This window comes from Chiloscyllium punctatum, chromosome 34 (genome assembly GCF_047496795.1).
Source record: "Chiloscyllium punctatum isolate Juve2018m chromosome 34, sChiPun1.3, whole genome shotgun sequence".
In the NCBI taxonomy this organism is placed as follows: Eukaryota; Metazoa; Chordata; class Chondrichthyes; order Orectolobiformes; family Hemiscylliidae; genus Chiloscyllium; species Chiloscyllium punctatum.
In genome coordinates this window covers 45,026,926-45,097,721 of record NC_092772.1, presented here as the reverse complement: position 1 = coordinate 45,097,721, position 70,796 = coordinate 45,026,926, and positions in this window count along the sequence as shown.

Sequence of the window (70,796 nt, the reverse complement as noted above, 5' to 3'; positions counted from 1 at the left end):
AACCAAATTAACAGATGACTCTAACTCAGGTGAGAAATTGTAATGAAAACGGAAGAAGTTAGTAAATATATATGGATAGGTTGGGGCAACATTTGACAGAAGAAACTGAACAACGAAAAGTATGAGGCTATCCGTTTGGATCAGTGCAGCAGAAAGGCAAATTATTATCCAAATGGAGAGAGACTTCAGATTGATTAGGTACAGAGGGATCTGGCTGTCCGCGTCCATACTACAGAATACTCCGATGTAGGTACAGCAGATAATGAGAAAGGCAAGTGCAACTTTGGCATTTATTTCTAAAACAATGGATTATAAAGGGAGGGAGGTGTAAAATCGTAACTGAGTACTGTGTGCAGTCTTGGTGTCCTGACTGTCGGAGGGATGTATTTGCCATGGAGGCAGTTCAGAAGTGGTTGACTCGATTTACTTCAGAGATGAGGAGTTTGCCCTCTGAAGAGAGATTGAGCAGTTCAGGCCAACTCTGCCTGGAGTACAGAAAAATGAGAGGAGATTTCGGAGGTCTGGACGATGTTAAAGGTGATTGACAATGTAGATGTGAAGTGGATATTTCCTCATGTGGGACAATCTCGAACGATCCTGAAACCATAGTTTTAGGATGAGGTGGGGGAGAAGTGAAACAGGGGTGAGGAGAACATACTTCTGTCACATGGTTGGGAATCTGTGTCATTCACTGCCCCAGAGTGCAGTAGGTGCTGGGATATTGAGTAAGTGAAGGAATATGGAGATCGTACAGGAATGTGGAACTGAAGCCGCAATGACATCAGCTATTATTGTATTCAATGTCGGAAGAGGCCTGAGGGGCTGAATTGCTGAACTGATGCTCCTCATTCTTTTCAGCACTTTGAATGTGTTACACATAAATGGGGGAGGACTGGTTATCAGACGGGAAGCAGGCACTCTGGATAAATCAGCCTTAGTCAGTTTGACAGAACGTCACCAGTGACCAGTGCTAGGTCCACAGCACTTTACAATCTGTATCAATGATCAGGAGGAGTGGAACAAATGTACTGTAACTATGTATGCCGATTGAACTAAGATAAACAGGAAACTAAATTATCAAGGGAAGGTGGAGAGTCTGTAATTGGATATGGACAGGTGAAGTCAATGGATAAAAGTTTAGCAAATGGGATTTAAGATAATATATAGTGTGTCATTTTCTATAGGAAGAATGGTATGTTACCGAAGAATGGTATGTTACTGAAGAATGGTATGTTACTGAAACGGAAAAATACTACAGGACTTAGTGATGCAGTGTGTACTGGAGGGTTCATTCTGACCTAATCAGACATGGGAAATGTTGCTCCATCTTCCTGATGTTCCCAGGGACCCCATTGCTCTCAACCACCATATATATCCTCCGTCTCCAAATGGTGATGTTGACGTCGGCATACTGGGAGATGATGGATCTGTCACCCATTCCTGCCTGGAAAATTCGGAATCATAGATGCTGAGTGAAACAGTGACCCCGGCAGCACCGTCCTCCCCCTGGTTTGAAGATGCAGGTCGTGTTGAAGGAAGTGACACCACTCTGTGACCAGCTCCTCGTTCAATCGGGGTCCCCTCACACTCTGCTCCTGAGTTAAATGTAACTTGGGAAGCTGTTCCTGGAAAACCCGGTGTGGATACAGCAGATCCCTTTCCCCAAGGACACTAACTCCGTGGTTTCAGATCATCCTCTCTGTGCAGGCTCTGCTCCATTTGGTGTTCATCTTATAGATGCAGGTGTTGTAACTACAGTCCCCATGGTCTATCCAGAGTTGGGTCACCAAATCCTCAGGTCTCCCTGAATGTCTGAGGCAGCTCACAGCACAACCTCTAGCAAACCATCCCCAGCACCTCCACTAAATTTTCAATAACAGGAGTCAGTCAGAAGCCCCTCAGCTACAAGTGAGGTGCCTGCTCTTTTACAATAATAATCTAGAGGTTTCCTCGTGTTACTAACTACACAATCATCTGAGAGGGACAAGTACAGGTGTTCAGTGGACATGCACAGACCAAGGTTCAAAGACATGCCGAAAGCTGCTGGAACGCCTGTCCAACATGGGGCACCACATGGGGCACACCGGGAAGTGAACAATAGCCCAGCACACACACACACACCCCTGTGCAATGATCACCACCTGGGGCACACCGGGAAGTGAACAATAGCCCAGCACACACACACCTCCCTGTCAATGGATCAGCACATGGAGCACACCGGGAAGTGAACAATAGCCCAGCACACACACACCTCCCTGTCCATGGAGTACCACATGGGGCACACCGGGAAGTGAACAATAGCCCAGCACACACACACACCTCCCTGTCCATGGAGTACCACATGGGGCACACCGGGAAGTGAACAATAGCCCAGCACACACCTCCCGGTCCATGGATCACCACATGGGGCACACCGGCAAGTGAACAACAGCCCAGCACAGACACCCCTGTCTATGGAGCACCACATGGAACACACGGGAAGTGAACAGAAGCCTGACACATACCATTTCATTGTTTCTGAGCTTCACAATGCCAGCTCTCGATACACTAGGGATCCAAATGGGACCCACAGCCGGGACGTACAGGAGACCACGAGCCACACGTTTTGCACATTGTTTCTGAGCTTCGTAATGATTTCCCCGGGATTCCAGGGGTATGAGCACCAACGGCCAGGTTAAGGTACAGAAGGATGGATATTCATGTTATAATTGGATGATTACTTGATCGACGAGTTCAGTAAACGTGGGTCTTCTCAGACAAATGGGATAAACTGGATGAATAGTACTTTCTTAGGTCCAATAACAAAAATAAGAATATAAAGTAAATGTGCTGACAAATCAGCTGAAATCCACGTCACAGAATCAGACACCATAATCCAGATGATATATCTGTGCAGCATGTAGCAGTGTTCAGACCAGGCTAGTGTACTGCTCAATACAACCCAGCAATCTGTGCAGACCACACCAGTCCATGAACTGCCTCTCCAGCACTGGGAGCTATGCAGTGAACAGCAGAGAATTGTCATGTAAACCAGGAGCATTTACCCTCCCAGCATGTAGAGCAGTGTACACCACACCAATGCATTGATCTGTAAACCAGGAGCAGTGACCCCCCCAGCATGTAGGACTGTGTACCCCACCCCTGTGTATTGATCTGTAAACCAGGAGCATTTACCCTCCCAGCATGTACAGCAGTGTACACCACCCCAGGGCATGGATCTGTAAACAGGAGCAGTTACCCTCCCAGCATGTAGAGCAGTGTACGCCACCCCAAGGCATGGATCTGTAAACCAGGAGCAGTTACGCTCCCAGCATGTACAGCTGTGTACACTGCCCCAGTGCATTGTTCAGTAACACTGTGTTAGGTCACTGCCCAGCGTGGGGAAACCTGCAGCCCATGCTGGAAGTGACAGGATGTGCAGCTCCAATCCATTTGCAGCTCCATATCTCCATTGTATCAATGGATGTAGAATATCTCAAGAGGAAGGAGGAAAATGACTTAGGGTTAAGTAGGCAAAGATCAGACAAGGCTCTAGAGGGTTACAAGGTCGTCAGGAAGGAAGTGAAGAATAATCTCAGGAGGGCGAGAAGCGGGCATGAAAAAGACTTGGTGAGTAGGATTAAGGTAAAACTTAAGATGTTCTATACTTTTGTGAGGAACAAGATGATGGCTTTAGTGAGGGTAGGGCTCATCAGGATAGTGGAGGGAACTTGCACCAGGAGTCGGAAGAGATAGGGGAACATAGAACATAGAACACTACAACGCAGTACAGGCCCTTCGGCCCTCGATGTTGCGCCAACCTGTCATACCAATCTGAAGTCTATCTAACTTACACTGTTCCATTACATCCATATGCTTGTCCAATGACAACTTAAATGTGCTTAAAGTTGGCGAATCTACTACTGTTGCAGGCAAAGCATTCCAAAGCTCTCTCTTTAGGTCTTTCCTGGCTACCTTGGAAACCTCAAGTGCCCTAACTGAGCCTTCACATCCCATCCTAACAAGTCACCGTCTTCCTCTTGACCAGAGATTCCACTTCCTTCGTAAACCACTGTTCCCGCACTCTACAGCTTCCTCCCTGCCTGACAGGTGCATACATATCAAGGACACACAGTAGCTTTTCCTTGAATAAGCTCCACAATTCTAATGTGCCCATCCCCAACAGTTTCCTTCCCCATCATATGCTTCCTAAATCTTGCCTAATGGCAACGTAATTACCTTTCTCCCAGCTGTAAATCTTACCCAGTGGTACACACCTCTCCCGTTCTATCACTAAAGTAAACGTAACAGATTTGTGATCACTATCACCAAAGTGCTCACCTACTTCAAAGTCTAACACCTGACCAGGCTCATTACCCAGTATCAAAACTAATGTGGCTTTGCCCCTTGTTGGCCTGTCTATATACTGTGTCAGGAAGACCTCCTGCACTCACTGGACAAAATCTGACCCCTCTATAGTACTCGTACTATAGTGTTCCCGTTCAATATTTCAAAATTTGAAGTTCCCCATTACATCTAACCTGTCTCTGTCACTCCTATCGAGAATCATCTTTGCTATCCTTTCCTCTATATCTCTGGAACTATTCGGAGGCCTATAGAAAACTCCCAACGGGGTGACCTCTCCTTTCCTGTTTCTAACTTCAACCCATACCACCTCAGTTGACGAGCCCTCAAATATCCTTTCTGCAACTGGAATACTGTCCTTGACCAACAATGTAACAAATCGCCGTCTTTTACCATTTTCTCTGTTCTTACTGAAACATCTAAATCCTGGAACCTGCAACAACTATTCCTGTCACTGCTCTAACCATGTCTCCAAAATGGCCACAACATTGAAGTCCCAGGTACCAACCATTGCTGCAAGTTCACCCACCTTATTCCGGATGCTCCTGGCATTGAAGTAGACACACTTCAAACCAACTCCTTGCTTGCCGGTGCCATCTTGCGTCCCTGAAACTTGATTTTAGACCTCCCTACTCTCAACCCTTTCTGTACTCGAACTACAATTTTGGTTCGCATCCCACTGCTGGATTAGTTTAAACCCACCCCAATTGAGTTAGCGAATTCCCCCCCCCCCCCCGCCCCCAGGATATTGGTACCCCTCTAGTTCAGATGAAGCCCATCCTGCTTGTAGAGGTCCCACCTACATCAGAAAGAGCCCCAATTATCCAAAATTCCAAAACCCTCCCTCCTGCACCATCCCTGCAGCAACGTGTTCACATTCTCTCTCTCCTTATTCCTTGCCTCACTAGCACGTGGCACCGGCAAGAAACCAGAGCCAACAATTCTGTTCGTCCTAGCTCTAAGCTTCCATCCTAGCTCCCTGAATTTCTGCCTTTAATCCCCATCTCTCTTCCTACCTATGTCGTTGGTGCCTATGTGGACCACGACTTGGGGCTGCTTCCTCTCCCCCTTAAGGATCCGGAAAACAAGATCAGTGACATCACGAGCTCTGGCATCTGGGAGGCAACACACCAACCGTGCACGTGCATCAGTGTATTGGCATTTCTCTCTGTGTGCTTTAGTATTTGTGTGGCTGCACCAAACTATCTGTCCCCCAAACTATGGGGTCCCCAATGACTATTGCTCTGCTCCACATGCCCTTTCCCTTCTGAGCAGCAGGGACAGACGTTTTGCCGGATCCCTCTACCCCACTGCTTTCCCCTGGTAATTCCCCCCCATAGTATCCAAACTGGTATATTTATTGTTGAGGTGAATGGCCACAGGGGATCCCTGCACTGCCTGCTGGTTCCCTTTCCGTCCCCTGACTGTAACCCATTTGCCTTTTTCTTGTACCTTAGGACTGACGAACACCCTGTAACTCCTCTCAATAACCCCCGCTGCCTCACGAATGATCCGAAGTTCTCGCAGCTCCAGCTCCAGTTCCCTAACGCAGTTTTCAAGGAGGTGGAGTCAGGTGCACTGACAGCAGACGTAGTCAGCAGGGACACTGGTGGTGATCCTTACCTCCCACAATCTGCAGGAGGAACATTCAACTGCCCTCACCTCCATTCCCACTAGTCTAAATTCCCAAAGAGACTTTTGAAAAAAGTGTGTTACATTGACAGAGTGGGGTCAGTCTGCTCTTCCCTGGTTTTGTTACATTGACAGAGTGGGGTCAGTCTGCTCTTCCCTGGCTATGTTACATTGACAGAGTGGGGTCAGTCTGCTCTTCCCTATTTGTGTTACATTGACAGAGTGGTGTCAGTCTGATCTTCCCTGGGTGTGTTACATTGACAGAGTGGGAACAGTCTGCTCTTCCCTGGGTATGTTACATTGACAGAGTGGGGTCAGTCTGCTCTTCCCTGGGTATTTTACATTGACAGAGTGGGGTCAGTCTGCTCTTCCTTGTGTGTGTTACATAGACAGAGTTGGGGTGAGTCAGCTCTTCCCTGGGTGTGTTCCATTGACAGTTTGGGGGTAAGTCTGACATTCCCTGAGTGCATAATAATGACAGATGGAAGTCAGTCTGCTCTTCCCTGGCTGTGTTACATTGACAGAATGGGGTCAGTCTGCTCTTCCCTGGGTGTGTTCCATTGACAGAGAGGGGTCAGTCTGCTCTTCCCTGGGTGTGTTTCACAGACAGAGTGGGGTCAGTCTGCTCTTCCCTGTTTGTGTTACATTGACAGAGTGGTGTCAGTCTGATCTTCCCTGGGAGTGTTACATTGACAGAGTGGGAACAGTCTGCTCTTCCCTGGGTGTGTTCCATTGACAGAGAGCGGTCAGTCTGCTCTTCCCTGGGTGTGTTACATTGACAGAGTGGCTTCAGTCGGCTCTTCCCAGCGTGGGTTAAATTGACAGAGTGGGTCAGTCTGCTCTTCCCTGGGTGGGTTTCATTGAGAGAGTGGGGTCAGTCTGCTGTTCCCTGGGTGGGTAACATTGACAGAGTGGGGTCAGTCTATTCTTCCCTGTGTGGATTAAATTGAATGAGTGAGGTCAGTATGCTCTTCCCTGGGTGTATTACATTGACAGAGGGGGGTCATTCATCTCTTCCCTGGGTGTGTTGCATTGACAGTTTGTGGTCAGTCTGTTCTTCCCTGGGTGTGTTACATTGACAGAGTGGGGTCTGTCTGCTCTTCCATGGGTGTGTTACTTTCAGAGAGTGGGGTCAGTCTGCTCTTCGTTGGGTGTGTTACATTGACAGTGTGCGGTCAGTCTGCTCTTCCCTGCGTGTGTTACATTGACAGTGTGGGGTCAGTCTGCTCTTCACTGAGTGTGTTACATTGACAGAGTGGGGTCAGTCTGCTCTTCCCTGGGTGTGTTACACTGTCAGAGTGGGGTCATTCTGCTCCTTCCTGGGTGTGTAACATTGACAGAGTGGGGTCAGTCTGCTCTTCCCTGTATGTGTTACATTGACAGAGTGCGGTCAGTCTGCTCTTCCCTGGGTGTGTTGCATTGACTGTGTGGGGTCAGTCTTCTCTTCCCTGGGTGAGTTACATTAACAGAGTGGGGAAACTCTGCTCTTCCCTGGGTGGGTTACATTGACAGAGTGGGGTCAGTCAGCTCTTCCCTGGGTGTGTTACATTGAGAGAGTGGGGTCAGTCTGCTCTTCCCTGGGTGTGTTACATTGACAGAGTGTGGTCAGTCTGGTCTTCCCTGTGAATGTTACATAGACGGAGTGGGGTCATTCTGCTCTTCCCTGGGTGTGTTACATTGACAGACTTTGGTCATTGTGCTCTTCGCTGGGTGTATTCCTTTAACAGACTGGGTCAGTCTGTTCTTACATGTGTGTGTTATATTGAAAGTGTGGGGTCAGTCTGCTCTTTCCTGGTTGCGTTACATTGACAGAGGGTGGTCAGTCTGCTCTTCCCTGGGTGTGTTACATTGACAGAGTGGGGTCATTCAGCTCATTCCTTGGTGTGTTACATTGACAGTGTGGGGTCAGTCTGCTCTTCCCTGGGTGTGTTAAATTGACAGGGTGGGGTCATTCTGCTCCTTCCTGGGTGTGTTACATTGACAGAGTGGGGTCAGTCTGCTCTTCCCTGTGTGTGTTACATTCACAGAGTGGGGTCATTCTGCTCTTCACTGGGTGTGTTACATTGACAGACTGTGGCCAGTCTGCTCTTCACTGGGTGTTGTACATTGATCGAGTGCGGTCAGTTACATTGACAGTGTGGGGTTAGTTTGCCCTTCCCTAGGTCTGTTACATTGACAGAGTGGAGTCGGTCTGCTCTTCCTTGGGTGAGTTACATTGTCAGAGTGGGTTCAGTCTGCTCATCCCTGGGTGTTTTACATTGACAGAGTGCGGTCAGTCTGTTCTTCCCTGGGTGTGTTACATTGGCAGAGTGAGTTCAGTCTGCTCTTCCCTGGGTGTTTTACAGTGACAGAGTGGGGTCTGTCTGCTCTTCCCTGGGTGTGTTACATTGACAGAGTGGGGTCATTCTGCTCTTCCCTGGGTGTTTTACATTGACAGAGTGGGGTAAGTCTGCACTTCCCTGGGTGAGTTACATTGACAGAGTGTGGTCAGTCTCCTCTTCCCTTGGTGTGTTACATTGATACTTTGCAGTCAGTCTACTCTTCCCATTGTGTGTTACATTGACAGACTTTGGTCAGTGTGCTCTTCGCTGGGTGTATTCCTTTGGCAGACTGGGGTCAGTCTGCTCTTCCCTGTGTGTGTTATATTGAAAGTGTGGGGTCAGTCTGCTCTTCCCTGGGTGTGTTACATTGACAGTGTGGGGTCAGTCTGCTCTTCCCTGCTAGCGGTACAGTGTCAGACTTGGGTCAGCCTTCTCTTCCCTGGGTGTGTAACAGTGACAGAGTGTGGTCAGTCTGCTCTTCCCGGGGTGAGTTACTTTGAGAGAGTGGGGTCAGTCTGCGCTTCCGTGTGTGTGTGATATTGACAGAGTGGGGACAGTCTGCTCTTCCCTGGGTGGGTTACATTGACAGAGTGGGGTCGGTCTGTTCTTCCCTGGGTGAGTTCCATTGACAGAGTGTGGTCAATCTGCTCCTCCCTGTGAGTGTTACATAGGCAGAGCGGGGTCAGTCTGCTCCTCCCTGGGTCTGTTACTTTGACAGAGTAGGGTCAGTCTGCACTTCCCTGGGTATGTTACATTGAAAGAGTGGGTTCAGACTGCTCTTCCCTGTTTGTGTTACATTGACAGAGTGGTGTCAGTCTGATCTTCCCTGTGTGTGTGACATTGACAGAGTGGGGACTGTCTGCTCAATCCTTGGTGTGTTACATTGACAGTGTGGGGTCAGTCTGCTCTTCCCTGGGTGTGTTACATTGACAGAGTGGGGTCAGTCTGCTCTTCCCTGGGTGTGTTACACTGTCAGAGTGGGGTCATTCTGCTCCTTCCAGGGTGTGTTACATTCACAGAGTGGGGTCATTCTGCTCTTCACTGGGTGTGTTACATTGATCGAGTGCAGTCAGTTACATTGAGAGAGTGGGGTTAGTTTGCCCTTCCCTAGGTCTGTTACATTGACAGAGTGGGGTCCGTCTGCTCTTCCGTGGGTGTGTTACATTGTCAGAGTGGGGTCAGTCTGCTCTTCCCTGGGTGGTTTACAGTGACAGTGTGGGGTCAGTCTGCTCTTCCTGGGTGTGTTACATTGATAGAGTGCGGTCAGTTACATTGACAGAGTGGGGTCAGTTTGCCCTTCCCGAGGTCTGTTACATTGACAGAGTGGGGTCCGTCTTCTCTTCCTTGGGTGAGTTACATTGTCAGAGTGGGTTCAGTCTGCTCATCCCTGGGTGTTTTACATTGACAGAGTGCGGTCAGTCTGTTCTTCCCTGGGTGTGTTACAGTGACAGAGTGGGGTCTGTCTGCTCTTCCCTGGGTGTGTTACATTGACAGAGTGAGGTCAGTCTGCTCTTCCCTGGGTGTGTTACAGTGACAGAGTGGGGTCTGTCTGCTCTTCCCTGGGTGTGTTACATTGACAGAGTGGGGTCATTCTGCTCTTCCCTGGGTGTTTTACATTGACAGAGTGGGGTAAGTCTGCACTTCCCTGGGTGAGTTTCACTGACAGAGTGTGGTCAGTCTCCTCTTCCCTTGGTGTGTGACATTGATACTGTGCAGTCAGTCTGCTCTTCCCATCGTGTGTTACATTGACAGACTTTGGTCAGTGTGCTCTTCGCTTGGTGTATTCCTTTGGCAGACTGGGGTCAGTCTGCTCTTCCCTGTGTGTGTTATATTGAAAGTTTGGGGTCAGTCTGCTCTTCCCTGGGTGTGTTACATTGACAGTGTGGGGTCAGTCTGCTCTTCCCTGCCAGCGGTACAGTGTCAGACTTGGGTCAGCCTTCTCTTCCCTGGGTGTGTAACAGTGTCAGAGTGTGGTCAGTCTGCTCTTCCCGGGGTGAGTTACTTTGAGAGAGTTGGGTCAGTCTGCTCTTTCCTGAGTGTGTTACATTGACAGAGTGTGGTCTATCTGCTCTTCCCTGTGAGTGTTACATAGGCAGAGCTGGGTCAGTCTGCTCATCCCTGGGTCTGTTACTTTGACAGAGTAGGATCAGTCTGCACTTCCCTGGGTATATTACAATGACAGAGTGGGTTAAGTCTGCTCTTCCCTGCTTGTGTTACATTGACAGAGTGGTGTCAGTCTGATCTTCCCTGTGTGTGTGACATTGACAGTGTGGGGTCAGTCTGCTCTTCCCTGGGTGTGTTACATTGACAGAGTGGGGTCAGTCTGCTCTTTCCTGGGTGTGTTACTTTGACAGAGTAGGGTCAGTCTGCACTTCCCTGGGTATGTTACATTGACAGAGTGGGTTCAGTCTGCTCTTCCCTGTTTGTGTTACATTGACAGAGTGGTGTCAGTCTGATCTTCCCTGTCTGTGTGACATTGACAGAGTGGGGACAGTCTGCTCATTCCTTGGTGTGTTACATTGACAGTGTGGGGTCAGTCTGCTCTTCGCTGGGTGTGTTACATTGACAGAGTGGGGTCAGTATGCACTTTCATGAGTTGGTTACATTGACAGTGTGGGGTCAGTCTGCTCTTCCCTGGGTGTGTTACATTGACAGAGTGGGGTCAGTCTGCTCTTCCCTGGGTGTGTTACACTGTCAGAGTGGGGTCATTCTGCTCCTTCCTGGGTGTGTTACATTGACAGAGTGGGGTCAGTCTGCTCTTCCCTGTGTGTGTTACATTCACAGAGTGGGGTCATTCTGCTCTTCCCTGGGTGTGTTACATTGATCGAGTGCGGTCAGTTACCTTGACAGAGTGGGGTTAGTTTGCCCTTCCCTCGATCTGTTACATTGACAGAGTGGTGTCCGTCTGCTCTTCCGTGGGTGTGTTACATTGTCAGAGTGGGGTCAGTCTGCTCTTCCCTGGGTGGTTTACAGTGACAGTGTGGGGTCAGTCTGCTCTTCCTGGGTGTGTTACATTGATAGAGTGCGGTCAGTTACATTGACAGAGTGGGGTCAGTTTGCCCTTCCCGAGGTCTGTTACATTGACAGAGTGGGGTCCGACTGCTCTTCCTTGGGTGAGTTACATTGTCAGAGTGGGTTCAGTCTGCTCATCCCTGGGTGTTTTACATTGACAGAGTGCGGTCAGTCTGTTCTTCCCTGGGTGTGTTACATTGGCAGAGTGAGGTCAGCCTGCTCTTCCCTGGGTGTTTTACAGTGACAGAGTGGGGTCTGTCTGCTCTTCCCTGGGTGTGTTACATTGACTGAGTGGGGTCAGTCTGTTCTTCCCTGGGTGTATTACATTGACAGAGTGGGGTCAGTCTGCTCTTCCCTGGGTGTTTTACATTGACAGAGTGGGGTAAGTCTGCACTTCCCTGGGTGAGTTTCATTGACAGAGTGTGGTCAGTCTCATCTTCCCTTGGTGTGTTACATTGATACTGTGCAGTCAGTCTGCTCTTCCCATTGTGTGTTACATTGACAGACTTTGGTCAGTGTGCTCTTCGCTTGGTGTATTCCTTTGGCAGACTGGGGTCAGTCTGCTCTTCCCTGTGTGTGTTATATTGAAAGTGTGGGGTCAGTCTGCTCTTCCCTGGGTGTGTTACATTGACAGTGTGGGGTCAGTCTGCTCTTCCCTGCCAGCGGTACAGTGTCAGACTTGGGTCAGCCTTCTCTTCCCTGGGTGTGTAACAGTGACAGAGTGTGGTCAGTCTGCTCTTCCCGGGGTGAGTTACTTTGAGAGAGTTGGGTCAGTCTGCTCTTTCCTGGGTGTGTTACATTGACAGAGTGTGGTCTATCTGCTCTTCCCTGTGAGTGTTACATAGGCAGAGCGGGGTCAGTCTGCTCTTCTCTGGGTCTGTTACTTTGACAGAGTAGGATCAGTCTGCATTTGCCTGGGTATGTTACAATGACAGAGTGGGTTCAGTCTGCTCTTCCCTGTTTGTGTTACATTGACAGAGTGGTGTCAGTCTGATCTTCCCTGTGTGTGTGACATTGACAGAGTGGGGACAGTCTACTCATTCCTTGGTGTGTTACATTGACTGTGTGGGGTCAGTCTGCTCTTCCCTGGGTGTGTTACATTGACAGAGTGGGGTCAGTATGCACTTTCCTGAGTTGGTTACATTGACAGAGTGGGGTCAGTCTGCTCTTCCCTGGGTGTGTTACACTGCCAGAGTGGGGTCATTCTGCTCCTTCCTGGGTGTGTTACATTGACAGAGTGGGGTCAATCTGCTCTTCCCTGTGTGTGTTACATTCACAGAGTGGGGTCATTCTGCTCTTCACTGGGTGTGTTACATTGACAGACTGTGGCCCGTCTGCTCTTCACTGGGTGTGTTACATTGATCGAGTGCGGTCAGTTACATTGACAGAGTGGGGTTAGTTTGCCCTTCCCTAGGTCTTTTACATTGACAGAGTGGGGTCCGTCTGCTCTTCCGTGGGTGTGTTACATTGTCAGAGTGGGGTCAGTCTGCTCATACCTGGGTGTTTTACAGTGACAGCGTGGGGTCAGTCTGCTCTTCTCTGGGTGGTTTACAGTGACAGTGTGGGGTCAGTTTGCTCTTCCCGAGGTCTGTTACATTGACAGAGTGGGGTCCGTCTGCTCTTCCTTGGGTGAGTTACATTGTCAGAGTGGGTTCAGTCTGTTCTTCCCTGGATGTGTTACATTGGCAGAGTGAGGTCAGTCTGCTCTTCCATGGGTGTTTTACAGTGACAGAGTGGGGTCTGTCTGCTCTTCCCTGGGTGTGTTACATTGACAGAGTGGGGTCATTCTGCTCTTCCCTGGGTGTTTTACATTGACAGAGTGGGGTAAGTCTGCACTTCCCTGGGTGAGTTACATTGACAGAGTGTGGTCAGTCTCCTCTTCCCTTGGTGTGTTACATTGATACTGTGCAGTCAGTCTGCTCTTCCCATTGTGTGTTACATTGACAGACTTTGGTCAGTGTGCTCTTCGCTGGGTGTATTCCTTTGGCAGACTGGGGTCAGTCTGCTCTGACATGTGTGTTTTATGTTGAAAGTGTGGGGTCAGTCTGCTCTTCCCTGCTAGCGGTACAGTGTCAGACTTGGGTCAGCCTTCTCTTCCATGGGTGTGTAACAGTGACAGAGTGGGTTCAGTCTGCTCTTCCCTGTTTGTGTTACATTGACAGAGTCGTGTCAGTCTGATCATCACTGTGTGTGTGACATTGACAGAGTGGGGACAGTCTGCTCTTCCCTTGGTGTGTTCCAATGACAGAGTGGGGATGTCTGCTCTTCTCTTGTTATGTTACACTGTAAGAGTGGGGTCATTCTGCACTTCCCTGTGTGTGTGACATTGACAGTGTGCGGTCAGTCTGCTCTTCCCTGGGTGTGTTGCATTGACTGTGTGGGGTCAGTCTGCTCTTCACTGAGTGTGTTACATTGACAGTGTGGGGTCAGTCTGCTCTTCCCTGGGTGTTTTACATTGACAGAGTGGCGTCAGTATGCACTTTCCTGTGTGGGTTACATTGACAGAGTGGGGTCAGTCTGCTCTTCCCTTTGTGTGTTACATTGACAGAGTGGGGTCAGTCTGCTCTTCCCTGGGTGTGTTACATTGACAGATTGTGGTCAGTCTGCTCTTCCCTGGGTGTGTTACATTGACAGAAAGGGGTCAATCTGTTCTTCCCTGGGTGATTTACATTGACAGAGTGGGGTCAGACTGCTCTTCCCTGGGTGTGTTACATTCACAGAGTGGGGTCATTCTGCTCTTCCCTGGGTGTGTTACATTGACAGAAAGGGGTCAATCTGTTCTTCCCTGGGTGATTTACATTGACAGAGTGGGGTCAGACTGCTCTTCCCTGGGTATATTACATTCACAGACTGTGGTCAGTCTGCTCTTCACTGGGTGTGTTACTTTAGCAGAGAGGGGTCAATCTGCTCTTCCCTCTGTGTGTTATATTGACAGTTTGGCGTCAGTCCGCTCTTCCCGGGGTGAGTTAATTTGAGAGAGTGGGGTCAGTCTGCTCTTCCCTGGGTGTTTTACATTGACAGAGTGGGATCACTCTGCTCCTCCCTGGGTGCGTTACATTGACAGAGTGCGGTCAGTCTGAACTTCCCTGGGTGGGTTACATTGACAGAGTGCGGTCATTCTGCTCTTCACTGAGTTTGTTACATTGACAGAGGGGGGTCATTCTGCTCTTCCCTGGGTGTGTTACATTGACAGAGTGGGGTCATTCATCTCTTGCCTGGTTGTGTTACATTGACAGTGTGGGGTCAGTCTGCTCTTCCCTGGGTGTGTTACATTGACAGAGTGGGGTCAGTCTGCACTTTCCTGTGTGGGTTACATTGACAGAGTGTGTTCAGTCTGCTCTTCCCTGGGTGTGTTACATTGACAGAGTGGAGTCAGTCTGCTCTTCCCTGGGTGTGTTCCATTGACAGAATGGGGTCACTCTGCTCTTCCCTGGGTGTTTTACATTGACAGTGTGGGGTCATTCTGCTCTTCCCTGGGTGTGTTACTTTGACAGACTTTGGTCAGTCTGCTCTTCCCTGGGTGTATTCCTTTGACAGACTTGGGTCTGTTTGCTCTTCCCTGTGTGTGTTATATTGACAGTGTGGGGTCAGTCTGATCTTCCCTGGGTGTGTTACATTGACAGATTGGGGTCAGTCTGCTCTTCCCTGCTTGCGGTACAGTGTCAGACTGGGGTCTGCCTGCTCTTCCCGGGGTGAGTTACTTTGAGAGAGTGGGGTCAGTCTGCTCTTCCGTGTGTGTGTGACATTGACAGAGTGGGGACAGTCTGCTCTTCCCTTGGTGTGTTCCATTGACAGAGTGGGGACAGTCTGCTCTTCCCTGGGTGTGTTTCACAGACAGAGTGGGGATGTCTGCTCTTCTCTGGGTATGTTACATAGACAGAGTGGGGTCAGTCTGCTCTTCCCTGGGTGTGTAACATTGACAGAGTGGCTTCAGTCGGTTCTTCCCTGCGTGGGTTACATTCACAGAGTGGGTCAGTCTGCTCTTCTCTGGGTGGGTTACATTGACAGTGTGGGGTCAGTCTGCTGTTCCCTGCGTGGGTAACATTGACAAAGTGGGGTCAGTCTATTCTTCCCTGGGTGTCTTACATTGACAGTGTGGGGTCAGTCTGCTCTTCCCTGGGTGTGTTACATTGAGAGAGTGCGGTCAGTCTTCTCCTCCCTGGGTGTGTTACATTGACAGAGTGGAGTCAGTCTGCACTTCCCTGTGTGTGGTATATTGACAGAGTGCGGTGAGTCTGCTCTTCCCTGGGTGTGTCACTTTCACAGAGTGGGGTCAGTCTGCTCTTCCTGGGTGTGTTCCAATGATAGAGGTGGTCAGTTACATTGACAGAGTGGGGTCAGTTTGCCCTTCCCTCGATCTGTTACATTGACAGAGTGGGGTCCGTCTGCTCTTCCGTGGGTGTGTTCCATTGTCAGAGTGGGGTCAGTCTGCTCATACCTGGGTGTTTTACAGTGACAGTGTGGGGTCAGTCTGCTCTTCATGGGTGTGTTACATTGATAGAGTGCGGTCAGTTACTTTGACAGAGTGGGGTCAGTTTGCCCTTCCCTCGGTCTGTTACATTGACAGAGTGGGGTCCGTCTGCTCTTCCGTGGGTGTGTTACATTGTCAGAGTGGGTTCAGTCTGCTCATCCCTTGGTGTTTTACATTGACAGAGTGGGGTCAGTCTGTTCTTCCCTGGATGTGTTACATTGGCAGAGTGAAGTCAGCCAGCTCTTCCCCGGGTGTGTTACTTTGACAGTGTGGGGTCCGTCTGCTGTTCCCTGGGTCGGTAACATTGACTGTGTGGGTTCAATCTGCTCTTCCCTGGGTGTTTTACATTGACTGAGTGGGGTCAGTCTGCTCTTTCTTGGGTGAGTTACATTTGCAGAGTTGTGTCAGTCTGCTCTTCCCTGGGTGGGTTACATTGACAGAGTGGCGTCAGTCTGCTCTTCCCTGGGTGTGTTGCATTGACAGAGTGGTGTCAGTCTGCTCTTCCCTGGGTGTGTTACATTCACAGAGTGTGGACAGTCTGTTCTTCCCTGGGTGTGTTACAGTGACAGGGTGGTGTCAGCCTGCTCTTCCCTGGGAGAGTTACATTGACAGAGTGCGGTCAGTCTGTTCTTCCCTGGGTGTAATACATTGACAGAGTGGGGCCAGTCTGCACTTCTCTGGGTGTGTTACATTGACAGTGTGGGGTCAGTGTGCTCTTCCCTGGGTGTGTTACATAGCCAAAGTGTGGTCAGTCTGCTCTGACCTGAATTCGTTAAATGGAAAGTGTGGGGTCAGTCTGCTTTCCCTTGGTGAGTTACTTAGACAGAGTGTGGTATGTCTGCTCCTCCCTGGGTGTGTTAGATTGAGAGATTGAGGTCAGTCTGCTCCTCCCTGGGTGTGTTACATTGACAGTGTGGGGTCAGTCTGCTCTTCCTTGGGCGTGTTACATTGACAGAGTTGAGTCAGTCTGCTCTTCCCTGGGTTTGTTGCATTGACAGAGTGAGGTCAGTCTGCTCTTCCCTGGGTGTGTTACATTGGCAGAGTGGGGTCAGTCTGCATTTCCCTGTGTGTGTTATATTGACAGAGTGCGGTGAGTCTGCTCTTCCTTGGATGGTGCCATTGACAGAGTAGGGGGTCAGTCTGATCTTCCCTAGGTGTGTTACACTGACACAGTGGGGCTAGTCTACTCTTCCTTGGGTGTGTTACATTGACAGAATGGGTTCAGTCTGCTCGTCCCTGGGTGGGTGACATTGACAGAGTGGGGTCAGTCTGCTCTTCCCTGGGTGTGTTACACTGTCAGAGTGGGGTCATTCTGCTCCTTCCTGGGGGTGTTACATTGACAGAGTGGGGTCAGTCTGCACTTCCCTGTGTGTGTTACATTCACAGAGTGGGGTCATTCTGCTCTTCACTGGGTGTGTTACATTGACAGACTGTGGCCTGTCTGCTCTTCACTGGGTGTGTTACATTGATCGAGTGCGGTCAGTTACATTGACAGAGTGGGGTTAGTATGCCCTTCCCTAGGTCTGTTACATTGACAGAGTGGGGTCCGTCTGCTCTTCCGTGGGTGTGTTCCATTGTCAGAGTGGGGTCAGTCTGCTCATACCTGGGTGTTTTACAGTGACAGTGTGGGGTCAGTCTGCTCTTCATGGGTGTGTTACATTGATAGAGTGCGGTCAGTTACTTTGACAGAGTGGGGTCAGTTTGCCCTTCCCTCGGTCTGTTACATTGACAGAGTGGGGTCCGTCTGCTCTTCCGTGGGTGTGTTACATTGTCAGAGTGGGTTCAGTCTGCTCATCCCTTGGTGTTTTACATTGACAGAGTGGGGTCAGTCTGTTCTTCCCTGGATGTGTTACATTGGCAGAGTGAAGTCAGCCAGCTCTTCCCCGGGTGTGTTACTTTGACAGTGTGGGGTCCGTCTGCTGTTCCCTGGGTCGGTAACATTGACTGTGTGGGTTCAATCTGCTCTTCCCTGGGTGTTTTACATTGACTGAGTGGGGTCAGTCTGCTCTTTCTTGGGTGAGTTACATTTGCAGAGTTGTGTCAGTCTGCTCTTCCCTGGGTGGGTTACATTGACAGAGTGGCGTCAGTCTGCTCTTCCCTGGGTGTGTTGCATTGACAGAGTGGTGTCAGTCTGCTCTTCCCTGGGTGTGTTACATTCACAGAGTGTGGACAGTCTGTTCTTCCCTGGGTGTGTTACAGTGACAGGGTGGTGTCAGCCTGCTCTTCCCTGGGAGAGTTACATTGACAGAGTGCGGTCAGTCTGTTCTTCCCTGGGTGTAATACATTGACAGAGTGGGGCCAGTCTGCACTTCTCTGGGTGTGTTACATTGACAGTGTGGGGTCAGTGTGCTCTTCCCTGGGTGTGTTACATAGCCAAAGTGTGGTCAGTCTGCTCTGACCTGAATTCGTTAAATGGAAAGTGTGGGGTCAGTCTGCTTTCCCTTGGTGAGTTACTTAGACAGAGTGTGGTATGTCTGCTCCTCCCTGGGTGTGTTAGATTGAGAGATTGAGGTCAGTCTGCTCCTCCCTGGGTGTGTTACATTGACAGTGTGGGGTCAGTCTGCTCTTCCTTGGGCGTGTTACATTGACAGAGTTGAGTCAGTCTGCTCTTCCCTGGGTTTGTTGCATTGACAGAGTGAGGTCAGTCTGCTCTTCCCTGGGTGTGTTACATTGGCAGAGTGGGGTCAGTCTGCATTTCCCTGTGTGTGTTATATTGACAGAGTGCGGTGAGTCTGCTCTTCCTTGGATGGTGCCATTGACAGAGTAGGGGGTCAGTCTGATCTTCCCTAGGTGTGTTACACTGACACAGTGGGGCTAGTCTACTCTTCCTTGGGTGTGTTACATTGACAGAATGGGTTCAGTCTGCTCGTCCCTGGGTGGGTGACATTGACAGAGTGGGGTCAGTCTGCTCTTCCCTGGGTGTGTTACACTGTCAGAGTGGGGTCATTCTGCTCCTTCCTGGGGGTGTTACATTGACAGAGTGGGGTCAGTCTGCCCTTCCCTGTGTGTGTTACATTCACAGAGTGGGGTCATTCTGCTCTTCACTGGGTGTGTTACATTGACAGACTGTGGCCCGTCTGCTCTTCACTGGGTGTGTTACATTGATCGAGTGCGGTCAGTTACATTGACAGAGTGGGGTTAGTATGCCCTTCCCTAGGTCTGTTACATTGACAGAGTGGGGTCCGTCTGCTCTTCCGTGGGTGTGTTCCATTGTCAGAGTGGGGTCAGTCTGCTCATACCTGGGTGTTTTACAGTGACAGAGTGGGGTCAGTCTGCTCTTCCCTGGGTGGTTTACAGTGACAGTGTGGGGTCAGTCTGCTCTTCCAGGGTGTGTTACATTGATAGAGTGCGGTCAGTTACATTGTCAGAGTGGGGTCAGTCTGCTCTTCCCTGGGTGTTTTACAGTGACAGAGTGGGGTCAGTCTGCTCTTCACGGGGTGAGTTACTTTGAGAGAGTGGGGTCAGTCTGCTCTTTCCTGGGTGTGTTACATTGACAGTGTGGGGTCACTCTGCTCTTCCCTGGGTGGGTTACATTGACAGAGTGGGGTCGGTCTGTTCTTCCCTGTGTTTGTTATATTGACAGAGTGTGGTCAGTCTGCTCTTCCCTGTGTGTGTTCCATAGAGAGAGCGGTGTCAGTCTGCTCTTCCCTGGGTGTGTTACATTTACAGAGTGGGGTCAGTCTGCTCTTCTCTGGGGGTGTTACATTTACAGAGTGGGGTCAGTCTGCTCTTCTCTGGGTGTGTTAAATTGACAGAGTGGGTTCAGTCTGCTCTTCCCTGGGTGTGTCACATTCACAGAGTGCGGTCATTCTGCTCTCTCCTGGGTGTGTTCCTTTGACAGACTGGATTCAGTCTGCTCTTCCCTCGGTGTGTTATCTTCACAGAGAGGGGTCAGTCTGCTTATATCTGTGTGGGTTACACTGACAGAGTGGGGTCAGTCTGCTCTTCTCTGGGGGTGTTACATTGACAGAGTGTGGTCAGTCTGCTCTTCCCTGGGTGTATCACATTGACAGAGTATGGTCAGTCTGTTATTCGCTGGGTGTGTTACATTGATAGTGTGTGGTGAGTCTGCTCTTCCCTGTGTGTGTTACATTGACAGAGTGGGGTCAGTCTGCTCTTCCCTGGGTGGATTATATTGACAGAGTGGGGTCAGTCTGCTCTTCCCTGGGTGTGTTATATAGACCTAGTGTGGTCAGTCTGATCTTCCTTGAGTGTGTTACATTCACAGAGTGGGATCACTCTGCTCTTCCCTGGGTGTGTTGTATTGACAGTTTGGGCGTCGGTCTGACACTCCCTGAGTTCATAATAATGACTGATGGAAGTCAGTCTGCTCTTCCTGGGTGTGTTACATTGATAGAGTGGGTTCAGTCAGCTCTGCCCTGGGTGTGTTACATTGACAGACTGGGTTCAGTCTGCTCTTCCCTCGGTGTGTTATCTTCACAGAGAGGGGTCAGTCTGCTTTTATCTGTGTGGGTTACACTGACAGAGTGGGGTCAGTCTGCTCTTCACTGGGGGTGTTACATTGACAGAGTGGGGTCAGTCTGCTCTTCTCTGGGTGTGTTAAATTGACAGAGTGTGGTCAGTCTGCTCTTCCCTGGGTGTATCACATTGACAGAGTATGGTCAGTCTGTTATTCCCTGGGTGTGTTACATTGATAGTGTGTGGTGAGTCTGCTCTTCCCTGTGTGTGTTACATTGACAGAGTGGGGTCAGTCTGCTCTTCCCTGGGTGGATTATATTGACAGAGTGGGGTCAGTCTGCTCTTCCCTGGGTGTGTTATATAGACCTAGTGTGGTCAGTCTGATCTTCCTTGAGTGTGTTACATTCACAGAGTGGGATCACTCTGCTCTTCCCTGGGTGTGTTGTATTGACAGTTTGGGCGTCAGTCCGACACTCCCTGAGTTCATAATAATGACTGATGGAAGTCAGTCTGCTCTTCCTGGGTGTGTTACATTGATAGAGTGGGGTCAGTCAGCTCTGCCCTGGGTGTGTTACATTGACAGAGTGGGGTCAGTCTGCTCTTCCCTTGGTGTGTTACATTGACAGAGTGTGGTCAGTCTATCTTCACTGGGTGTGATACATTGGCAGAGTGGGGTTAGTCTGCTCTTCCCTGGGTGGGTTACATTGACAGAGTGCAGTCAGTCTGCTCTTCCCTGGGTGTGTTACATTGACAGAGTGGGGTTAGTCTGCTGTTCCCTTGGTGGGTTACATTGACAGAGTGGGGTCAGTCTGCTCTTCACTAGGTTTGTTACATTGACAGAGTGGGGTTAGTCTGCTCTTCCCTGGGTGTGTGACATTGACAGAGTGGGGTCAATCTGCTCTTCCCTGGGTGGGTTACATTGACAGAGTGCAGTCAGTCTGCTCTTCCCTGGGTGTGTTACATTGACAGAGTGGCGTCAGTCTGCTCTTCACTAGGTTTGTTACATTGACAGAGTTGGGTCAGTCTGCTCTTCCCTGGGTGTGTTACATTGACAGAGTGGTGTCAGTCTGTTCTTCCCTGTGTGTTACATTGACAAAGTGAGGTCTGTCTGCTCTTCCTTGGTTGTGTTACATAGACAGTTTGGGGTTAGTCTGATCTTCTGTTGGTGTGTTACATTGACAGAGTGGGGTCAGTCTGCTCTTCCCTGTGTGTGTTACATTTACAGAGTGGGTTCAGTCTCTCTTCCTGTGTGTCTTACTTTGAAAGAGTGAGGTCTGTCTAAAATTCCCTGGGTGTGTTACATTGACAGAGTGGGGGTCAGTCTGACATTCCCTGAGTGCGTTACATTGACAGAGTGAGGTCAGTCTGCTCCTCCCTGGGTGTGTTACATTGACAGAGTGTGGTCCGTCTGCTCTTCCCTGGGTCTGTTACATTGACAGAGCGGGGTCAGTCTGTTCTTCCCAATTTATGTTACTTTGATAGAGTGGGGTCCATCTGCGCTTCCCTGGGTGTGTTACATTGACAGAGTGGCGTCAGTCTGCTCTTCACTAGGTTTGTTACATTGTCAGAGTTGGGTCAGTCTGCTCTTCCCTGGGTGTGTTACATTTACAGAGTGGGGTCAGTCTGCTCTACCCTGGGTGGGTTACATTGACAGAGTGGGGTCCATCTGCTCTTCCTTGGGTGTGTTACATTGACAGAGTGGGGTCAGCCTGCTCTTCCCTGGGTGTGTTAAATTGACAGAGTGGGGTCAGTCTGCTCTTCCCTGGTTGTGTTACATTCACAGAGTGCGGTCATTCTGCTCTTTCCTGGGTGTGTTCCTTTGACAGACTGGGTTCAGTCTGCTCTTCCCTCGGTGTGTTATCTTAACAGAGAGGGGTCAGTCTGCTTTTATCTGTGTGGGTTACACTGACAGAGTGTGGTCAGTCTGCTCTTCCCTGGGTGTATTACATTGACAGAGTATGGTCAGTCTGTTATTCCCTGGGTGTGTTACATTGACAGAGTGTGGTCAGTCTGCTCTTCCCTGTGAGTGTTACATAGATAGAGTGGGGTCAGTCTGCTCTTCGCTGCGTGTGTAACATTGACAGAGTGGGTTCAGTCTGCTCGTCCCTGTGTGTGTTACATTGACAGAGTGGGGTCAGTCTGATCTTCCCTGGGTATGTTACATTTCCAGAGTGGAGACAGTCTGCTCTTGCCTGGGTGTGTTACATTGACAGAATGAGGTCAGTCTGCTCTTCCCTGGGTGTGTTACATTGACAGAGTGGGGATAGTCTGCTTTTCCCTGGGTATGTTACATTGACAGAGTAAGGTCAGTCTGCTCTTCCTTGGGTGTGTTACATAGACAGCGTGGGGTTAGTCTGATCTTCTCTGGGTGTGTTGCATTGACAGAGTGGGGTCAGTCTGCTCTTTCCTGTGTGTGTTACATTTACGGAGTGGGCTCAGTCTGCTCTTCCTGTGTATGTTACTTTGACAGAGTGAGGTCTGTCTGAAATTCCCTGGGTGTTTTACATTGACAGAGTGGGGGTCAATCTGACATTCCCTTGGTAGGTTACAGTGACAGATTGAGGTCACTCTGCTCTTCCCTGGGTGGGTTACATTGACATTTTGAGGTCATTCTGCTCTTCCCTGGGTGTGTTACATTGACAGAGCGGGGTCAGTCTGCTCTTCCCTGAGTGTGTTACATTGACAGAGTTGGTTCAGTCTGCTCTTCCCTGGGTGTGTTACATTGACAGAGTGGGGTCAGTCTGCTCTTCCCTGGGTATGTTACATTGACAGAGTTGGTTCAGTCTGCTCTTCCCTAGGTGTGTTTCATTGACAGAGTGGGGTCAGTCTTGTCTTCCGTGGGTGTGTTACATTGACAGAGTGGGGTCCATCTTCTCTTCCCTGGGTGGGATACACTAACAGAGTGGATTCTACAGTGTTGCGTACAGAGCAGTCAGGGAGGGGTAGATTGCAGTGTTGGGTAGGGATCAGTCTGTAAGGGGGTGATTGCAGTGTTGGGTAGGGATCAGTCAGTGAGGGGGGGATTGCAGTGTTGGGTAGGGATCAGTCAGGGAATGGGGTGAGTGCAGTGTTGGGTAGGGATCAGTCAGGGAGGGGGTGATTGCAGTGTTTGTTGGGGATTAGTCAGGGAGGGGGAGATTTCAGTGTTTGGAAGGGATCAGTCAGCGATGGGATGATTGCAGTGTTGGGTACGGAACACTCAGGGAGGGGGATATTGCTGTGTTGGGTAGGGATCAGTCAGGGAGGGGGTGAGTGCAGTGTTGGTTAGGGATCGAGGGAAATCAGGAGGCCAAAAAGGGGACATGAGTTTGCTTTGACAAATAGGGTTAAGGAGAATCCAAAGGATTTTTACAAATGCATAACGGCCAAAGGATTACTGGGGAGAGAATAGGACCCCTCAAAGATCAAGACAGCCTGCACGTGGAGCTGCAGGAGATGGGGGAGAAACTGAACAAGTATTTCCTGTAGAGAAGGACATGGAAGATATAGACTTGAATGATGGTTTGGGATACAGCATTGGGAAATAGATGATGTCGTCTTGGAAAATGTCCATATTACAGAGGAGGAGGTGCTGGATGTCTTGAAATGGTTAAAGGTGGATAAATCCCCAGGACCTGATCAGGTATACTCTCGATCTGTGTGGGAAGCTAGGGAAGTGATTGCTGTGCCCTTTGCTGAAATATTTGTATCATCGATAAACACAGGTGAGGTTCCAGAAGACTGCAGGTTGGGCTAACGTGGTGCCACTGTTTAGGAAGGGTGGTAAGGACAAGCCAGGGAACTACAGACTGGTTCGCCTGTCGTCAGTCGTGGGCACTTTGAAAGACGGATACATGAGGGACAGGAATTACATGCATTTACAAAGGCAATGTCTAATTGGGGATAGTCAGCATTGCTTTGTACGTGGGAAATCATGGCTCAAGATATTGAGTTTTTTGAAGGAACAAAAGGATTGATAAGGGCAGAGCAGTGGATGTGAGTGATATAGACTTCAGTAAGATATTCGAAAAGTTACCACATGGGAGATTGGAGAGCAAGGATAGATCTCATGGAATACAGGGAAAACCAGCCATTTGGATGCAGAACTGGCACGAAGGTAGAAGATGGTTGTGGAGTGTTGCTTTTCAGACTGGAGACCTGTGACCAGTGGAGCGTCACAAGGATCGGTGCTGCGTCCACTCCTTTCCATTAATTATATAAATGATTTGAATGTGAAAATAGCAGGTATAGTTAGTGAGTTTGCAAATGACACCAAAATTGCAGGTGTAGTGGACAGTGAAGAATGTTACATCACATTATAATGGGATGGTGAACTGATGGGCCAATGGGCTGAGGAGTGGCAGATGGAGTTTAATTTAGATTAATGGGAGGTGCTGAATTTTGGAAAAGCAACTCTTCGCAGGACTGATACACTTAATGTTAAGGTCCCAGGGAGTGTTTCTGAACAAAGAGACCTTGGAGTGCAGGTTCATTGTTCCTTGAAAGGAGAATTGTGGGTCGATAGGATAGTGAAGAAGGTGTTTGTTATGCTTGTGTTTACTGATCAGTGCATTGAGTAGAGGAGTTGGGAGGTCATGTTGTGGCTATACAGGATATTGGATAAGTCACTTTTGGAATATTGTGTGCAATTCTTGCCTCCTCCCTATCGGAAGGATGTTGTATAAGTTGAAAGGGTTCAGAAAAGATTTACAAAGATGCTGACAGGATTGGAGGATGTGAGTTACAGAGAGAGGTGAAATGGACTGGGCCTGTTTTCCCGAGAATGTCTGAGGCTGAGGGGCACCCATATGGAGGTTTATAAAACCATGAGACGAATCGATAGGTATAACAGACATGTTCTTTTCCCTGGGATGGGGTAGTCCAGAACTGGAGGGCCCAGGTTGAGGGTGATAGGGGAAAGATATGAAAGGATCGTAAGGGACAACATTTTGATGTGGAGGGTGTTGCGTGTATGGAATGACCTGCCAGATGAAGTGGTGGAGATTGCTACAATTACTGCATTTAAAAGGCATTTGGATGGGTATACGAACAGGAAGGGTTGAGAGGGATTTGGGCCAAGTGCTGGCAAATAAAACGAGATTATGATAGGATATGTTGGTGGCGTGGATGATTTTTTGCTGTGCTGTACATCTCTATGACTGTGAATGTTTTCCACTGTCCATTTCCCAGCCATACACTTCACTGTTTCCCGTGTTTATCTTGGTCAGTTCTCCTCTCAAACACATGTTAATGGCTTTGGTTGTGATTGTAGGGTGTGCTTTATGGTCACTTTAACAATCCATCATCTCACTGAATTTCACTACACTACAATTTCCCAGAGGATATCTCAGTGTGACATTACTCCTTCCCTCAGCGTCATCACCCAATGGTCGATCTGAGATAGTCACTTCCCTGGCCGTTTGCACAACGTCTTATTCAAAGAAACACTGACACAACCAATCAAAGAGGAGTTCGGAGAACATCACTTTTGCCGATGTGACTGTCCCAGATTATCCAAAGACTGAAGTCTCCCAGAATTATCACAGTGCCTTTGTATTACACAGGAATACATTGGAATGTGTAACAGGGTTGAGCATTGAAATGCTGTTTGGTTACCTAAAAACTGTTCTCCTGCGTGTGTTTTTGACAAGTGTTACCCAGAATCTGCATTCAGGCTGATTCAGCTGCATCATCTGAGGCCAAATGCTTTCTCTGTAATGCCTTTGTTACCCATTACTGTCAGGGTCACCCATCCTGAACTCCCTGACACCCCTCAAGGAGGTGGACAATAGAATATTCATGTTCCACCTTTTGTTTTTTTTTAGATTACTTACAGTGTGGAAACAGGCCCTTCGGCCCAACAAGTCCACACCACCCCGATGAAGCGCAACCCACCCATACCCCTACATCTACATCTACCCCTTACCTAACACTACGGGCAATTTAGCATGGCCAATTCACCTGACCTGCACATCTTTGGACTGTGGGAGGAAACCGTAGCACCCGGAGGTAACCCACGCAGACACGGGGAGAACGTGCAAACTCCACACAGTCACCACTAAATCTCATTTATCTCTGTGCCACAGTCCATCCACCTTATTGCAGAGACATTATCTAGTACAAAAAAAAGAATATTACGATTGACTCTTTCCACAATTTCTTGTCACAGTCCAATTCACTGATGTACAGTTTCAGTTAAACTCTGACTCTCCCTGTTCCTTTCTGCTTGTCTTCAGCTACATCACCATTTTCTCTTTGGATTTGGAAAGGTCCTTTCACCTGAACCCTGGCCCTGCATCCTCTCTGTCAGTTTAAAGTCCTGTCCATAAGCTTACCGACATGGTTGGCCAGGACACTGCTCCCAGCAGTGTTATGTTTAATTCACTCATGGGATGTTGCTGTCTCTGGCTGGCCAGCATCGCATGCCCACCCCGAGCTGCCCTTGAGCTGACTGCCTTGCTGGATCATTTCAGGGAGCAGTTGAGAGTCAACCCCATTGCTCTGGGTCTGGATTCATATGTAGGCCAGACCCACTGCCCATAACAGATTTCCTTCCTGAAAGGATATGAGGCAGTTAGATGGGTATACTGTACTCCGGTATTAAAGTTTGGATGAACAGTCGGGTGAGAATAGCACGAGGCCATCACCTGTCCCACTCGTAGTCCAACCGTCAGTGAGTACTGATCCCAATGCAGCATGAATCAAACCCCTTTCACTATGACCATTGTGTGATCCTGATACATTCCTGCACTCTGCTGATGTCACTCAGTCTCTCTCCATGTGATATCCCTCACTGTGTGGGTCTAATTGCTGCCTCTGTCAGTGTCTCTCACTCTTGCAGCTACTCCAGATCCTGAGCTTACAGAATTCTCCACTCCAGAGAGAAGCAACTGCACAGGCCATGGATGGAGACTGGGATTTTCCAGATCTCTGTGGGACTCAGGGCAATTCTCCATGTGTAAACCTCACTGCATCAGCCTAATTTCCCATTCTGTCTGTTTCTCTGTCTCCTGTAGGTACTCAGGATGTTCCTGTCTCAGCCGAATTCCTAACTCCTGTCTCATCCATAACCACATCAAAGACGCTTGGTCAGCCAGAGATAGACGGAGAGGGAGATCTGGAGCCTTCAGTAAATCCTGCAGCCGGTAAGATCACTCACCGTAAACAGCACAGGGAGGAGTTAGTGACCTTCTGTATTCAGACCTGGAAGACAGGACATAGGCACAGAGCTGGGTAAGGAACAGCTACATTCTAGGCTTCATATCTCCCCCCTCTCTCCCCCTCTTTCTCCCAGTCTGTCTCCCCTCTCTCTCCCCACTCTCTCTCAGCCTCCCTCACTCTCCCCCTCACTCTCCCCCCAACTCTCCACCTCTCTCTCCCCCTTTTTCTCCCCAGCTCTCTGCCCCCTCTCTCCTGCACACTCTCCCCCTCTCTCTCCCCACTGTCTTTCCCCCTTCTGTCTCCCCCTCTCCCTCTCTCTCCACCTCTCTCTTTCCTCACTCCCCTTCTCTTGCCTCCTCTCACTCCTCTCTTTTGCCTTTCTCTCTGACCCTCTCTCTGCCCCTCTCTCTCACCTCACTCTGTCACCTCAATTTCCGTCCCTCTCTCACTCCCTCCCTCTCTCCCTTCCACCCTCTCTCACCCTGTCATTCACTATCGTTCCTCTCCCCCACTCACTGCCCCTCTCTCTCCCCTTTCTCAAACACACACTCCCCCGTCTCTTTACTTCTCTCCCTATACCCTCTCTCTCTCCTCTCTCTCCCCTTCAATCTCCCCATCGCTCTCCCCCTCTGTCCCCCTCTCTACCCCTCTCTCCCTCTCTCCTTCTCTCACTGCCTCTTTCCCCATCTCTCTATACTGTCTCTCTCACCCCATCTCTCTACCCCTCAATCTCTCTCCCCTATCTCTTTCTCTTCACTAACTCTCTCCCACACCCTGTCACCTAACTGTCACCCCTCTCTCTCTCTCACTCCCTCCCTCCCTAACCCTCTCCCTCCCCACTCTCTCCCCCCCACTCTCACTGGCCACACTGTCCCCCACTCTCTCTCCACAATCTCTCTCCCCCCACTTTCTCCCCCCACTCTCTCTCCCCATTCTCTTCCCCACTCTCCCCACTCTCTCCCCAACTCTCTCCCCTTCTCTCTCCCCATCTCTCTCCCCATCTCTCTCCCCATCTATCTCCCCATCTATCTCCTCATCTCTCTCCCCACCTCTCTCCCCTTCCCTCTCTCCTCCTCACTCTCTCCCCATCCCTCTCTCCCAACCTCTCTCCCCCTCACTCTCTTCCCCTCACTCTCTCCCCCTCTTTCTCATCCCGTTCTCTGCTCCCTCTCCCACTCTATCTCCCCCCTCTCTCCCCCTCTTTCTCCCAGTCTGTCTCCCCCCTCTCTCACCACACTCTCTCCCCCTCTCTCTCTCACCCCCTCACTCTCCCCTTCTCTCTCACCTCCTCACTCTCCCCTGCTCTCTCACCTCCGCTCTCTCACACCCCTCAATCTCCCCCTCACTCTCCCCATTTCTCTTCCCCCTATTTCTCGCCCGCTCTCTGCCCGCCTCTCCCCCTCTCTCTCTCACCCCCTCACCCTCCCCTTCTCTATCAACCCCTCACTCTCCCCTGCTCTCTCACCTCCGCTCTCTCACACCCCTCACTCTCCCGCTCACTCTCCCCATTTCTCTTCCCCCTCTTTCTCGCCCGCTCTCGCTCCGCCTCTCCCCTCTCTCACTCTCTACTGCCTCTCTATCTCCCCACCTCTCTCTCCCCCTCCCCTCTCCCCTCTCTCTCCCCCTCCCTTGCCCCCTCTCTGTCGTCTGTCTCTCTCTCCCCCTCTCTCTTTGACTCTCTTTCCCCTCTCCCTTGCCCCTTCTCCCTTGCCTCATCTCCATCCGTTCTTTCACCCTCCCTCTCTCGCCTCTCGCCTCTCTCTCTCTGCACCTCTCTCTGTCTTCTCTCTCTCCCCTCACTCTGTCACCTCACTCTGCCTCCCTCTCTCACACCCTCCCTCTCTTCATCCCTCTCTCTCACCCTGTCACTCACGATCCTCTATTTCCCCCACTCACTCCCCTCTCTCTCTCCCCCTCTCTCACACCCACACTCCCCCTCTCCACTTTCTTCCCTCCACCCCCTCTCTTTCTCCCCCTCTCTCCCCCTCTCTCTTCACACTCTCTCCTCCTCTCTCTCCCCCTCTCCCCTCTCCCTATCTCTCTTCCCCAGTATCTATCTCGCTCTACCACCTCTCTCTTCCCCCACTCTCCACGACTCTCTCTCTCATTCCCCGCTCTCTCCTCACCCCTCTCTCGCCCCCTCTCTCACCATCTTTCCCCTCCTCTGTCCCACTCTCTCTCCCTACCGTCTCTTTCTCAACCCCTCTCTCTACACCTCTCGCTCTCTCACCCCCTCTTTACCTCTCACTCTCTCTCTCCCCTCACTCACACCCACACTCCCCCTCTCCACTTCCCTCCTTCCACACCCTCTCTTTCTCCCCCTCTCTCCCACTCACTCTCCCCCTCCCCTCTCCCCATCTCTCTTCCCCAGTCTCTATCTCGGTCTACCTCCTCTCTCTTCCTACTCTCTCCATGACTCGTTCTCGCTCCACCCTCTCTCCACATCCCTCTCTCGCCCTCTCTCTCACCATCTCTCCCCTCCTCTCTCCACTCTCTCTTGCCCCCTCTCTCTCCCTCTCTCTCTACCGTCTCTCTCTCAACCCCCCTCTCTACACCTTTCTCTTCCCCCCTCTCTACCCTCTCTCTCTCTCCTCTCTCTCTCTCCTCTCTCTTCACTAACTCCCTCCCCCACTCTGTCACCTAACTTGCTCCCTCTTTCTCCTTCCCTAACACTCTCCCTCCCCCACTCTCTCCCCCCACTCTCCCCCCACTCTCTCCCCACTCTGTCTCCCCACTCTCCCCACACTCTCTCTCTCCCCCAATCTCACCCCCACTTTCCCCCCACTCTCTCTGCCCCCACTCTCTCTGCACTCACTCTCTCTCACCCTCTCTTTCTCCGCCTCTCCCCTCCTCTCTGTCCACAAACTCTCTCTCCTTCTTTCTCTCCCCCTTTCTCACCCCTTCTCTCCCCTTTCTCTCCCCCCTCTAGCCTCCTCTCTCTCGTCTCTCTCTCTCACCCTATCTCTCCTCCCACATTCTCCCCCTCTCTCCCCTCTTTCTGCCCCCTCCCCCCTCTCTACCCCCCTCTCTCCACCCCCTCCCAACTCTCTCCCCCTCCCCCTCTCTATCCCCACACTCTCCCCCTCTTTCTCCCCTCTCTCTGCCCCCTCTCTCTCCCCCTCTCACCCCCTCTCTCCCTCTCTCCCCTCTCTACACAATCTCTCTCGCCCCCTCTCTCTAGCCCCCTCTTTCTTGCCCCCTCTGATCTCTGTCTCCCCTCTATCTTGCCCCACTCTAACTCTCCTCTCCCGCCCCCTCCTTCGCTCAGCCCCTCTCTCTACCCCCTCTCTCGCCATCTCTCTCTCTTCACTACATCTCTCCCCTTACTCTGTCACCTCTTCTCCATCCCTCTCTCACACCCTCCCCCACTCACTCCCCTCTCTCTCCCAATCTCTCCCCTCTCTCGCGCTCTCCCCCTCTCTCGAAATCTCTGTTGCCCTCTCCTCATCTCTGTTGCCCATCACTCTCATCCCCTCTCTCTCGCCTCCTCTCCCTCACCCTCTCTCTCCACCCATCTCTCTCCACCCATCTCTCTCCACCCATCTCTCTCCACCCATCTCTATCTCCACATCACTCTCCATCCATCTCTCTCTCCCCTCTCTCCCCCGTCTCTAACCCCCTCCCCTCTCTCTCTCTCTCCCCATCCCACGCCCACTACCTTCCCCTCTGTCTCCGCCCATTTTCTCCCCTCCTCTCGCCCCCTCTCTCCCCCTCCCCGTCTCTCTTCCGTCTCTCTGTCTCCCCACCTCTCTCCCTTCCTCTTTCTCCCACCTCTCTTCCCGTCTCTTCCCGACTCCCTCCCCATCTCTCTCCCCATAATTTCCTCCCTCGCCCCCTTTCTAGCTCCATACTCTCTCGCCACTCTCTCCCCACTCACTCTACTCTCTCTCTCTCCCCATCTCTCCCCCTCTCTCCCCCATCTCTCCCCCCTCTCTCCCCCTCTTTCACCTCCTCTCCCCCTTTCTTCCCCCCTCACTCCCCCTCTCTCGCCTCCCTCTCTACCGCCTCTCCCCCTCTTCCCCCTCTCTCCCCCTCTCTCTCCCCCTCTCTCCCCCTCTCTCCCTCCCCCCTCCCTCTCTCTTCCCGCTCTTTCTCCCCCCTCCCTCACCCCCACTCTGTCCTCCTCTGTCTCCCTCTCCCTCCCTCTCTCTCTCCCCCTCTTCCCCCCACGCTCCTGTCTCTCTCCCCCCTCTCCTGTCTTTCTACCGTCTCTCTCTCCCAATTCTCTCTCCCCCTCTCTCCCACCCTCTCTCTCCCCTTGTCTCTCCCCCCTCTCTCCACCCCACTCTCTCCACCGCACTGTCTCCACCCTCTCTCCCTCTTTCTCTCCCCACACTCTCTGTCCCCGCTCCCTCACCCCCGCTCTCTCACCCCCCGCTCTCTCACCCCCACTCTCTCACCCCGCTCTCTCACCCCGCTTTATCAACCCCCCTCTCCCTCTCTCTACCTCTCTCTCTCACCCCCTCACTCTCCCCCTCACTCTCCCCCCTCACTATCCCCCTCACTCTCCCCCTCACTCTCCCCCTCACTCTCCACCCTCTCTCTTCCCCCTTTTTATCCCTCCGCTCTCTGCCCCCTCTCTCTCTACTCCCTCTATCCCCACGATTCTCTATCGATCTCCAGCCACTCTCCCCACACCCCCTCTCTCCCCCTCCCTCTCTCTCTCCCCTTGCCTCCTCTCTCTGTCACCTCTCTCTCTTCCTCTCTCCCCCCTCCCTTGCCTCCTCTCCCTCCCCTCTTTCGCCCTCGCTCTCTAGCCCCTCTCTCTCTACCCCTCACGCTGCCCTCTCTCTCTCTCTTTTCACTCTGTCACCTCACTCTCCCTCCTTCTCACTCCCTCCCGCTATCCCTCCCTTCGTCTCTCACCCTATCACTCACTATCGTCTCTGTCCCCCACTATCCCCTCTCTCTCCCCCACTCTCTACGCCCCTGTCTCACCCCTCTCTCTACCCTCTCTCACTATCCCGCTCACCCCCTCTCTGTACCCCTCAATCTCTCTCCCCCCTCTCTGTTCACTAACTCTCTCCCCACTCTGTCACCTAAATCTCTCGTCTCCCTCTCTCATTTCCTCCCTCTCTCCCCCTCTCACTCTCTCCTCTCTCCAACACTGTCTTTCCCCACTCTCTCCCACACTCTCTTCCCCCATTCTCACCCCCAGTTTTCTCCCCTCTCTCTCTTTCCCCTCTCTCTCCTCTCTCTCCTCCTCCGTCTCTGACCCACTCACTCTCCCCCTCTCTCCCTCCCACTCTCTCCCCACTCTATCCCCCAATCTCACTCACCATCTTTCTCTCCCCATTTCTCTCCCCCCTTTTTCTGCCCTCTCTCTCTCCCCAACCCCCACAATTCCCCCGACCCCTCTCTCACCCCTCTCTCTCACCCCTTTCTCTCTCACCCCGTTCTCTCACCCCCTCTCTCTCACCCCCTATCTCTCACCCCCTCGCTCTCACCCTGTCTCTCCCCTTCTCTCTCACCCCCTCTCTCTCACCCCTCTCCCTCGCCCCACTCTCGCGAGGTCTCTCTATCAACCCCACTCTCTCCCCCTCTCTCACGCCCTCTCTTACACCCTCTCTCTCACATCCTCTGTCTCACCCATCTCCCCCCTCTCTCGCCCGTTACGACAACCTCTCTCTCCCCCACTCTCCCAAACACCCTCTCTCCCTCTCTACCCCCTCTCTCCCCCTCTCTCTTGCCTCTCTCACCACCTCTCTCTGCACCCTCTCTCGACCCCCTCTCTCTCGCCCGCTCTCTCTTGTCCCCCTCTTTCACAGCCTCTGTCTCGCCCCCTGTGTCCCCCTTCTCACCCACTCTCTCGCCTTTTTCTGTCTCTCCCCTTTCCCTGCCCTCTCTTTCTCACCTCCTCTCTCTACCCCTTTCTCTCCATCTCTCTCGCTTCACTAGCTCCCTCCCCTGACTCTGTCACCTCACTCTCCCTCCGGCTCTCACTCCCTCCCTTTCTCCCTCCCTCCCTCTCACTCTCCCCTCTCTCACCCCCACTCACTCCCCTGTCTCACCCCCACTCACTCCCCCCTCTCTCTCTCACTCACTCCCCCTCTCTCTCCCCCTCTCACCTCTCTCCCCCTCTCTCTCGAAACGCCTCCATCACTCCCTCTCTCTACCCTCTCTCCATCCCGCTCACTCCCTCTCTCTACACCTCAATCTCTTTCTCCCCTCTCTCTCTTCACTAACTCTCTCCCCCACTCTGTCACCTAAATCTCTCCCCTCTCTTACCTTCCCTCTCTCACTACCTCCCTCTCTCCCCCTCTTACTCTCCCCTCTCTCCCTGCTGTCTTTCCCCAATCTCTCCCCAATATCTTCGCCCACTCTCACCGCCATCTCACTCCCCTCTCTCCCTCTCCCTCTTTCTCTCTCCCCCTCTTTTTCCCCCTCTCTCCACCCTCTTTCTCCCCCTCCCTCTCTCACCCTCTCACTCTCCATCTCTCTCTCTCAATTGCTCCCCAGTTTCTCCCCCAATCTCACTCCCCCACTTTCTCTCCCCTATCTCTGCCCCTTTCTGTCCCCCTTTCTCTGCCCCAATTCTCTCCCCCACACCCCACTTTTCCCTCCCTCTCTGTCCCCCACTATCTCTTGTCCCCCCTCTCTGCCCCCTCTCGTTCTGTCCCCCCTCCTCTCGGTCCCCCCTTCCTCTCTGTTCCCCCCTTCTATCTGTCCCCCTCTCTCTATCCCCTTCTCTCTGTCCCCCCTCTCTGTCTCCCTCTCTTTGTCCCCCTCTTTCTGTCCCCCTCTGTCCACTCAGTCTCCCTCTCTCTGTTCCTCTCTCTCTGTCCCTTCTCTCTGTCCCTCTCTCTCTCTCTCTGACACCCCTCTCTTTGCCACCTCCCTCTTATTCCCCACCCCCCTCTGTCCCACTCTCTCTGTCCCCTTCTCTCTGTCCCCAATCTTTTACTCCCCCTCTCTCTGTCACTCTCTCCCTGTCCACCCGTCCCCCTCTCTCTTCCCCCCTTCTGTCCCCCTCTCTCTGTCCCCCCTCTCTCTCTGTCCCCCTCTCTGCCTCTCTCTCTGTCCACCCTCCCTATCCCCTGTCACTCAGTCTCCCCCTCGCTCTGTCACCTCCTCACTATGTTACCCCCTCGGTCTGTCCCTCTGGTCTCTGCCCCTCTCCTCTCTATCTCCCAATTCCTCTCTGTTCACCCCTCTCTGTGTCCTCCCTCTTCCTGAACCCCTATGACCCACTCTCTCTGTCCCCGTCTCTCTGTCCCCATCTCTGTCCCTTTATCTCTGTCCCCCTTTTTCTGACCTCCCTCTTACTCTCTCTGTCATCCACTCTCTATCCCTGTCTCTCTCTGTCCCCCCTCTCTGTTCCCCTCTCTCTACCCACCTCCTCTTTCTGTTCTCCTCTTTCTGTCCCCCTCTCTGCCCGCCCTCTATCTGTTCCCTCTCTTTCCCTGTCCCTCTCTCTCTTTCCCCCTCTCTCAGCCCCCTCTCTGTGTCCCGACTCTCTCTGTCCGCCCTCTCTCTTTCCTCCCTCTCCGTGTCCCACTCTCCTTATCCCCTCTCTCTACCCCCCTGTCTCTGTCCCCCCTCTCTCTGTCACCCCTCTCTCTGTCCCTCTCTCTGTCCCTTTCTCTATGTTCCTTTCTCACTGTCCCTTTCTCTCTGTTCCCGCGCTCTCTGTAACCCACTCTCTGTCACCCCTCTGTCTCTCCCCCCCTCTGTCCCCCCTCTCTCTGTCCCCTCTCTCTCTCTGACCCCCCCTCTCTCTGACCCCCCTCTCGCTGACCACCTCTTTCTGTCCCCCCTCTCCCTGAACACCCCTCTCAGCCCCCTATGACCCCCTTTCTCTGTCAGCCGTCTCTCTGTCCCCCATCTCTGTCCCCATCTTGTTCCTTTCTCTCTGTACCCCCTCTCTGTCCCCCCTCTCTGTCCCCCCTGTCTGTTCCCCCCTGTCTGCCCCCACTCTCTCCGTCCCTCACTCTCTGTCCCTGTCTCTCTTGTCCCCCTTCTGTCAACCTTTCAATTTCCCCCTCTCTCTGCCCCCTATCTCTGACCCCCGCCCCCTCTCTATGCCCCCCTCCCACAGTCCACCTCTCTGTACCCCCTCTCTCTGTCCCCCTCTCTCTGTCCCCCTCTCATTGTCCCCCACTCTCTGTACCCCTTCTCTGTCTCACCCCCGCAGTCCCCCACTGTACCACCCCCTCTGTCCCCCTAACTCTGTCCCTTCTCTCTCTGTCCCCCCGTTCCCCTCTCTCTGTCACCCCTCTCTCTGTCCCCCTCTCACTATTCCTGCTCTCTGTCCCCCTCTCTTTGTCCCCCGCTCTGTGTCCCCCCTCTCTATCTCCCCTCTTTCTGTTGCCCCTCTCTTTGTCCGTCTCTCTATTCCTGCTCTCTCTCTTCTCCTCTCTCTGTCCCTCCTCTCTCTGTCCCCCGCTCTCTGTCCCCCTCTCTGTCGCCCCTCTTTCTGTCGCCCCTCCTCTGTCCATCTCTCTGTCCCTCTTTCTCTGTCCCCCTTCTGTCTGCCAACCTCTCTCTGTTCCCCGCTCTCTGTCCGCCCTCTCTGTCGCCCCTCTTTCTGTCTCCCCTCTCTTTGTCCCTCTGTCTATTCCTGCTCTCTCTGTCCTCCTCTCTCTGTCCCTTCTCTCTCTGTCCCTTCTCTCTCTGTCCACCTCTCTCTGTCCCCCTCTCTCTGTCCCCCCTCTTTGTTCCCCCGTCTCTCTGTCCCCCTCTCTATTTCCCCCTCTCTATTTCTCCTTCCATATTTCCCCCTCTCTCTGCCCCTCTCTCGGCCCCCCCTCTCTCTGCACGTATCACACTGTCCCCCTCCTCTCTGTCACCCTGCTCTCTGTCCCCCGCTCTCTGTCCCCTCCTCTCTGACCCCCTCCTCTGACCCCGCTCTGTCCCCCGCTCTATTTCCCCTCTCTATTTCCCCCTCTCTCTGCCCCCTCTCTCTGCCCCACTCACGCTGTCCCCCCCCCCCCCTCTCTATCTGTCCCCCTCCTCTCAGTTCCCCGCTCTCTGTCCCCCGGTCTCTGTCCCCATCTCTCTCTGCCCCTTTCTATATCCCCATCTCTATGTTCCCGCACTCTATGTCCACCCTCTGTCTTTCCCCGTCTCTGTCCCTCCTCTCTCTGTCAATCTCTCTCGGTCCCCCCTCTCTCTGTGCCCCGTCTCTCTATCCCCATCTCTCTGTTCCAGCGCTCTCTGTCCCCCGTTTCTCTGTCCCCCTCTTTGTCTCTCCTCTCTATATCCCCCTCTCTCTGCCCTACTCTCTGCCCCTTTCACTGCCTCTGTCTGCCCCACATCTCTGACCCATCTTTCTGTCACTTCTTTCTGCTCCCTCTTTCTGCACCCTCTTTCTGTCCCCTCTTTCTGCCCCCTCTCTCTGCCCCCCTCTCTCTGTCCCCACTGTCTCTGTCCCTGCGCTCTCTATCTCCCCCCTCTCTATCCCTCTCTCTCTGTCCGCTCTCTCCCTGTCCCCCTCTGTCTCCCACTGTCTCTGTCCCCACCTCTCTGTCTCCCCTCTCTGCCCCCGTCCTCACGTCTCTCTGTCCCCCTAAGTCTGTCCCCTCTCTCTCTGTCATCCCTCTCTCTGTCCCACCCGATCTCTGCCCCCTCGCCCCCTTCCTGTCCCACTGTCTCTCTGTCGCCTCTCTCTTTCCCCCTCGGTACCCCTCTCTCTGTTCCTCTCTCACTGTCCCCTCTCTCTCTGCCCCCCCGCCCCCTCTATCTGTCCCCCCTCCCTGTCCCCTTGTCTCTGTCCTCCCTTCCCTGTCCCCTGACTCTCTGTCACCCCCCTCTCTGCCCCCTCTCTCTGCCCCCCCGCCCCCTCGCTCTGTCCACCCTCGCTGTCCTTCTGTCTCTGTCCTCCCTTCCCTGTCCCCTGACTCTCTGTCACCCCCCTCTCTGCCCCCTATCTCTCTGCCCCCCCGCCCCCTCGCTCTGTCCACCCTCCCTGTCCCCCTGTCTCTCTGTCCCCTCTCGCTCGCTCACCCCTCTCCGTTCCCCCCTCACTCTGTCCCCCCTCTCTCGATCCCCCTCTCTCTGTCCCCACGGTTCTCTGTTCCCCTAGGTCTGTCCCCCTTCTCTCTGTCCCCTTCTCTCTGTCCCCTTCTCTCTGTTCCCTTCTCTCTGTCCCCTGCTCTATGTCCCCTGCTCTCTGTCACGACTCTCTGTCCCTCAGTCTTTGTCACTGTGTCCCTCGGCCCCCTCTCTCTGTCCCCACTCTCTCTGTCCACCTCTCTCTCTGTCCAACTCACTCTCTGCCCACCTCTCTCTCTGTCCCCACTCTCTCTGTCTCCACTCTCCCTGTCCCCCTCTCACTGTCCACCTCTCTCTGTCCCTTCTCTCTCTGTCCCCACTCTCTCTGCCCCCCTCTCTCTGTCCCTGTCTCTCTCTGACCCCTCTCTCTCTGTCCACCTCTCACTCTGCCCACCTCTCTCTGCACCCCCTCTCTGCCCCCTCTCTCTGCCCACCCTCTCTCTGCGCGCCCGCTTTCTGTCCCCCCTCTCTGTTCCCCCGTCTCTCTGTCCCCTTCTCTATTTCCCCCTCTCTATTTCCCCTTCCCTATTTCCCCCTCTCTCTGCCACTCTCTCGGCCCCCCTCTCTCTGCACCTGTCACGCTGTCCCCCTCCTCTCTGTCACCCTGCTCTCTGTCCCCCACTCTCTGTCCCCTACTCTCTGCCCCCCTCCTCTGACCCCCTCTCTGTCCCCCTCTCTATTTCCCCCTCTCTATTTCCCCCTCTCTATTTTCCCCTCTCTCTGCCCCCCTCTCTCTGCCCCACTCACTCTGTCCCCCTCTATCTGTCCCCGTCCTCTCTGTCCCCCGCTCTCTGACCCCCTCTCTCTCTGCCCACCTTTCTATATCCCCATCTCTATGTTCCCGCGCTCTATGTCCACCCTCTGTCTCTCCCCCTCTCTGTCCCTCCTCTCTCTGTCAATCTCTCTCTGTCAATCTCTCTCTGTCCCCTCTCTGTCTGTCCCCCGTCTCTCTATCCCCATCTCTCTGTTCCAGCGCTCTCTGTCCCCCGTTTCTCTGACCCCCTCTTTGTCTCTCCTCTCTATATCCCCCTCTCTCTGCCCCTCTCTCTGCCCCTTTCTCTGCCTCTCTGTCTGCCCCACATCTCTGACCCATCTTTCTGTTCTTCTCTTTCTGCCCCCTCTCTCTGCCCCCTCTCTCTGTCCGCACTCTCTCTGTCCCCTCCACTCTCTGTCCTCCCTCTCTCTGTCCCCGTCTCTCTGTCCCCGTCTCTCTGACCCCTGTCTCTCTGTCTTCCCACTCTCTGTCCCCACTGTCTCTGTCCCTGCGCTCTCTATCTCCCCATCTCTCTATCCCCCTCTCTCTGTCCGTCCTCTCCCTGTCCCCCTCTGTCTCCCACTCTCTCTGTCCCCACCTCTCTGTCTCCCCTCTCTGCCCCCCGTCCTCACGTCTCTCTGTCCCCCTAAGTCTGTCCCCTCTCTCTCTGTCATTCCTCTCTGTCCCACCCGATCTCTGCCCCATCGCTCTGTCCACCCTTCCTGTCCCACTGTCTCTCTGTCGCCTTTCTCTGTCCCCCTCTGTTCCCCTCTCTCTGTTCCTCTCTCACTGTCCCCCGCTCTCTCTGCCCCCCCGCCCCCTCTATCTGTCTCCCCTCCCTGTCCCCTTGTCTCTGTCCTCCCTTCCCTGTCCCCTGACTCTCTGTCACCCCCCTCTCTGCCCCTATCTCTCGCCCCCCCGCCCCCTCGCTCTGTCCACCCTCCCTGTCCCCTTGTCTCTCTGTCCTCTCTCGCTCGCTCACCCCTCGCCATTCCCCCCTCACTCTGTCCCCCCTCTCTCGATCCCCCTCTCCTTGTCCCCACGGTTCTCTGTTCCCCTAGGTCTGTCTACCCTCTCTCTGTCCCCTTCTCTCTGTCCCCTTCTCTCTGTTCCCTTCTCTCTGTCCCTTTCTCTCTGTCCCCTTCTCTCTGTTCCCTTCTCTCTGTCCCCTGCTCTCTGTCCCCTGCTCTCTGTCCCCTGCTCTCTGTCCCTGTCTCACTCTGTCCCCTCTCTCTATGACCCCCTCTCTCTGTCCACCTCTCACTCTGTCCACCTCTCTCTGAACCCCCTCTCTGCCCACTCTCTCTGCCCACCTTCTCTCTGCCCGCCCTCTCTCTGCCCCCTCTCTCTGCCACCCCTCTCTCTGCCTCCTCTCTCTGCCCTGCCTCTCTCTGACCCCCACTCTCTGCCCTCCCTCTCTCTTCCCCCCCCTCTCTCTGCCCCCTCTCTCTGTCCCCCCTCTCTCTGCCCCTCTCTCTGTGACCCTCTCTCTGACCCCTCCCTGAAACCTTCTCTCTGCCCCCCTATGACCTCCTCTCTTTGTCACTCATCTCTCTGTTCCCCCTCTCTCTGTCCCCCTCTCTCTCTGTCCCCCTCTTTCTGTCCCCCTCTCTCTGTCCCCCCTCTCTCTGTCCGCCCTCTCTCTGTCCCCCTTCTCTCTCTACCCCCCTCTGTCCCTACTCTCTCTGTCTCCACTCTCTCTGTCCCCCATCTCTCTGTCCCCATCTCTCTGTCCCCACTCTCTCTCTCCCACCTCTCTCTGTCCCCACTCTCTCTGTCCCTCTCCATCTGTCCCCCTCTCCGTCCCCCTTCTCTCTCTATCCCCGCTCTCTCTGTGCTCACTCTCTCTGTCCCCTCTCTCTCTGTCCCCCTCTCTCTGTCCATCTGTCACTGCCCCCACTCTCTCTTTGGCCCTGTCCCTCTGTCCCCGTCTCTCTGTACCCTGTTTCTCTATCCCCCCTCTCTCTGTCACCCCTCTCTCTGTCCCCCCTCTCTCTGTCCACATTTTTCTGTCCCACTAAGTCTGTCCCCCTCTCTCTCTGTACCCTGTCTCTCTATTCCCCTCTCTCACTGTCACCCCTCTCTCAGTCCCCCCTCTCTCTGTCCACCTTTTTCTATCCCACTAAGTCTGTCCCCCTCTCTCTCTGTCCCCTTCTCTCTCTATCCCCCACTTTCTCTGTTCCCATCTCTCTGTCCCCATCTCTCTGTTCTCCTCTCTCTGTGCCCCCTCTCACTGTCCCCTATCTCTCTGTCCCCAATCTCTCTGTCCCCCCCTCTCTTTACCCCCTCTCTGTCCCCCCCATCTGCCACTCACTGTCCCTCCTCTCTTTCCCCCCTCTCTCTGTTCCCCCCTCTGCCCCCGCTCTCCCCCCTCTCTCTCTTTGTCCCCCCTCTCTCTGCCCCCCTCTCTCTCTCGCTCTCTGTCCCCCCTCTCTGTCCCCCACTCTCTCTGTCCCCCTCTCTCTGTCCCCCGCTCTCTGTGCCTCTCTCTCTGACCCCCTCTCTCTGACCCCCTCTCTCTGACCCCCTCAATCTGTCCCGCTCACTCTGTCCCCCCTCGCTGTCCTCCTCTCGCTGTCCCCCACTCTCTGACCCCCTTTCTCTGACCCCCTCACTGTGATCGCCCTCTCTCTGTCCCCCTATCTCTGCTCCACCTCTTTCTCTGTCCCCCTTTCACTCTCCCATATCCCCCCTCTCGCTGTCCCACTCTCTTTGCACACCTCTCTCTGTCCCCCAGTTTCTGACCATTCCTCCCTCTGTCCGCCCTTCCACCCCCTCTCTGTCCACCCCTCACTCTGACCCCCTCTCTATGTCCCGCTATCTCTGCTCCTCCTCTCTTTCTGTCCCCCTTTCACTATCCCCCTCTCTGTCACCCCCTCTCGCTGTTCCCCCCACCATCCACCTCTCTCTGCCTCAATCACTCTGCCCCATTCTCTCTGTCCCTCTCTCTCTGCCCCCTCTCTCTGCCCCCTCTCTCTACCCACTCTCTCTGCCCCCCTCTCTCTGTCACCCCTCTCTCTGTCAGCCCTCTCTCTGTCACCCCTCTCTCTGTCACCCCTCTCTCTGTCCCCTCCTCTCTGTCCCCTCCTCTCTATACACTCCTCTCTCTCCCCTCCTCTCTGCCCCCCACTCTCTGTCCCCCCTCTCTCTGTCCCCATCTCTCTGTCCCCCTATCTCTGCTCGTCCTCTCTCTCTGTCCCCCTTTCTCTTTCCTCCCCTCTGTGACCCCCTCTTGCTGTCCCACTCTCTCTGCCCCCCCTCTCTCTGTCCCCTAGTCTATGACCATCCTCTCTCTGTCCGCCCGTCCACCCCCTCTCTGTCCACCCCTCGCTCTGTTCCCCCCTCTCTCTGTCTCCCTATCTCTGCTCCTCCTCTCTCTATGTCCCCCTTTCAATATTCCCCTCTCTCTGTCCCCCCTCACGCTGCCGCCCCGACCCCAGTCTCTGACCATCCTTCTCTCTGTCCGCCCGTCCACCCCCTCTCTGTCCACCCCTCCCTCCGTTCCTCTCTCTCTGTCCCCCCCTCTCTGCCCCTCCTTTCTCTCTGTCCCCTTTCGCTATCCCCCCCGTCCCCCCTCTCTGTCCCCCGCTCTCTGTCGCCCCTCTGTCTGTCGCCCCTCTCTTTGTCCCTCTCTCTATTCCTGTTCTCTGTCCTTCTCTCTCTGTCCCCCGACTCTCTGTCTCCCGCTCTCTGTCCCCATCTCTCTGTTCCCATGCTCTCTGTCCACCCTCTCTGACACCACCTTCTCTGTCCCCCTCCCTCTGTCCCCCTCCCTCTGTCCCCCCCTCTCTGTCCCCATCTCGCTGTTCCCATGCTCTCTGTCCACCCTCTCTGACACCACCCTCTCTGTCCCCCTCCCTCTTTCCCCCTCCCTCTGTCCCCCCGCTCTCTGTCCCCATCTCGCTGTTCCCATGCTCTCTGTCCACCCTCTCTGACACCACCCTCTCTGTCCCCCTCCCTCTTTCCCCCTCTCTCTGTCCCCAGTCTCTCTGTCACCCATGTCTCTCACCCCCATTTGTCCCCCTCTCTCTCTGTGCCCCTCTCTCTCTCCCCCTCTCTCTGCCCCCCTCTCTGTCCCCACTTTCTCTGTCCCCCTCTCTCTGTGACCTTCTCTCTGTGCCCCTCTCTGTGCCCCCTCTCTCTGTCCCCCCACTCTCTGCCCCCCCGTGCCCACTCTCTCTGTCCCAACTCTCTCTGTCCCACCTCTCTCTGTCCCCCCTCTTTCTGTCCCCGCTCGCTCTGTTACCCATTTCTCTGCCCACCCCCATCTGTTCCTCTCTCTCTTTACCCTTCTCTCTGTCGCCCTCTCTCTGTCCCCACTTTCTCTGTGGCCTTCTCTCTGTGCCCCTCTCTGTGCCCTTCTTTCTGTCCCCAACCTCTCTGCCCCCCCTCTCTCTGTGACCCTCACTCTGTTACCCCTCTCCCTGCCCACCATGACACCCTCTCTCTGTCCCCCGTCTCTCTGTCGCCAGCTCTCTCTTCCCGCGCTCTCTGTCTCACCATTCTCTGTCCCCCTCTCTGTACCCCCCTCTCTGTCCCTCTCTCTCTGTCCCCCCTCTCTCTGTCTGCCCTCTCTCTGTTACCCCCCTCTGTCCCCCCTCTCTCTTTGCCCCTCTCTCTGTCCCCTCCCTGAAACCCTCTCTCTGCCCTTCTATGACCCCCTCGCTATGTCCCTCATCTCTCTGTACCTCCCTCTGTCCCCCCTCTCTGTCCCCACTCTCACTGTCCACCTCTCACTGTCCCCTCTCTCTGTCCACCATCTCTCTGTCCCCCCTCTCTGTCTCCCTCTCTCTGTCTCCCTGAACAGCTCTCTCTGCCCCCCGTCCCCCTCTCCCTGTCCCCACTCTGTGTCCCATGCTCACTGTTCCCTTCTCTCTCTCTGCCCCCCTCTCTCTGCCTCTCTCTCTCTGTCCCCACTCTCTCTGTCCCCCACTCTCTGTCCCTGTCTCTCTGCCTCCCTCTCTCTGCCCCTCTCTCTCTCTTCCGCTCCTCTCTGTCCCCCTCCTCTCTGTCCCTCTCTCTCTGTCCACCCCTCGCTCCGTCCCCCTCTCTCTGATCTCCCTTGCTCTGACCCGCTCTGCATGAACCTCTCTCTCTGCCCCCCATGAACCCCTCTCTCTCTGTGCCCACTCTCTCTTCCCCCCTCACTCTGTCCCCACTCTCTCCCCACTCTCTGTCCCCCCACTGTCTATCCCACCTCCCTCTGTACCCCTCTCTCAGTCCCCCTTCTCGCTGAGCCCCTTTTGGCTGCTCCCCCCTCTTGCTGTTCCCTCCTCTCCCTGTCCCCCACTCTCGCTGCCCCCCCTTTCTCTGTCCCCTCTCTCTGTCGCCCTCTCTCTGTCCCCTCTCTCTGTCCCCTCTCCTCTCTGTCCCCCCTCTCTCTGTGCCCCGCTCTCTGTCACGCCTCTGTCCCCCGTTCTCTGTCCCCCTCTCACTGTCCCCCCTCTCTGCTCCCCGTACCCCCTCTCTCTGTCGCCCCTCTCTCAGCCGCGCCTCTCTGTCGCCCTCTCACTGTTCCCATCTCTCTGCCCCCCTTGCTCTGTCTCCCCTCTCTCTGTCCCCCTCTCTCTGACCCTCCTCTCTCTGCCCCCTCTCTCTCTGCCCCCTCTCTCTCTGACCCCACTCTCTCTGACCCCACTCTCTCTGACCCCACTCTCCCTGCCCCCCTCTCTCTGTCCCCCCTCTCTCAGTCGCCCTCTCTCTGTCCCCGTCTCGGCCCCCCTTCGCTCTGTCCCACCTTGCTCTCTGCCCCGTCTCTCTCTGCCCCGTCTCTCTCTGCTCCCTCTCTCTTCCCCCCCCCTCACTCTTCCCCCCTCTCTCTGTCCCCTATCTCTGTTCCAACTCTCTGTCCCCCCGTCCCTCTCTCTCTGCCCCTCTTCCTCTGTCCCTCTCCTCTCTGTCCCCCTCTCTCTGTTCCCCTCTCTTCGCCCTCCCGTCCCTCTCCTCTCTGTCCCCCTCTCTCTGCCCCCCTTCTCTCTGTTCCACCTCACTCTATCCCCCCCTCTCTGTCCCTCTCTCTCTGCCCCCCTCTCTCTCTGCCCCCCCGTCCATCTCTCTCGGTCCCCCCATCTCTCTGTCAGCCCTCTCTCTATCCCTCCTCTCTCTCTGTCCCACTCTCTCTGCCCCCCGTCCCTCTCTCTCTGTCCTCCCATCTCTCTTTCCCCCAACTTTCTGTCCCCCAACTCTGTCCCCAACTCTCTGCACCCCCTCTCTCTGTCCCCCTCTCTCTGTTTCCACTCTCTGACCTAATTCTCTCTGCCCCCACTCTCTGTTCCTCTCTCTCTGTCCCTCTCTCTCTGTTCCACTCTCTCTGTCCCTCTCTCTCTGTCCCTCTCTCTCTGCCCTTCTTTCTCTGTCCCCTTCTCTCTGTCCACCCCTCACTCCGTCCCCCTCTCACGCCCCCCGCTATCTGTCACCCGTCTCTCTGTCCCCCACTCTCTACCTCCTCTCTCTATCGATCCTCTCTCTGTCGCCCACTCTCTGTACCCTCTTTGTTCCCCTATCTCTATTCCTCCCTCTTTACCCCCCGTCCCACCTCTCTCTGTACCCCATCTCTGTTTCCCCTCTCTGTTCCCCCCTTTCTGTCCCCGCTCTCAATGTCTACCCTCTCTCTGTCCCCAACTCTCTGTCCCCCCACTCTCTGTACATCTCTCTGTCCCTCTCTATACCCCCTCTCTGTCCCCCCTCTCACTGTCCCCCCTCTCTCTGCACCCCCGGCCCCCTCTCACGTTAACCCCTCTCTCTGTCGCCCCTCTCTCTTTCGTCCCTCTCTCTGTTGTCCCTCTCTCTGTCACCCTTTCATTTTCCACCCTCTCTCTGCCCCCCGTCTCTGCACCCCCTCTCTCTGTCCGCCATCTGTCTGTTCCCACGCTCTCTGCCCCCTCTCTCTGACCCCCCTCTCTCTGACCCCCCTCTTTCTGACCCCCACTCTCTGCCCTCCCTCTCTCTTCCCCCCCCTCTCTCTGCCCCCTCTCTCTGTCCCCCCTCTCTCTGCCCCTCTCTCTGTGACCCTCTCTCTGACCCCTCCCTGAAACCTTCTCTCTGCCCCCCTATGACCTCCTCTCTTTGTCACTCATCTCTCTGTTCCCCCTCTCTCTGTCCCCCTCTCTCTCTGTCCCCCTCTTTCTGTCCCCCTCTCTCTGTCCCCCCTCTCTCTGTCCGCCCTCTCTCTGTCCCCCTTCTCTCTCTACCCCCCTCTGTCCCTACTCTCTCTGTCTCCACTCTCTCTGTCCCCCATCTCTCTGTCCCCATCTCTCTGTCCCCACTCTCTCTCTCCCACCTCTCTCTGTCCCCACTCTCTCTGTCCCTCTCCATCTGTCCCCCTCTCCGTCCCCCTTCTCTCTCTATCCCCGCTCTCTCTGTGCTCACTCTCTCTGTCCCCTCTCTCTCTGTCCCCCTCTCTCTGTCCATCTGTCACTGCCCCCACTCTCTCTTTGGCCCTGTCCCTCTGTCCCCGTCTCTCTGTACCCTGTTTCTCTATCCCCCCTCTCTCTGTCACCCCTCTCTCTGTCCCCCCTCTCTCTGTCCACATTTTTCTGTCCCACTAAGTCTGTCCCCCTCTCTCTCTGTACCCTGTCTCTCTATTCCCCTCTCTCACTGTCACCCCTCTCTCAGTCCCCCCTCTCTCTGTCCACCTTTTTCTATCCCACTAAGTCTGTCCCCCTCTCTCTCTGTCCCCTTCTCTCTCTATCCCCCACTTTCTCTGTTCCCATCTCTCTGTCCCCATCTCTCTGTTCTCCTCTCTCTGTGCCCCCTCTCACTGTCCCCTATCTCTCTGTCCCCAATCTCTCTGTCCCCCCCTCTCTTTACCCCCTCTCTGTCCCCCCCATCTGCCACTCACTGTCCCTCCTCTCTTTCCCCCCTCTCTCTGTTCCCCCCTCTGCCCCCGCTCTCCCCCCTCTCTCTCTTTGTCCCCCTCTCTCTGCCCCCCTCTCTCTCTCGCTCTCTGTCCCTTTCTCTCTGTCCCCCCTCTCTGTCCCCCACTCTCTCTGTCCCCCTCTCTCTGTCCCCCGCTCTCTGTGCCTCTCTCTCTGACCCCCTCTCTCTGACCCCCTCTCTCTGACCCCCTCAATCTGTCCCGCTCACTCTGTCCCCCCTCGCTGTCCTCCTCTCGCTGTCCCCCACTCTCTGACCCCCTTTCTCTGACCCCCTCACTGTGATCGCCCTCTCTCTGTCCCCCTATCTCTGCTCCACCTCTTTCTCTGTCCCCCTTTCACTCTCCCATATCCCCCCTCTCGCTGTCCCACTCTCTTTGCACACCTCTCTCTGTCCCCCAGTTTCTGACCATTCCTCCCTCTGTCCGCCCTTCCACCCCCTCTCTGTCCACCCCTCACTCTGACCCCCTCTCTATGTCCCGCTATCTCTGCTCCTCCTCTCTTTCTGTCCCCCTTTCACTATCCCCCTCTCTGTCACCCCCTCTCGCTGTTCCCCCCACCATCCACCTCTCTCTGCCTCAATCACTCTGCCCCATTCTCTCTGTCCCTCTCTCTCTGCCCCCTCTCTCTGCCCCCTCTCTCTACCCACTCTCTCTGCCCCCCTCTCTCTGTCACCCCTCTCTCTGTCAGCCCTCTCTCTGTCACCCCTCTCTCTGTCACCCCTCTCTCTGTCCCCTCCTCTCTGTCCCCTCCTCTCTATACACTCCTCTCTCTCCCCTCCTCTCTGCCCCCCACTCTCTGTCCCCCCTCTCTCTGTCCCCATCTCTCTGTCCCCCTATCTCTGCTCGTCCTCTCTCTCTGTCCCCCTTTCTCTTTCCTCCCCTCTGTGACCCCCTCTTGCTGTCCCACTCTCTCTGCCCCCCCTCTCTCTGTCCCCTAGTCTATGACCATCCTCTCTCTGTCCGCCCGTCCACCCCCTCTCTGTCCACCCCTCGCTCTGTTCCCCCCTCTCTCTGTCTCCCTATCTCTGCTCCTCCTCTCTCTATGTCCCCCTTTCAATATTCCCCTCTCTCTGTCCCCCCTCACGCTGCCGCCCCGACCCCAGTCTCTGACCATCCTTCTCTCTGTCCGCCCGTCCACCCCCTCTCTGTCCACCCCTCCCTCCGTTCCTCTCTCTCTGTCCCCCCCTCTCTGCCCCTCCTTTCTCTCTGTCCCCTTTCGCTATCCCCCCCGTCCCCCCTCTCTGTCCCCCGCTCTCTGTCGCCCCTCTGTCTGTCGCCCCTCTCTTTGTCCCTCTCTCTATTCCTGTTCTCTGTCCTTCTCTCTCTGTCCCCCGACTCTCTGTCTCCCGCTCTCTGTCCCCATCTCTCTGTTCCCATGCTCTCTGTCCACCCTCTCTGACACCACCTTCTCTGTCCCCCTCCCTCTGTCCCCCTCCCTCTGTCCCCCCCTCTCTGTCCCCATCTCGCTGTTCCCATGCTCTCTGTCCACCCTCTCTGACACCACCCTCTCTGTCCCCCTCCCTCTTTCCCCCTCCCTCTGTCCCCCCGCTCTCTGTCCCCATCTCGCTGTTCCCATGCTCTCTGTCCACCCTCTCTGACACCACCCTCTCTGTCCCCCTCCCTCTTTCCCCCTCTCTCTGTCCCCAGTCTCTCTGTCACCCATGTCTCTCACCCCCATTTGTCCCCCTCTCTCTCTGTGCCCCTCTCTCTCTCCCCCTCTCTCTGCCCCCCTCTCTGTCCCCACTTTCTCTGTCCCCCTCTCTCTGTGACCTTCTCTCTGTGCCCCTCTCTGTGCCCCCTCTCTCTGTCCCCCCACTCTCTGCCCCCCCGTGCCCACTCTCTCTGTCCCAACTCTCTCTGTCCCACCTCTCTCTGTCCCCCCTCTTTCTGTCCCCGCTCGCTCTGTTACCCATTTCTCTGCCCACCCCCATCTGTTCCTCTCTCTCTTTACCCTTCTCTCTGTCGCCCTCTCTCTGTCCCCACTTTCTCTGTGGCCTTCTCTCTGTGCCCCTCTCTGTGCCCTTCTTTCTGTCCCCAACCTCTCTGCCCCCCCTCTCTCTGTGACCCTCACTCTGTTACCCCTCTCCCTGCCCACCATGACACCCTCTCTCTGTCCCCCGTCTCTCTGTCGCCAGCTCTCTCTTCCCGCGCTCTCTGTCTCACCATTCTCTGTCCCCCTCTCTGTACCCCCCTCTCTGTCCCTCTCTCTCTGTCCCCCCTCTCTCTGTCTGCCCTCTCTCTGTTACCCCCCTCTGTCCCCCCTCTCTCTTTGCCCCTCTCTCTGTCCCCTCCCTGAAACCCTCTCTCTGCCCTTCTATGACCCCCTCGCTATGTCCCTCATCTCTCTGTACCTCCCTCTGTCCCCCCTCTCTGTCCCCACTCTCACTGTCCACCTCTCACTGTCCCCTCTCTCTGTCCACCATCTCTCTGTCCCCCCTCTCTGTCTCCCTCTCTCTGTCTCCCTGAACAGCTCTCTCTGCCCCCCGTCCCCCTCTCCCTGTCCCCACTCTGTGTCCCATGCTCACTGTTCCCTTCTCTCTCTCTGCCCCCCTCTCTCTGCCTCTCTCTCTCTGTCCCCACTCTCTCTGTCCCCCACTCTCTGTCCCTGTCTCTCTGCCTCCCTCTCTCTGCCCCTCTCTCTCTCTTCCGCTCCTCTCTGTCCCCCTCCTCTCTGTCCCTCTCTCTCTGTCCACCCCTCGCTCCGTCCCCCTCTCTCTGATCTCCCTTGCTCTGACCCGCTCTGCATGAACCTCTCTCTCTGCCCCCCATGAACCCCTCTCTCTCTGTGCCCACTCTCTCTTCCCCCCTCACTCTGTCCCCACTCTCTCCCCACTCTCTGTCCCCCCACTGTCTATCCCACCTCCCTCTGTACCCCTCTCTCAGTCCCCCTTCTCGCTGAGCCCCTTTTGGCTGCTCCCCCCTCTTGCTGTTCCCTCCTCTCCCTGTCCCCCACTCTCGCTGCCCCCCCTTTCTCTGTCCCCTCTCTCTGTCGCCCTCTCTCTGTCCCCTCTCTCTGTCCCCTCTCCTCTCTGTCCCCCCTCTCTCTGTGCCCCGCTCTCTGTCACGCCTCTGTCCCCCGTTCTCTGTCCCCCTCTCACTGTCCCCCCTCTCTGCTCCCCGTACCCCCTCTCTCTGTCGCCCCTCTCTCAGCCGCGCCTCTCTGTCGCCCTCTCACTGTTCCCATCTCTCTGCCCCCCTTGCTCTGTCTCCCCTCTCTCTGTCCCCCTCTCTCTGACCCTCCTCTCTCTGCCCCCTCTCTCTCTGCCCCCTCTCTCTCTGACCCCACTCTCTCTGACCCCACTCTCTCTGACCCCACTCTCCCTGCCCCCCTCTCTCTGTCCCCCCTCTCTCAGTCGCCCTCTCTCTGTCCCCGTCTCGGCCCCCCTTCGCTCTGTCCCACCTTGCTCTCTGCCCCGTCTCTCTCTGCCCCGTCTCTCTCTGCTCCCTCTCTCTTCCCCCCCCTCACTCTTCCCCCCTCTCTCTGTCCCCTATCTCTGTTCCAACTCTCTGTCCCCCCGTCCCTCTCTCTCTGCCCCTCTTCCTCTGTCCCTCTCCTCTCTGTCCCCCTCTCTCTGTTCCCCTCTCTTCGCCCTCCCGTCCCTCTCCTCTCTGTCCCCCTCTCTCTGCCCCCCTTCTCTCTGTTCCACCTCACTCTATCCCCCCCTCTCTGTCCCTCTCTCTCTGCCCCCCTCTCTCTCTGCCCCCCCGTCCATCTCTCTCGGTCCCCCCATCTCTCTGTCAGCCCTCTCTCTATCCCTCCTCTCTCTCTGTCCCACTCTCTCTGCCCCCCGTCCCTCTCTCTCTGTCCTCCCATCTCTCTTTCCCCCAACTTTCTGTCCCCCAACTCTGTCCCCAACTCTCTGCACCCCCTCTCTCTGTCCCCCTCTCTCTGTTTCCACTCTCTGTCCTAATTCTCTCTGCCCCCACTCTCTGTTCCTCTCTCTCTGTCCCTCTCTCTCTGTTCCACTCTCTCTGTCCCTCTCTCTCTGTCCCTCTCTCTCTGCCCTTCTTTCTCTGTCCCCTTCTCTCTGTCCACCCCTCACTCCGTCCCCCTCTCACGCCCCCCGCTATCTGTCACCCGTCTCTCTGTCCCCCACTCTCTACCTCCTCTCTCTATCGATCCTCTCTCTGTCGCCCACTCTCTGTACCCTCTTTGTTCCCCTATCTCTATTCCTCCCTCTTTACCCCCCGTCCCACCTCTCTCTGTACCCCATCTCTGTTTCCCCTCTCTGTTCCCCCCTTTCTGTCCCCGCTCTCAATGTCTACCCTCTCTCTGTCCCCAACTCTCTGTCCCCCCACTCTCTGTACATCTCTCTGTCCCTCTCTATACCCCCTCTCTGTCCCCCCTCTCACTGTCCCCCCTCTCTCTGCACCCCCGGCCCCCTCTCACGTTAACCCCTCTCTCTGTCGCCCCTCTCTCTTTCGTCCCTCTCTCTGTTGTCCCTCTCTCTGTCACCCTTTCATTTTCCACCCTCTCTCTGCCCCCCGTCTCTGCACCCCCTCTCTCTGTCCGCCATCTGTCTGTTCCCACGCTCTCTGCCCCCTCTCTCTGACCCCCCTCTCTCTGACCCCCCTCTTTCTGACCCCACTCTCTCTGCCCCCCTCTCTCTGTCCACCCTCTCTCGATCCCCCCATTTCTCTGTCACCCTGTCTCTGTATCCCCTGTCTTTGTCCCCCCTCGCTCTCTGCCCTTTCCGCCTTCCGCAAAGACCGTTCCCTCCGTGACTACCTGGTCAGGTCCACACCCCCCTACGACCCACCCTCCCATTCTGGCAATTTCCCCTGCCACCACAGGAACTGGAAAACCTGTGCCCACACCTCCTCCCTCACCTCTATCCAAGGCCCTAAAGGAGCCTTCCACATCCATCAAAGTTTCACCTGCACATCCACCAATATCATTTATTGTATCCGTTGCTTCCGATGTGGTCTCCTCTACATTGCGGAGACTGGGCGCCTCCTAGCAGAGCACTTTAGGGAACATCTCCGAGACACCCGCACCAATCAACCAAACCGCCCCGTGGCCCAACATTTCAACTCCCCCTCCCACTCTGCCGAGGACATGGAGGTCCTGGGCCTCCTTCACCGCCGCTCCCTCACCACCAGACGCCTGGAGGAAGAACGCCTCAACTTCCGCCTCGGAACACTTCAACCCCAGGGTATCAATGTGGACTTCAACAGCTTCCTCATTTCCCCTTCCCCCACCTCATCCTAGTTTCAAATTTCCAGCTCAGTTACTGTCTCCTTGACTTGTCCGACCTGCCTATCTTCTTTTCCACCTATCCACTCCACCCTCTTCTCTTTGACCTAGCACCTTCATCTCCTCCCCCACACACCCATTGTACTCTATGCTACTCTCTCCCCACCCCCACCCTCCTCTAGCTTATCTCTCCATGCTGCAGGCTCACTGCCTTTATTCCTGATGAAGGGCTTTTGCCCGAAACGTTGATTTCGCTGCTCGTTGGATGCTGCCTGAACTGCTGTGCTCTTCCAGCACCACTAATCCAGCACTATCCTCCATATGCCTATCCAATGCCCGTTTAAATGCCCATAAAGAGGGAGAGTCCACCACTGCTACTGGCAGGGCATTCCATGAACTCACGACTCGCTGAGTAAAGAATCTACCCCTAACATCTGTCCTATACTTTCCACCCCTTAATTTAAAGCTATGCCTCCTCGTAATAGCTGACTCTATACGTGGAAAAAGGTTCTGATGGTCAACCCTATCTAAACCCCGAATCATCTTGTACCCTAATCATCTTGTCCCCTTCTCTCTGCCCCCTCTCTCTGTCCCTCTCTGTCTGTCCACCCTCTATCTGTCCACCTTCTCCCTGTCCACCCTCTCCCTGTCCACCCTTTCCCTGTCCACCCTCTCTCGGACCCCACTCTCTCTGACCCCACTCTCTCTGACTACACTCTCTCTGACCCCACTCTCTCTGTCCCCCTCTTTCTGTCCCCCGCTCTCTGACCCCCTTTCTCTAACCTCCCTCTCTCTGACCTGTCTCTCTGTCCCTACCTCTTTGTCCCCACCTCTCTGCCGCCCCTCTCTATACCCCCCTCTCTGTTCCCCCCTCTGTCCCCCTCTTCTCTGTACCCCTCTGTCCCCTCCCTCTTTGTCCCCCTTCTCTCTGTCCCACCTCTCACTGTCCCCCCTCTTTCTGTCCCCACTCTCTCTCAAACACCGCTCTCTGTCCACCCTCTCTCTGTCCCCCTCTCTCTGACCCCCCTCTCTATCCGCCCCCCGCTCTCCCCCCCCACTCTGTCCCCCCTTTCTCTGTCCCCCTTCTCTCTGTCCCCCTTCTTTCTGTCTCCATCCCTCTCTGTCCCCCCTCTCTCTGTCCCCCTTCTCTCTGTCCCCCTTCTTTCTGTCTCCATCCCTCTCTGTCCCCCCTCTCTCTGTCCCCCACTCTCTGCCCCCCTTCTCTCTGTCCCCTTTCTCTCTGTCCCCCTCCCTCTCTGTCCCCCCCTCTCTCTGTCCCCCTTCTCGTTCTCCCCTCTCTCTTGCCCTCCCCTCTCTGGTCCTCCTCTCTCTCGCCCTCCTCCTCTCTCGCACTCCCCTCTCTTACACTCCCGTCTTACACTCTCCCTCTCTCTAGCGCTCCCCTCCCTACCGCCCTGTCTCGTCCTCCTCTCTCTCAACCTCTACCCTCTCTCTCTCTCACCCCTACCTCTCCACCTCTCTCGCCCTCCAAACTCTCCCTCACCTCTCTCGCGCTCACCCTCCCTCTCGCCCTCCCCTCCCTCTCCCCTCTCCTGCCCTCCCCCTCTCTTGCCCTCCCCCTCACTCGTGCTCCCTCACCTTTCTCAACCTCTCCTTTCCTCTCGCCCTCCCCTCCCTCCGTCCCCTCTCTCACCCTCTCCCTTCCTCTTGTCCCCCTCTCTCTGACCCCCCTCTCTATCCGCCCCCCGCTCTCCCCCCCCACTCTGTCCCCCCTCTCTCTGTCCCGCTTCTCTCTGTCCCCCTTCTTTCTGTCTCCATCCCTCTCTGTCCCCCCTCTCTCTGTCCCCCTTCTCTCTGTCCCCCTTCTTTCTGTCTCCATCCCTCTCTGTCCCCCCTCTCTCTGTCCCCCACTCTCTGCCCCCCTTCTCTCTGTCCCCCTTCTCTCTGTCCCCCTCCCTCTCTGTCCCCCACCCCTCTCTGTCCCCCTTCTCGTTCTCCCCTCTCTCTTGCCCTCCCCTCTCTGGTCCTCCTCTCTCTCGCCCTCCTCCTCTCTCGCACTCCCCTCTCTTACACTCCCGTCTTACACTCTCCCTCTCTCTAGCGCTCCCCTCCCTACCGCCCTGTCTCGTCCTCCTCTCTCTCAACCTCTACCCTCTCTCTCTCTCTCACCCCTACCTCTCCACCTCTCTCGCCCTCCAAACTCTCCCTCACCTCTCTCGCGCTCACCCTCCCTCTCGCCCTCCCCTCCCTCTCCCCTCTCCTGCCCTCCCCCTCTCTTGCCCTCCCCCTCACTCGTGCTCCCTCACCTTTCCCAACCTCTCCTTTCCTCTCGCCCTCCCCTCCCTCCGTCCCCTCTCTCACCCTCTCCCTTCCTCTTGCCCTCCCTTCCCACCCTTCGCTTGCCCTCCCCTGCCTCCATTCCCCTCTCGCCCTCCACCCTCTCCCTCCCTTCACTCGCCCTCGTCTCTCGCCCTCTCCCTTCCTCTCGCCCTTGCTTCACTCCCCTCTCTCACTCTCTCCCTCACTCTCACCTCCCCTCCCTCTTCCCCCTCTCTCGCCCTCCCCCTCTCTCGTCCTCCGCTGTCTCACTCTCACCTTTCTCTCGCCCTCCCCTCCCTCCCTACCCTCTCTTGCTCCCTCTCTCCCTCTCGCCCTCCCCTCCTTCCCTCATCTCTCACGCCCTCACCGATGTCTCGCCCTCCTCTCTCTCGCCCTCGCCTTCCCTCTCACCCTCACGTCCTTCATTCCCCCCTCTCTCACACTCCCCCTCTCACCCTCACCCTTCTCTTGCCCTTCCCTCCCTCCCATCTATCGCCCTCCCCTCTCTCGCCCTCTCCATCCCTCTCGCCTTCACCTCGCTCCACCTCTCTTGTAAACCCCCTCACCATCCCCTCTCTCTCGCACCCACCTCTCTCACCCTCCCGCTTTCTTGCCCTCCCCCTTTCTCGCCCTCCTCCCTATCTCGCCCTCCCCTCCCTTCCCTCCCCTCTCTCTCCCTCCTCTCTCTCACCCTGCCGTCTATCACGCTCCCCTCTCTCGCCCTCCTCTCTCTCACCCTCCTCCTCTCTCACGCTCCCCTCTCTCGCTGTCCTCTCCTTCCCTCGCCTGTCTTGTCCTCCCCTCTCTCAACCTCTCTCCTCTCTCGCCCTCCCCCCACTCTCATCCCCTCTCTCGCCCTCTCCCTCCCTCTCTCTCTCCCTCCCCTCCCTCCGTCCCCTCTCTCCCTCCCCTCTCTCGTCCTCTCCCTCCCACTCTCCCCTCTCTCGCACTTACCCACTCTCCCATCCCCTCTCTCGCCCTCTCCCTCCCTCTATCTCTCCCTCCCCACCCTCCCTCCCCTCTCTCGTCCTCTCCCTCCCACTCTCCCCTCTCTCGCGCTCCCCCTCTCTCCCATTCCCTCTGTCACCCTCTCCCATCCTCTCTCTTTCCTTCCCCTCCCTCACTCCCCTCTCTCGCCCCCCAGTGTCTCACCCTATCTCTCCCTTGCCCCCCTCTCTCTCCCCCGCTCCTTTACTCTCGCTCCACCTTCTCACTCTTGACCTCCTCAATCAGTGTCTCTCTCTCTGTCCCCACGTCCCTCTGTTTCTATCTGACTGAATCTCTCTCCCTCCCTGCCTTTCTCTCAGTCACAATCTGTTTTCCTGCTCCTTCCCTCTTCCTCTGACCCAGAGACTGATAGGTGGGGGGGGTGATTGGTTGTGAGGCTGCCTCTTTTGGGGGGAGGGAGATGTGGGAGGTAGGAGAAGGGGATAATGGGGTGTCGATGGAATTGCTGGAGGGAGGCAGAGATGGCAGGACAGAGAGAGTGAGGGTGAGGTGAAAGGGAAGAGTGGAGGCAGGTGGAGAAACCAGGGTTGGGTGTGTGTGTGAGAGAGGGGGAGAGAGGGAGTGTGAAGAGGAGAGGTGGTGAGAAAGAGGGAGAGATTTGAGTAGAAAGTGGGGGGAAGATGAAATGGGGAGTGCAGGTTGGGGTGGAGGGGACAGAGGGAGTTAAATCCAGCTGCTGAGCTCAGGGCGCGGTGTCCTCCCCTTCCCTGAGGACCAGGACTTGGGGCTGAGTCTGTCTCTCTCCAGCTCAGCTTCTCCAACACAAAGACACACAACAACATCGGTCACTCTGCTGCTCGGCACGCTTTAATCAACATTTTTATTGGTTACAAATGGAAGTGATGGATACAGTCAGTGGGATGGTGCCTTATCTCACTGGCCTCTGAGTTGTGAGAAACATTGAAAATGTTTCCCTGTAACCCCCCTGTGGGATAAGGATGGACAAACCAGCGCTACCCTCAGTCTGTTACCATAGCGACAGGCTGCTCCATCACTGAAACACTGAACTGAAATGAGAAAATCCAGGATGGTGTGATTAATAAGGGCATTTGATGGATGGATGGATTTGGGTGAAGGGATTTTTCAGCACATTCTTCAGCTGCTGCCTGAACTTAGTCTGGGTCACGGCATAAATCGCGGTGTTTGTGCAGCAACTGAGGAGCTGCAGCATGAAGCCCAATTCCTGCAGAAAGCCATCAATATTCACAGACTGATACCCAAAATACCACATCCGGCTCCAAAGAGAATACAGCATGAACGTTGACCATAACAGGATGAAATTGGCCGAGATCACAAACAGTAAAATGATGGATTTTTTTCGGTTTCTCATTTCAGTGTCAGACTGAGTGTCCCTATTGGTGTGAGCGCAGAGTCTTCTGCGGGCTCTGCTGGTCACTAAAATGTGTCTGACGGTGAGAACATTGAGCAGCAGAATCAGGAGAAATGGGACACACGGGGTTAGAATGTGGTGGAGGAACTCGATTGTGACTCAGACAATGGAGGATTGAACAGCCTCTGTTACATCACAAAACCAGGGGTCGTTCATAAGCCAATACCGAGCCGTGAGAATAAAATACCAGGAAATGTTCTTTAAACAGCTCAGCACAGTCACTGCTCCCAGAACCACAGCCGCCGTTTTCTTTTCAATATTTACTTTTCAGCTTCTGGCAACAAATGGCCACAAACCGATCAATGGTGAAAGTGACGGTGAACCAGACAGAGCAGTCAGTGGCTGCATAAAGCAGGACGGCGTGGATATTACACACGGGGACGGAGTACACCAGGAAATAAAACTGTTCCCGATAAACAATGGGAATGTGTCTCAGGATCAGGTCGAGGATAATGACCAGGAGATCCGCCGCTGCCATGGCCCCCAGGTAACGTCTGACACATGGAGACAATCCACAATCTTTATAAAGCAGGACGTAGATGGTCACTACGTTAACTGTAAGGAAGGAAAACAAACCCATTATCCATCAGCCTGGAGGCAAAGGGACCCGTTTGATCGGGGACCCAGTGAGATTTTCAAATGTGTCCCGGTATTCAGGGATTTATTAAAATAATTGGAGCTGGAATAACAAATGGGAAGTTCGGAATTACTGACAAAAATGTGACATAAACCACAAGAAACCCTCCCTCCCCAAACACACAGAGACACATCCATAAGAACAGATGGTTTCTAGAACATTCCCACACACTCACTCACTCGAGAGCAGACACAGGTCACTCCTTCCCCGTTCCTAATACGGAGGATGGGAACGTTACTGTCGTGAAGGATTCTCTCCCAGTTTCCTGAAGACAAACGGAGTTAGGTAATTCCTGTATTGTGGTCTAAATTGTGGTCGATCCAGTGTCGTGGAGAAATGTAAATGCAGGGAAAACGTATTCCCCCCTTTAACTGCCTGAGGGGCCTTCGGAACAGTGTCTCCTTCTCCGTGGAGCGGGATCTCTTCCCTCGGGATCTTATCGTTTGTTCAATTCACTGACGTCCGGCCGTTCACAAACAATGTCAGGGACAGAACGTTCCGGGGAATGACAGTTATAGAATGTCAGGGACAGAACGTTCCGGGGAATGTCAGTTATAGAATGTCAGGGACAGAACGTTCCGGGGAATGACAGTTATAGAATGTCAGGGACAGAACGTTCCGGGGAATGTCAGTTATAGAATGTCAGGGACAGAACGTTCCGGGGAATGACAGTTATAGAATGTTGGGGACAGAACGTTCCGGGGAATGTCAGTTATAGAATGTCAGGGACTGAACGTTCCGAGAAATGTCAGTTATAGAATGTTGGGGACAGAACGTTCCGGGGAATGTCAGTTATAGAATGTCAGGGACAGAACGTTCCGAGAAATGTCAGTTATAGAATGTTGGGGACAGAACGTTCCGGGGAATGTCAGTTATAGAATGTCAGGGACAGAATGTTCCGAGAAATGTCAGTTATAGAATGTCGGGGACAGAACGTTCCGGGGAATTCCTTGACCTGTCCATCACCTTTCCCCCTCTATCCACCCCACCAACATGATGTACTGTGCACAGGCTACATATCCGTCCAGGTAAAACGTAAAAATGATGTAAACGAGGCTTTTGCCCGAAACGTCGATTTCGCTGCTCCTTGGATGCTGCCTGAACTGCTGTGCTCTTCCACCACCACGATCCAGATACATATCAATCCAGCACGGGGAGCTGCACTGACCACATCATTCCATTATCTATAAACCTATTCACCAGATAGTCTATTCACCACAGCAACCTGTGCAATGATCACCCGTGAATTAATCTGCAAACCTGGAGCAGTTACCCCCCCCCCCCCTCATGTAGAGCTGTGTATCTCACCCAAGTACATTGTTCAGTAACACTGTGTTAGATCACTGCCCAGTGTGGGGAAACTTGCATCCCATGCTGGAAGTGACAGGTTGTGCAGCTCCCACCCATTTCCAGCTCCATATCTAGATTAGAGCGATGCTGGAAAAGCTCAGCAGTTCAGGCAGCTTCCGAGGAGGAGTAAAATGGATGTTTCGGTGAATAGCCCTTCATCAGGAATGAAGGTTTTTGGCCGAAACATTGATTTTACTCCTCCTCGTATTCTGCCTGAACTGCTGAGCTTTTCCAGCATCACTCTAATCTAGACTCAGGTTTCCAGCATCTGCAGTCATTGAACATACATAACTCCATCTCTCCATTGTGCCATGACAAGGGGGTGCTGTGGGTGTGAACATCACTGCCAGAGAGAGATGACGGGGGTATCAGTTTAAATATCACCACATGGGAGGGGTTTGGGGTATAGACAGAGAGGGGGAAACTGAGAGACAGTGTCATGGAAGGATGTGTTCCCAGGTTGCAGAATACTGGAATGTGGACACTTCGATAGCATCCTGTAACATGAGCCAGTCTTCCCAGGAAAAATGGGAAAATGGGAGATTGATGCGAGGTCAGATGAGCATTTGGTCCGCATCTTTGTAACTGGAATTGCTTTCAAATGAATCTATGACTCATTGGGCTGATTCTAACAATAATTTATCTTTGTTTGATTTTCCTTGAGTATGACAGAGAGATCGTCCACACGAGGCTGAGGTAGTTTCCTGGTGCTACCGTATCGGACTCACCTCATTAACTACCCACCCCACCCCATGGTGTCCCTCAGCCCGATTCTCCCACCCATCATAACTGGAGGTACTCACCACCACCCGGGTACCCCTGGATATTCTGACCATGGCAATTACACCACGGTTTGTTGACAGGGCACGGAGGTCCTGGTGGATATGCTCATACAGAGGGGGACCATTCTTTTCCCACAGAGAGCCACACCACCAGACCCACCGAGCATGGTCTGAGCTCACCAACCAGCTCAGTGCATTATCTACGTTCTGAGGAAATGTCCAGCAATACAGGACAAGCATCAATAACCTTCCCCACTTTGTCAGGGTAAAAGTCACTGTGTCCTCTCTGCTCCCTCACACTCACTGTATATCTGTTATAACGCCAAACAAGGCTCATGCTCAACCACTCTCACTGCTGCATGCAGCACCTTCCCCTCCAACCCATCTCTCTCTCTCTCTCTCTCTCTCTCTCTCTCTCTCTCTCTCTCTCTCTCTGTCCCCTCCACTTTACCCACAGCAACAGCACTCTATGGATACAATGCTGTGAACTGACTCCCTCTGAACCCCTCCCCATGTTTCCCCACCTACACCAGCACTAATGCAGGACCACCTACTCCCACCCTCCCAGCCTCCCTTTCTCCCATTCCAGGAAAAACAGCCTGGAATAGGACAGAAAGGGCCTATCCGGGTGGTGGAGTGCCCGATATCCGTTCCGTCCCCCCATCCCCCTGCCATATGGGGAGGACCCTGGTACGAGCAAGAGAGGACCGGGACGCCTTGTGTGGAGATTCTGAAACATCCACGTCCCACCGACCGAGTAAGGAGCAATGTTCAGTGAAGAGCAATTCTCACTTTAAACCCACTGGCAGCTTCGTGGCACAACTTAGAAGCCGTGGTCCTGATACCATCTCCCATTTGTGTCGAGCTGGTACAGATGGAATCCCCACGGTCTCAGTGGGCAGGAGGGTGGGCTCACAACACATCGTCACCACCACTTCCCAGGAAGGGAGCAGGGACGCTCCCTCCTACACCTCCCCCTGTAAACAACTCAGATACTGAAACTAATCTGAGATATTTACTGCTCTCCCCACTTGTCCTAATATCTTCAACAATCTGTGCTCATATACACCCAGCGCCCTCTGCTCCTGCAGCCCCTTTATAATGGTACAGCCTATTTTAAACTGTCTTTCATTGTCTTTCCTACCAAAGTGCATCACCTCACACTGCTCTGCACTGATCAGCACCTGCCTTACACCTGAACACTACACCAATGTGCGATTGTCCTGTTAGAGTTACACACTCTCCTCCACAGACTTTACAAGTCTTCCAGGTTTGGTGCCATCTACAAATATTGAGATTGTCATAGCATCACAGTCCCCATGAAACAACTGAAATCCTGCCCCACACACACGAGTGTGAGCAAGTGAAATACTGATATATTCCCACAGACAGAGTCGAATAATGACATGCTGTCAATGGAGTAACAAAAATCCTGACACATACGAGACAGAGTAGATGAAATATTGACAAACTACAGAGCAAGAGAAATCTGGATAGGTCCCACTTATCGATATTCATCAGGGTATAATGTGATGAAGTTGAAAGCGTGTACTATACCTTTAAGAGAGAGTGAATGCTGTTCTGAACTGAGACCTTACAAGCACCTGTGGTATGAGAGGATGGCAGACCCAGAAACAATATATTGCTATAGAGCTGGAGTCGGGTAATAAACAGTTAAGAGAAAGAGGGTCCCAGAGTTGTGAATAGTTGATGTAAACTGTTCACTTTCAGAGTGAAAAAAATAAATTGATGTTTTTATTTACACAGTGGAATTTGGGAGTTCTCCGTCCCACATATTTTAACAGTTTACGAGGCGAATTGAGCATTTCTTTATGTTTCATTTAAGTTACCAGATGAGCTTCACGCCGTGTCCTCACCATCCCCGTGTGTGTATCTGTGTGTCTCTGTGTGGGGCAGGTCTGGCAGTCTCTGTGGTGCTTAAAGTGATGCAATGCCACCCTCTGCTGGCCTCCCCACGTCACTGCACAGGCATTGGCAAAGGGTGAAAACCAACAGGGATTCATTCAGAGAGGGGGAGGGAGAGGGCAGCTGCTCACAGCACCATCCAAACTGATGTCTTATCCATGGACTGATCTAAATGTCCTTTAAACGTTGTAACTGTCCCTGCTTTCACCACTTCATCTGGAAGTTGATTCCACACACAAGCCAGATTCTGTCTAAAACAATTACCTCTCATGACTTTTGTAAATCTTTTTCCTCGCACCTTAAAATATCCCTCAGTTTTGAATCCGCAACTCTAGAGGAAAGACATCAGCCCTTTAGCATCTCTGTAACCCTCATTATTTTATAAACCTCTGTAAAGTTACTGCTTAATCTCATATTCTTCAATGAAAAAAGTCCCAGCCTACCCAGCCTCTCCTTAAAGCTCACACCCTCCTTTCCCAGCAACATCCAGGTTAATCGCTTCTCAATCCTCTCCAGCTTAATAATATCAACGTCAGTAATATCAAAGTGAATAGTCAAGGTATTTTCTAAGGGTACGGGGAGTCCAAAACTAGAGGACATAGGCTTAATGTGAGAGGGGAAACATTTAAAAGTGACCAAAGGGGCAGCGTTTTCACCCAGAGGGTGGTGTGCCTATGGAATAAGCGGGCAGGATGACCAGGCTGGACACAGAGGTCTCACCAATGTCCTGTACAACCACAACATGACATCCCAATTCCGATACTCAAAGGTCTGTCCGATAAAGACATGTGTGTTAAACACCTTCTTAACCACACTATCTATATGAGATGCACATTTTAAACAATTAAACCTCACGGCCTAGGTTTCTGAGCTACAGCACTGCCAAAGGCTCTTCTTTTAATTTGTATAGGTCCTGCTCTTGTTTGATTTACCAAATCCAATACCTCGCATTAATCCAAACTAAACTCCATCAGCCACCCCTCAGCCCAGTGAGTGATATTACTGTCACCTCACCCTCCCCCTTTAATTTTAAAATGCCCATCCCTCTCCAGGAGGCCTGCACACTCCGGCCTTGATTTTCACAAAGACCCTGAGCTTGGGTTGCCTTGTGTGGTTAGGGGCAAGAGGGACAGATTGCAGACACAGTCAGTGGGGAGGAGAGGCTGGACAGTAATCAGCGGCCTGGTGTTATTTGATGGTTTTAGGAAAAGGGGAGTCACACGTGAGAGTTGGGTAAGAGTGATCGGTGTTTTGGGGCCAGAAATTAATCTCTTCCTTCGTCTCTGGTGTTCAGTAATAAATATCTATTTGAGACCCTTCATTGGACAGAGTGTGTCTGCAGGATATCTTTCCCTAATATTGCAGACTACAGATAATAGCAATTAAAGATGTTTATATTTAATTTCAATGGCACAGTACGTACACTCAATATCCTACAGTTGAGACAACTATCTTGCATTTGTTTAACAATACAAAGTGTTTTGTGTAGTTCAGTAATGGTAACCTGATTATCATAAATCCACATCAAGCTGAAAGTGGGCACTAAAATATGACCCAACATCTGGTTATGGTCGTGTAGTGGGTAGTGTCCCTGTCTCTGAGCCGGGCTCTGGATTTGATTCCAATTCCTGAACTTGTGTGGTAGTGTTCCTAGCTCTGGGCTAGAAGGCCTGGATTCAAGTCCTGCCTATAGCAGAGGTATGTCCCAGCATGTCAGGACAGGCTGATGAACAAACACACAGGAGAATACTGTTCCAGCTTTATGGGTATTGCTGAGTGATGCTAGTGTCCCTGCCTCCGGGCACAAAGGTCTAGGCGTAAAGCCCACAGAAGTGTCTCAGGATACATCTGAACAAACTGATTAAAATGGATTTAGAATTGTGACTTGATGGAGAAGGAAGAGGTGTCAGTATTGCATTTCAGAATTTAGGCCCACGATGACTGAAAGTACAGCCATTCGTGTTGATTGGAGTCACATTTTGCAGCAGTAAAGGTTTATAAAATCAAAATGGTCATGGATAGGGTGAGTAGTCAGGGGGTTTTCCCCAGGTTAGGGGCGTCCAAAACTAGAGGGCATTGGTGGAAAGTGAGAGGGGAAAGATTTTGAGGAGGCCGAAAGGGCACCATTTCACACAGAGGGTGGTGTGCGTATGGTATGAGCTGCCAGAGGAAGTGGTGGAGGCTGGTACAACTACAGCATCTGGGTACTGAGAGACCTGGCGAGCTTTTCCAGCAATTTCTGTATTTCTTTAAAAAATGCATTCAGTTTAACACAGGTATTCTGAATAAATTAAACATTTTTATTTTTAATGTCGCAGGGACATATAAACATATCTTCAAATTGACCAAGACTTAGGGTATGGCTCTGTGTCTGACAGCAGCAATGATGCACCTGCATGGAACAGGGAATGTGATGGAGACATAGTTTGGACAATGAACAAGGAGACCTCATATGGTCCAGTTTGGGAGAGGATGACATTACTGTGTGATTCAACTCAGAGAGGGAGAAAATGTAATCTGCCTGAGAAGGAATGGCCTATTGCACACTCTCTCCTTCATTGTTCCTCATCACAGGAATGTGTGTGAGCTAAAAAAAAAAACCTCTCCAGTCATCGTTACCATTCTTATTTGTATGGAATCCCTGCAGTGTGGAAACATGCCCTTCGACCCAACAAGTCCATACCAACCTTCCCAACCCATTCCCCTATATTTACCTCTGACTATTGCACATAACCTAGAAATCCCTGAACACTACGGACAATTTAGCATGACCAATCCTCCGAACCTACACAGTTTGTGGTAGGAAACTGGATCACTCATTAGAAGCTCACACAGACAAGGGGAGAATGTGCAAACTCCACACAGACAGTCACCCAAGTCTGGAATCGCCCCCAAGTCCCTGGTGCTGTGAGGCAGCAGTGCTCACCACCGTGCTACCCTTTGGATGATCCCTAACCAGAATTCACAGGAATCTACTCACTGCCTAAAGCAAAGGGAATTCAGCCAAATCCAAACTCTCCCAGGATGAAATCCCATTGATATCAGCTTGTAAGAGTTCAATATCTTCAGAAGCAGAATAACGTTTGGACAATCTCGCAATTTTTCCTTTGTCGGGAGTTTCAATAATATTTGGACCAAGTTATTTCAAGTGTGTGTGTGTGTGTGTGTGTGTGTGTGTTTTTAGAAAATTATTGCAATACTTTGCAATATATTGCAAATTATATATTTGCAATACCCAAACAGTTTGCTATTCATCTTTCCATCATAGTTTGAGTAACATTGCTCTGGATCATAAACGTGTTGTTTTAGCAGATTAAAGAAATGAGCCTAATTTGTTCCTAAAACTGACCCTGACCCAGTCTGAGACCAATATCATCGGGCATATCACCAACCTGGTCACATTTAGCAATTGTTGTGAGCAGTGGAGGAGTGGGACTAGAAAAGGAAACAGTGACCCAAAAAGCCGGGGAACTATCGACCCGTGAGCCTGATGTCAGTGGTGGGTAAGTTGTTGGAGGGGATTCTGAGGGATAGCATTTACATACATTTGGGAAGGCAAGGGCTGATCGGAGTAGACAACGAAGCTTTCTGCATGGGAAATCATGTCTCATTAATTTGGTTGAGTTTTTTGAAGAGGTGACAAAGACGATTGATGAAGGCAATTTGGTAGACATTGTCTATATGGACTTCAGCAAGGTGTTCATTTAAAGAACAAAGACCAAAGAAAATTTACAGCCCAGGAACAGGGCCTTCACCCTCCAAGCCTGAGCCGATCCAAGTGTACTGTCTAAATCTGTAGGTCAATTCCTAAGCATCTGTATCCCTCTGCTCCCCACCTACTCATGCATCTGTCCAGACGCATCTTAAATGAATCGACCGTGCCTGCCTCTACCACCTCTGCTGGCAACGCGTTCCAAATGTCCACCACCCTCTGTGTGAGGTACTTACCGCGTGTATTCCCCTTAAACTTTCCTCCTCCCACTTTGAAAGCATGAACTCTCGTTATTGAATCCTTCAACCTGGGAAAAAGCTTGTCTCTATCCACCCTAGCTATACCCTTCATGATTTTGCAAACCTTAATCAGGTCCCCCCTCTCCCACCCCCCCCCCCCCCCGTCAATCTGCTTTCATCGAGTGAAAATAAACCTAACCTACTCATCCTATCTTCATAGCTAGTATTTCATTCTGATTGGGAGACAGATTAGTAAGTTTCAGTCACATAAGATACAGAAGAAGCTCGTCACAATTTGCTTGAAGGAAGAGGGATATTTTTCAGACTGGAGGCTTGTGAGCAGCAGTGTGCTGTAAGAATCAGTACTGAGTTGACTGCATTTCATCATTTATGTAAAGGATTTGGATGTGAATATTGGGGCCATAGTTAGTTAAGGTTACAGATGACATCAGAAATGTGGTGTAGTACATTATCTCAGAGTACAACAAGACCGCAATTAGATGGGACAAAGGGTCAAGGAGTAACAGATGAAGTTTAATTTAGATAAATTGAAGCTTTGCGTTTTGGGAAGGCAAATCAGGGTAGACATTATATACTTCATGGTCAGGTCCTGGGGCGTGTTGTGAAACAAAGGGACACAGGGCTGCAGGTGCATTGTTCCTTGAAAGTGGAGTCGCAGGTCGACAGAGAGGTTCAGAACACATTTGGCACATTTGCCTTAATCAGTCAAAGCATTGAGTATAGGGGTTGTGGTGGTATGTTACATCTGTACAGGACGTTGGTGAGGCCACTTTAAGAATACTGTGTACAACTCGGTTTTCTGCAGAAATGACTTACACAGATGTCCCAGGACTGGAGGTTTGAGCTGTAGGGAGAGGTTGATTAGGTTGAGGTGTTTCCCCCTGGAGTGTCAGAGGCTGAGGGGTGACATTATAAATGTTTATAAAACCATCAGGGGCATGGATATTCTGAACAGCCACGTTCTGCTCTCCAGGGTAGGGGAGCCCAGAACAAGAGGGCATAGGTTGGAGGGGACAGGACGAATGATTTAAAAGGGACCTGAAGGTAAATGCTCCACACAGAGAGTGGTGTGTACAGAAAGTGCTGTCAGAGGAAGTGATGAAGGCGGTTACAATTGCACATTTAAAAGGTATCTGAGAAGAGGGACATTGGCCAAATGCTGGCAAATGGGACTGGATCAGATTTGATATCTGATCGGAGTGAACAGATTGGACTAACGGGTCTGTTTCTGTTCTGCATGACTCTCTGATTCCATAAGAGGGATGACGAAAAATTCTGAAAGGCCCTTTCAAGTGGGAATTCTCTTCACTGGAAGTTTATTGTGTCTCTGTGTTCAAATTGATTGAAAGCTGCGTTACTAATATTTGACAGAGAGGTGAGTCACGGATATTGGGATACAGTCAGGAAAGTGGGGCTGAGACCCCAACCTGATCAGCCACAATCTTAGTTCCTGGTGGAGAAGGGTCAAAATATCTAATGACCCACTCCTGCTCCTCTGTCCCATGTTTCTGTGTTCCATTCAGCCCCTCATACCTGCTAGACAGGAACAGTTGGAGGCCACTTACTCCTATAATCTGGTGCACAGAAACAGATGAGACCATTCAGCCTCTCAATACTGTCACACACGCTTTGATGTGATTTGGGAAATGTAATTGGAAAATCCAGGTACGGGTATGAAAGAGTCCCCTCATCTCTCTTTATAGAGCGTCCCCTCTCTGCAACTTGTGCTTCAGTTGTTGGTCACGTTGTAGACTCAGATTCACTGTGAATGCAGCCCATATACCTCACCCAGAGATGGCTCACAAAATCATCTGCTCTCCCTGACTACAATATTCAAAAACATAACATTCATGAAAATAACACCCACTAACTTTCCAATAACAGAATGTCAGAACATCAGAAACAGGGGCAGGTTGTTCACACCCCAAGCCTGCCTTGCCCTTCACTAAGATCATGACTGATCTGCTCCTGGTCTCAAATCATCTTTAATATACAATTCTTCATAGCCCTCACCACTCTGACAGGTCAATATCCATCGACCTCCTCTTCAAATACTTTCAGTAATCTCGCTCCCAGAACACTCCTGAGAAGTGAAATCCTGACATTCAAAAGCATTTGTTTGAAGAAAACACTTGCTGCTCCTATATCATGGCCTATTGATGTGAACAAAAGAAGTTGAGACAAGGGTTCAGGTAAAAATGACTGGCCCTGATATCAAGGCAGTGGTTGGCTTTTGTTGACATCAAGGAGCTTAACCAAACTGCACTTAATGGGAATCAGAGTAACCTCTCCAGTGTTTGGAGTCAAACATGGCACAAAAGAAGATGGTCATCATCTCAGTCCTGGGTCACCTCTGTGGGAGATCCTCAGGGTAGCTTCCTCTTCACAAACAGCTTCAGCTGCTTCATCAATGTCTCCCCACCTTCACCCTCCCCAACATAAGATCAGAAGTGGGGATGGGCACCGAACATTCCACAATGTTCAGAACATTTTGTCCCCCGTCAGCTCCTGAAGTAGTCTGTGTCCGGCTGCAGCAAGACCCACACTCCATTGAGACTTGTGTTGTTAAAGTGTCGGTAACATTCATCTACCAGCACTGCCTGACACTGCACATTGCCACAATAAAACAAGGGTTCATTCGGCACCTCACGCTAGTTTCACAGGAGTATGAGGAAGCCATTCAGCCCATTGACACTATTGGAGAAGAACAGGGACAGCCCATTCAGTGCCTCAAGCCTATTACTCAGAAAGAGAAGGGGTCTAGTGTGATGGACCACACCAGAGCACCTGGAAAATATTTGAAGGCGGTAGCCTAGACTCTATCTTTATTTTAATGGAAATGTAAGGTGTCTGTTCTAGACCCAATGTGACTGGTCAAAGTACTTGGTGTGAAGCAAAACACCATTTATTGAAACACGAAAGATAAAATGAAATCAAAGAAAGAGGAATCTAGAATAACTTAATTCTATTGGACAAGTTAACAGAATAATAGACCTATGAACTATTACTCATGAACTGTTCCAATATAGGAAAATCACAGAAACACAGCCCTTGGCAGAAAGGAATATTCAGACACAGAATGTCACAAACATTTCTCTAATCCAGGAATTAAAAACAGCACCAAGAGAAATCTCAGGGAAAGTAGCAGGAGACATTCACTGAAGCTTCCAACTCTGTGGAGACCCCAATAGTTTCTGATGTTACTGAGAAACCAAAACCCAGTGATCCTAATCTGTGATAGCTGGCCAACCCCATTCAGGCTGCATTAAAATAAACACAAGGCCTCTCTCGTTGTTTACTCGAGTGGTCTTAACTAGCCAGCTTGGTAATGGTTGTTCAATCTCTCTCTTAAAAGAAACTCGGACAAAATAACCTCTTAAAACTGCAGCATCATCACACTTGTCAGTACATCGAGCTTTCAAAAAGAACCAGGGGTAAGCCAATCCGGCCCTTGACCCTGTCCAATCAGACGAGGAAGAAGCCATTCAGTTCCTTGGGTCACTTACACAGCAATGAGATGAGGCCATTCAGCCCCTTGAGTCACTTTCACAGGAACAGTAAGAGGCCATTTCCCCCTCAACGTACTTACACAGGGACAGAATGAGGCAATTGATGCTGATTCCTGATGAATGGCTTATGACCGAAACATCGATTCTCCAGCTCCTCGGATGCTGCCTGACCTGTTGTGCTTTTCCAGCAATCGACGCTGTACTCTGATCTCCAGCATCGGCAGTCCTCACTTTCTCCTGAATTATGCTCCAACATGATGACCAAGTGGAGCAGAGGCTGCACAGACAGACTGCTCCACGTTGTTCCAGGTGGCTCCGTTGCTTATGATACACACGTGAGACTTTAATGTGGTTTTCTAGTGGTGAGGAGGGAAGCCATATGTCTTGTGTGAAGTCTCAAGAAGGCATATTTCATCTCTGAGATGCCAGCCTGGTGTTCTCTGTGCAGGGCGGAAGCTGTTGAGAAAAGCTACCTGTTTCAGATGGAAGGTATTGTGGCTGCTGTTGGGGATTGTGAGCAACATGACGTTCAGTACGGGTTCACTCGCCAACTGCACAGTTACTTCAGGCATATAAACTATTAGGAAGGTCACGTTAGACTGATGAATGGACTCTCTAAGTTCAAATAGTGCTGATCTTGTTCATGTGGATCACGTCTAGTGCACGTCCTGTTCAGTGTAACCTGTATGCCTTACTCTGTCCAAGTCTATTTCCACCCTATGATCTGTCTGGCCATGTTTACTATGATCTGCTTCACTGCTCATAAACAAAGTGTTTCCCTGTACTGAGGTACACGTGACAATAAATCACACCAATCAATCCTGGGCAAAGTATGGAATTTCTCACCCTATCAATGTTTCTTTTGGAAATAAGTGACCGCTGCCACTCCTCGTGTTTCAGCGTCACCATTTCTTCGTCTCTCACATCTCTACAGATTAAACACTCAGCTTCTTCACTCTATCCTCATGTTACCATCACTGGTGTCTGTGGTAAGGAGACTATTCCTTACAAAGGAGATTAAATCTGTAGAGAGTGCCCCTAATGCTCTCTCAGCAAGGCTCTACAACAGCAGGAAGATGACTTTACTTATGTACTCGAATCATCTTACAATGAAGGACAGCATACCATTGACTGCACCCATTACTTACACAGGGTTTGATTCAGAGCAGTCAGCATAGATTTGTGAGTGGGAGATCATGCTTCCCAAATTTCTTAGAGTTCTTTGATGAAGTGACCAGGAAGGTTGACGAGGACAGAGTGTTAGACGTAGTCTCCATGGATTTCAGTAAGGCCTTTGATAAGGTTCCACATGGCAGGCTGCTCTGGAAGGTTATATCACGTGGAATGCTGGGGGAACTGGCCAATTGGATACACAGTTGGCTTGATGGTAGGAAGCAGAGGGTTTCGTGGAAGGATACTTGTCAGACTGGAGGCTGTTATCTATGATTATCTATGACTGCAGACAGATAGACTTGTGATAAAACTTTTCAATGATCTCTGAATCGGCCAAGCAAGACACTGTATTGTATCAAACTGCTCTGAGGTCTTAAAAGGATGAACCTGCGCAGAACACCCGGCCCCAGCCTTAGTATCGGAAAAAGGGAACGGGAAACACAATCCTGTTGACCCTGCAGAAACCTCCTCCCTAACATCTGAGAGCTTGTGACAACATTTAAACAGCTTTTCCACAGACTGCACAGAAACATCAGGAATGGAGTAGGCCATACATCACATTGAGCCTTCCTCATTGTCGTTCATGTTCAAACATCTCCACAATGCACTTATCCCACACATATATGGGAAGCTCTAAAATAGGAAGTGCAGTAGTCCCTTTGGTCCATCGAGTTTGCTCCCAAATAAATACAATGATACCTCGACCTTTATTTTCACACCGTACTCCTGCTCTCCCACCATCCCTTTCCTGTCTCTAAACCTGTATTTATATTCAGTGTCTTGGTTTCCATGTGCGAGCACATTTCCCAGGTTCTCCAGTCTCTGAGGGCAGACGTTTATTGGCATCTCAGTGCAGAATGGCCTGTCTGTATCTAATACTGTGGCCCCTTGTTTTAGACATCACAGCCTGGGGAATTATCATCTCTGCTTCCATTCTGTCTCACCCTGTCAGAGTTTTATATATCTCACTGAGATCATCACACATTTTCCTAAACCCTATGGAATACAGGCCCAGTCGCCCCCAAACTCTGCTCCCACAGCAAGCCTGTCATCCTAGAGATCGGTCTGGTCATCTTTCGCTGCTCTCCCTCAATGTCAGGTTTGCCCTTTATTAGGTACAGAGACCAAACCTGCACACAATATTGCACAATGTTCAAGATGGGGTCTCACTAAGGCCCTGTCCAGCTGCAGTAAGACACCCTTACTCCTGGACTCAAATCACCCTGAAATGAAGGTCAACACCCCATTTACCTTCCTAACTGCTTTGTGCTCCTGCAATATTGCTTTCAGTGACTGGTCTGCAGGGAGATCCAGATCCTTTGCAATGTTACAGCTCCCCACTTGGTAGGTCTATGTACACTGGGCAGCGTGTGAATGCCATTCCCAGTATTGCCTTGTGGGTTCAGACCTCACTGCGCTGCAGGGAACTCAGAGGCTGCGCAGAAGGAAACAAAAAAAAGGAGCAAGCGTCCCTTTGTAGATCAACATGTTTCAAACAATCCCTTTTCAAACGATAGGCTTCCAGTCTATTGTTCCCACCAAAGGGCACACTGTCACCTCTCCCCACATTGCTCTCCATCTGCCACGTATTTACCTATTCACTCCTCTTG